The following is a 72,089-nucleotide window of genomic DNA, read 5'->3' as shown; positions in this document are numbered from 1 at the left end:
CTTTTGTTGGTTTTTACTCATATCTTTTTCCTTTAATTAAACTGTAAGTGGGAGAATGATAGCTTTCTGTGGCTGCTGAGCCACTGTGAGGAGTTCTAGAACTTGAGAGTGATGTGGGGAGCCTCCAACTTGAAGTTGATAATCTCCATCTTGAGAACCATGCCCTCACACTTCGACGTTTGTCTAACTGGGTGGTGCTCCTCTTTATTTTTCCCACAACGTTCTGTCACTATGGCTATGAGGTGATCTAATGTATTGTTTTTTTTTATTGTTGTTTTCTTTAATTTTAATTGGCAATGACAAAAAAATTTCTCAGATAGTAGAAAAGGTTTTAAAGTGTGTGGTTGTTTTATTAGCAGTAGTAGTATAGTAATAATGGGTATGTTTCCCGTATCTTGTGACTTAACCAATATATCAGTTCTAGTAGTTTGTTGTAGAGTCTTTGGGATTTTCTACATACAACATTGTGCCACCTGTGAATGAAGGCGGTCTTACCTGTTTCTTTCCAACCTGAATGGATTTCTTTATTTGCTTTACAGAAGGATTAAGAGGAGACATTCTTGACTTGTTCCTGATTTTGGTGGAAAGTATTTTATATTTCACCATGATGTATAATTTTAGTTATATGAAATCACTGTTCAAGAATTTTCAAAATTATAGCAAACAAGATTGTACATCTTGATGGCTGAGTCATTTGTTCCCCCAATTGGTTTAGGTAAACCCCAATTACAATACTGAACCCAAATATTTTGCAAGTTGGGAAACATCAGAGGCTGGAAGGAAAAATATAGAAATAAAGATGGGATGGTATAAGTATGAATGATTCATCTGAATGACGTCAGCCAAAATGATTCTGTCAATGGATTTTAATCAAGAAGGCATGGAGGGCGTTGACAAGAAATAATAAAAATCTAGACAATGCCCAGTGGCATTCCGTCAGCACAAAAACACTTTATCTCAGGATAAGAGTAAGTGCTATCTTAAACTGAGAGCTGGGAACAAGGGGCTCCTGAACTGGCATTATCTGTGTGGAAAATGCTGTTGGAAGGACTGGGACAGGATGTAGATATGCATTAAGGGAGGGCAAATCCCCTCAGAATGAAAGCAGAACTTGAAATATTACATTAGGCAAGTGTGCTAGCTGCCCTGCCCATTAAATATTCATGTTAAAATGCTTGTCAATCAACAGGAACAAAACAACCTTGTCCCACTCAGACCCACTAAAGAGAACCTATGTAGGTTATTCAGAAAATTGTAAGGGAAAGGGGACTTGGTTTGTGTTTTCTAAAATGATGCCAACGATGTGTTTCATCGGTATCAAAGGTCAAATCGCTCCCTTCCTTGCCTACTTTTTGATGGAATGCTTCCAGGAGGCAGAGAGGTGTGGCTGCGGTTCTCAAATTTGGATATCCGTGGGAATCAACTGTGGACCTCCTAGAAATGCAGATTTTTGGGTTCCCACTGTTCCCACCCACCCCCACCTGATTCCATAGGTTGGGAGAGGAAATGGACATCTTTTTTGCAGAGAGGAAGGGAGAGAGATAGAGAGCTAGAAACATCAATGAGAAAGAAACATCGACCAGTTGCCTCTTGCACAACCACTACCGAGGATGTGCCCGCAACCAAGGAACATGCCCTTGACCGGAATCGAACCCGGGATCTTTCAGTCCGCAGACCGACACTCTACCACTGAGCCAAACCGGTTTCGGCTCAAGTGATTTTGATATATATGGTTTACACTGGCCATTTCTTGACAAACAGTGGGGTGATGAAAAGCACTAGCTTCTGAGATAGCCTACAAAGGAAGGAGCATGACCTTGGCAGGGTAGGCTAACCTATAAAGGCCTAAAAGGATGGAGATAATAATATCACCTACATCCTCAGAGGGCTGTAGTGAGAATTAAATGAGATAATGTGATTATAAATCACCAGTACGAAACACTCAAGAATGGTAGCGATTATTATCTTGACTCTTAGCAGAAATAAACTCTCCAACTCATAGTGGCTTCAAGGGCATCAGAAGGAACATTAGGCCCCGCTGCACCTCCCAACACTAGCATAAACTGGAATGTAGCGGAGAGTGCAATACCCCCGTAGGGCTTCGGCTTGGCATGGAGGCTGATACAGGAAGCCACGCTTCCCACAGAGGCGACGGCCTGACCTCCGGGTCCGGGAATGCAGTGCTCTACCGGCCAAGTCTGCTTCACAGAACCCTGCCCGCAGGGGTCTGTGCGCCCCGAGACTGTCCTTGCCGGCCTCTGCCGTGAAGGGCCCGGGGGATGTCAGCAGTTCAGGAAGCTGTGCTCGGTGAAGGAAGGCACACTGACCCAATTTCCGGCCCTGCCTCTCCTCTTGTAAACTGTGAGACTGTGCGCATGTCAGGTCATTTCTGTCCCTGTGTGTTTCCTTAGCTCCCAAAATAAGGGCAGATGAGACGGGCACTGTGCTTTAGCACTTTGACATACAAGCCTCCTTTTTGGTCCCACAAAGCAGGAGTTCTCTCCTGACTTGTGTGAGCAAATTAAGCCTGAAAAAAGAGTTGAAGGGCTTGTTGGAAATCACAGGGACTCAAGCTTTATTCCTCCAGTGCTCTACATCACATTGCTAAGCCCTCGCTGCCTGCCTAGGGAGGGCAGCAATACGGAGTAAAGAAGATTATGGATGTGAACATTTGGAACACTGTGAGTGGGAGAGTAAGAACAGAGAGCCATGGCTTGGGGTGCCACTGCATTTTAGAGAGAGAGGAATATCAACATCATAAGTGCTTAGTATAATGAGAGTTCCTTAATCAATTATGCTTTCATCATCATCGTTATTGCCATCATGTTCATTATCATTAATAACATTGTTTATAACATTATACCACACTGGCATACTGTGTACCAGAACCCTTGTATAGAGCTGTACATATAACATCACATTTATTCCCACCAATGTGGTGAGTATTTAAAAATTACCTGTGTGAAAGGTACTATTATTATATACCTACTAAATAGAAGAAATTGGGACAAAAAGTTACAATACTTGACTATACTTTCCGTATGACAAAGTATGAGCTAAGTTATACTTGACATAAAGTTAAACATTTATTAATTTTAATGTTGCGAAAATTTTTATCCTATTTTACAGCCATGTCCCTACAAAAGAAAAAACTGTGAGCCGACACGGGCTTTACATAACAATGAGAGAAGGACTTGAGACCTGGCAGATGGCTGTGCTGGCTCCGAGTCAAGCAATGGCATCACTAATGGAGGAGCTCCCATTGAATCCTTGGGAAGCTTAAAAATACAGATTCTCAGGCCAAATTTCTCTGTGTGCTCAAGGACCCTCCCCTGCCCCACTTCCCTCCTCCTGGGCTGGCTCATTTCCCACATCTCCTCGTCTCACCGATCTCTGTACCCCCCATCTTACCCCTTCTGTTCAGGGAAGGCACAGGGAGCAGAAGCTTCAGTCACTTTTCTTCCTTAAATGTCACCATTCCTTCTTTCATCATCTTTGTTAGGTTTAATGGACATTCCCCCCCCCCCCCAATTTTTATACTGTCAGAAATGACAAAACAAAAATAATTTAGTAACAACTTTGATGTCTTTTATTTGAGGGGGAAATCATCCGTGGGTTGGGGGAGGACAGTGCCTCTTGCTGAGAGAGTTTGGACCAAGGGTGAGGAGAAGAGGTAGATGATCAGGAAACAGCATGGTTGGCTGTGAGGTCGGAGTTTTCCTGATAAAGTTCGCAGGCAGTTTTCTAGGGGAAGGCACACTGGCCAGCGCTCACTTGGAAGGTTATGCTGGTGTTTCTTAGGTTCCCTTGACAGTGAGGCATCTCCCTTAAGTTCAGGCGGACTTAGGTCTAGATTTGTAATGTGGGCTGGGCCACTGCCCCCTGGATGCAAGCCTCATGGAGCCCTTAAAGGGTCCCTTAGACTTCAGGAGATGCCTACCTGTGGGGAAGAAGAGAAGGAAGGGAAAGGCTCAGCCTGCTCCAGGGAGGGGAAACACATGCTGGGACTTATATTTTGAGGGTTTTTAATGGCTGGGGGGAAGGAAGAGGGGGTGTCAGGGGAGGTCTGGGGAGGATCTCAATAGGAAAGTCATCAGCTTTATGCTGATGTATCAAAATAAGATATATTTCCTTAATTTCATCTGTCCCTGGATGTTGTTGGCATTTGGCACTAATTGGATTTCTGCTATCTGCCTCCCTGAATAGAGTGATTGAAGCTCTTTACCCTCTGGTTGGGGAGAAGTGCAAGCCATTTATCCTTATGTGTCCTTGGTTACAGAAGATAGGATTTTGCAATTAGCTAGATGGCTGAAAACTGCTTGATGGTTTAGCTCTGTCTCAGTTTTCCTAATCCACTTGTCCTGGCTTACCAGCCTGTCTCAGTTACCACCCGAACAGCTGCCCTCAAAGCTCACAGAGCTCACCCATGTTTTTGTTAAGGAAATTCCTCGATGTTAGTGGGTTTCATCAAATGATCTCCCAATGACACTGAAATAAATTCCTGAGTCATGTAGGCACAGCAGCAGTGAGAAGTCTTTATGGATAAGAAGTTTGGGGGTAAGAGGGAGAAAGGTAGAGGGAATAGGAAATGAAAATAATATTTACTGGGTATTTATACACTGAGTGGCCAGATTATTATGATCTCTGAACCCATAATAATCTGGCCACTCAGTGTATATTCTATATAATAAAAGGCTAATATGCAAATTGTCCCCTCGACCAGAAGTTCTACCAGCAGGCAGGCCAGCCAACTGCCCATGTCCCCTTCCCCTGGCCAGGTTGGCTAAACCCCACCCATGCACATATTCATGCACTGGACCTCTAATATATATATATATATATAGATATAGATATAGATATAGATATAGATATAGATATAGATATAGATATAGATAAAATCTGGCCACTCAGTGTATATTGAAGGAAGCAGATTACAGTGTATTGTGCTATAAGTATTTACACCCCTTGGGAGAGATGTTGTTATTCCTATTATATAATTAAAGATGCTGAGATTGAGAGAACTTCAATACTTTGTCCCAGATAAACAATACCTGAGTAACTGGACCAGGACCAGAATCCACACTTTGGGATTGGCTCCAAAGCCTATCAGTCTTTTCCATGTGATCATAATTTCTGAGACTGCAATGATATTTTTTACTTTCTCAAATAATCCCCAAACTAAACTTTTAGCAGGCTGAATCTTCTCTATGCTGAGCTTCAGTTTAGAATTTCTTTTGCTTCTGTTTCCACAAGGAAAGATTTTTCCTTTTGAAATGTAGCTTCTCAGTCAGGTGATTTATGTTTGAGGCTAAGCATAAGCACAGCCTGCAGAGATCACGTGGTGCAGAAACAACCAGGATTCCCCGCCCAGGCCTGGGGGAGCCCATGACCTGCCGCTAACTGGCTCTGCTGAGCCTCAGCAGCTCGGCGCTGTAGGCCACTGCAGTTGCCCCAAAAATCTTTTATGGATCTACTTTTTAATCCTTTTAATTGGGCTTTATGATTTTATAAAGGTTGCCTTTGACAGTAAAATCCATCCCTGTTTTTAGAAAAGGTTGGTTGTGCAGAGCCTCCATTTATCAGGAAAGCTTTTTTCACCCTCCAGACCTGTCTGTTATTAACCAAATGAAAACCATGGAAGAGACAGATTTTAAATGAGGACAGGAAGGTTGAGTCAAACAGTAACACCAGACTGAGCTCTTGCTTTTAGCAGATAATCCCCAATAATCCACATGAGGCAAGAATAAAATGCCACAGTTATTAAATGCCCTGAGGTTCTTGCTTTTAATCCCCCTTTCCTTAAAAAGTTATCTGTTCCATATGCACAAGCTACTCCCCCCCCCCATTCCCTCCTTACCACCCCCTCCTCAGTACTAGAGAGATTCATTTATTCAAGGATTTATTTAGTGTCAATCAACAGTCCATCTGCCTTGCACCAAAAAAAATTAAAAAGCAAAATATGGTCCCTTTCTGTTCTTTCAATACAGGAATGAACACCCTTCCCCCACACCCCTCACTCACATGCTTCCTTTTTCAATTCTTCTGTGTGTAAGGCAAACAAATTCTTTGCTCCACCTATCCTTCCTACACTTATCAAATCTAGGCTGTGTTCCTAGGCCCCTCACATTCACTCCTTCAGAAACTCAAGTCTTTCAGGAGTGAGGTTGGACTCTAGCTGGAATTTTGTAAATCAGCCTCTTTGTGAGCTTTTTCCATCTGTGAAGGCTTTTCAAAAATCTTTAGATTCTAGATGAATACCAGGATGCAGAACACCAGACTCCTCCCCACCACCATTGCCCACCTCCCATGGTTATTTTCCCTTAATGTGGGAGCTAACTGCCTGAATATTGGTCACAAGTTTTGCAAAGAGATGGTTAAAATCTGACAGTAAAACTAAGTTAAGTGGTGATTAAAACAAGAAAATGGATAAATGTCATGAGCATGGTCTGAAGATGTGAGAATAAGCAAGTCATTTTTTCTGTCAAAGAACAGTTTAGACAGCTGCCATTTTGGACCGTGTGACCCGGCAGCCGCCATGTTGGCCACAAGGCTTGCAGCTCCCCTGGGGGCCGCCATCTTGAAACAGCAAAGGCCAACCCCTCCCTTTGAATTAGCCAATCGTGAAAGACTGTGTGCCTGAGCTCCAATCAAGAGCAAAGGACAGATCACATGGGTAAGGGATTATAAACCCAAGCTTGGTGTGCACGTGCTTCCAGACCATGTGTGTGCACCCTTCTACATAGAAGTAAATATGTTTCCTTGCTGCCTGGCTCCCGAGTATGTTTTGTGTTCTACAAGGACCCATGACTTGGGGGGCTTGCCTTGTTTTTAACAAAGGTGAAGCCAGTGATTTTGATAAAACAAAAGAGCCAGTTTCTTTCTCTGCTTTTTCTAAATCAACCAGACTAGAAAGCTTCTCTCAGCCATGTTTTCTCTCCGGTAGCACTTGGAAACCTGGGGTAGTGAATTCAGATAGTTGATCATGAACGAACTTGTAAGCACCTACTCTAAGAAACAGGCTACTGCTGCCTCTCCCACAGCCTCGGTGGTGCGGAGGAAGCAGCGGCCTTTCGCTGGCAGTGGACTGGGAGCAGTGATGGGGGAGACAGAAGGCATGCTGCTCTGTCTCAGAACCAGAGACATTCACCATACTTAGGACTTTCCATAGGCTGCCCAACACAGAAATTAGCCCTCACTTGGATTCAGGGAAATTTGCCCACCTAGGGCCATTTCACTACTAAGGATCCAAGAAAGAAAAAAGCGGTATGGACACCTGAGAGTGACGCAGATGTGAAAGCAGATGCAGTATCGGGAGAGAGGCGAGAAAAGGTGGAGGCTAGGGGTGGGTGAGTCTTTGCATCTACAGGAGAGAGCAGCAAGGTCAGCATTGGTGTTTGCACTGTCTGGCTGGCTGAGGACCACCTGCATTTGCAATCCCCAGGAAGCTTATTTAAAATGCAGATGCCCCAGATGGCCTGAATAAGAGCCCCAGAGGGTGGGCCCCAGACTCCAAGAAGAATTCAACTAACTCTCCCCTTCTCGCCACCCCCACCCATGAAGTTTAAAAATCATTGCTTTAGAACTGGTGGAGCCAGTCTTACCTGTTGCCACTTGGAGTTAGAGCTGGTCATTCACTGATTCTAGCAAGTGAATGTACTCTTACCTGAAGCCTGTTTTAAGTGAGTGCCTGGTTAGCACCTGGACAGAATCACTGGGGCCTCAGTCAGCCAGCAGAAGGCGGCCACGTGGAGACTCGGATTCTGACTAGCCCCTCTTACATCTCTCCTTCCTTAGTCCCTTTATCTCCTTTAGCTCTACCAGTATTGTGCACTAAAAAGTAACTCCTGGAGATGTGCGTGTGCGTGTGTGTGTGTGTGTGTGTGTGTGCGCGCGCGCGCTAATCAGTAAAATAACAAAACAAACAAAACAAAAAATATTTTGGTGATCAACATAGGCCTGGCAGGTAAGGACATTGAAACATAGTAACTATCATCAATTATCACCAGGCTTGTGTAAAAGAAGGCACTCACAGTATTATTATCATTTTTTCTCTCTGATGACATTTCTAAGAGCTACCAGTGTAGAATGCTGAATTTATCTAAGTGAGAAGGCTAATTCCAATGTAACACTGATGTTTGGGGGGGGGGGGGGGGGGGGGCGGAGGGGTGCGGGCAGGGGCCCTAGCAATCTGAATCAGTGTACATTCTTGATAAGGTATAATTAAGTCACTGCCTCTTTCCCAGAAACTGGTCTTGCAGGACCTGATACCTAAAAGGTCATATTTCACAGAGGCCATAAACTATGTACAGTGCACAGCCCTGGACTGGGGGTGTGGGGGGGGGTGGGAGGGTAATTAGTGCTGGCGCCAGGCCAGACCATTAGATATGGTCTCAAGACCACCAACACCTGGGGCCTTTTTTGCAAAGCCCTCGAAAGGACCGGAAGCGTAATCCATATTTGGGGGACAAAAACACCAGGAAGATATAAATGAAAAGCTCCCTGCGTGTTACCTTGCTCAGATTTGGGAAGTTATTCCTATGAGTCTGCCGGCATAACAAACCATGTAGCTCCGTTTCTCTAAAGTGTTGCTTGGTTTTTCTCAGGTCTTCCGGAACACAAGGGCAATGCAACTTGATGCACTGGAATGGATTGGTCGAGGGAATGATTGGCTAAGGAGAGAGCTATCATCTTTGCCTGAGCAGAGAAAAGGACACTGAGGGGGTGGTTGCGGCTGGATCTCGAGTGCTAGGCAGGGTTCAACATGTCAGGGTCATTTTCCAGAGATGAGATAGCAGAAGTCTAGGCAAGGGAATAGAAGCAGGATGTGCTGGGTGTTAGGAAATCTGCTAGGTGTCTCGGACTTAGGAGAAAGAGGTGAATTGAGCACGGGAAAGGTCTTTCCCATTACCTTGACTGATCACTCTGTACTGGGCACCATATTTATATATCCCATTTAACTTTCATAGCAATTCTTACAAATATGAAAACTGAAATACAGAGAGATTAAATTACTTACCTGAGACCATGATTGTATGGATCTGACTGAAATATTTCTGTTAGATTGCATGAGGGATCGCAAATTTAATCGATCATCTGCACACCTGAGCCTGGATGACTCCAGCACTGAGTGAGGGGAGTCAGCAGATTTTAAAGGACTTTTGGTGTGCTTTTTTAAAATTCTGGTTGGAGATTTCTTTATGTATACCTGGGGGGTGGGGGGAGGAGAAGATGGAATGTGGTCACCGCAAGTGAAATGTGGTCTGAGCGAAGGGAAATGTCCATAGTGAAATGACCTGAAAAGCCAGTTCCCAGGGGAGACGTATCAGATCAGTTGCTTGGTTAAACCTAACAATTTCCAAAGTCCATGCTCTTTCCTTGCACCACCTTTCTCTGTTGACCTTGAGTGACAGGAAATTGTGGTTGGCACTTCCATGCCAGGAACTGTACACTCTACATCCGGGAGCTCATTTACTCTTCAGCATAAGCCTGTGCGGTAGGTACTCTTGTTCCTTCAGATAAGGAACTGAAGCCCAGACAAGTTCAGCAACTTATAGAGCCACTTGAAACCTAAGACTGATTCTGGAGCCCAGGCTCCTAACCATTCTTGGGATTGCCTCTATTGTGGGAAAGTTTCAGAACTGAGGTCACAGAATACAGGTAGCACATATACTAAATTTATTTATTTGTTTGTTTGTTTGTTTGTTTATTTATTTATTTATTTATTTTTGGATGAAGCCAGTAACAGATCAGGGAATTTTTCTTTCTTACCTTTAACTCAATCTTTCCAATATTGTTCTAGCTCTTCCTCCTCCTCTTCCTCCTCCTCCTCCTCCTCCTCCTCCTCCTCCTCCTCCTCCTCCTCCAATACACAACTGTATTGTATTTGCCTGACAAATATTAGAACTCACTCAGCTCAAGCACCCAGCTGTCTCCCCTAGCCAAAGGTAGGCGATCTGAGCAGGGTCCCTGGCAATAGCAAGCCCCTCCCCCCCAAGTCACCGGGGCAGATTGGGGTTCGGTAGGATTGATGGGAATGGGCCAAGGGGAGTAGATGAAAGTTCCATTTACAGGGACAAAAGATAGTTCTTCCAGTGCTGATGCCTGAAAAGGGACCCCAATTATAGCAGCCTCTGGTCAATGTTATGTTATTTTAAAAAACAAACAAACAAACAAACAAACAAAAAACAACACACACACACACTAATACTAATCTTTCTTTGATTTAGAATGTACTTTGGTTCTTTCAGGGTTGTTTATACACAAATGGGAAAACATTCAACACAAGTTCAGTTTTTAGAACAAGTTTAACTGGCATTTATTGAGCACTTATTACCGTATTTTTCGGACCATAAGACGCACTTTTTTCCCCCCAGAAGTGGGGGGAAAAAATCCCTGCGTCTTATGGTCCAAATATAGCCTACACATATACTTTAAAAAAAAAGTTTTTTTACTTGCCCGGCTCTGTGTGGTCTCTGTGTGCTTGCCTGGCTCTAAAATGGTTCTAAATGCTGCTGTTTACTTTACAGGGTTGATTACATGTGTTTATGACTGTGATGTTGGGTTTTAATGCACATAAAATATTTTAGGACACTATTTGTTTCAGAATCTTTTTTTCTTCATTTCCCTTCTCTAAAAACTGGTGCGTGTTATGGTCCGGAGCGTCTTATGGTCCGAAAAATACGGTACATGTCAAGCACAGGGAATATTGAAGAGTTTGTGAGATTTCTTTTTCCCCACTAAGGTGACCAACCAGATTCTGTTGGGACTGTCTTGGTTTCAGTACTGAAAGTCCCATGTACTGGGAAACCCCCAAATCCTGGAAAACTAAGATGGTTAGTCATCCTAACAGATTACTAACACAGGGTCTCTGTCCTCAAGGAACTCACAGTCCATTGATAATGGAGGAACATACATACTGTAGGTGTTTCACTCAGGAGGAAATGGCAGTCTGATATGTTTACTGTGCCCATTAATGCTATAATATAGGAGTGATTTCCACCCATTATAAACTCTGAGCATTAGCTCATTAATAGATTACACTGTGAAATGGAAATTATGGCACAATTTATCATTCAAACAAGGTTTTGCTTTTGTCTGAAATAAACTATCTTCCCTCTCTCCCCCTGGAATAAATTCTCCTTTCACTCTGTTCTGTCAGTGATCCAATTTTTATGATGTTTGTCTAATGAGTATATATATATATAGGCATTGTCTCCAATGAGAGTCATCCAGCAGAAATATAATGCAAACCACATAGGTAACATAAAAATTTCTAGTAGCCACATTTAAAAATAAAAACAGGTGAAATTAATTGTAATGATATAGTCTATTTAACCAATATATTAATAAAATATTATTTCAATGGGATCAATGCTAAAATTGATAGTGAGATTTTTAAAAACAAAACAAAACACCAAATCTTCAAAATCCAGAATAAACAAATTTCAAGTGCTCAGTTGCCGTAAATGATTAGTAATTACTGCTTTGGATCCCACAGGCCTACACGTAGCTGTTACAGAATTTACCAGGCAACCAAAACATACACAGCAGTACCTGGAGATACAGGAAAACCCCATTTATTTCCAGGTGTACTAGTACTGTGACCCAGGGGAGCCTGTTTCCACATCCTGAGCAAACCAATATGGAGGAAGCTCTCCCTTTATTTGCTTTGGTTTCTTTGTCCCCCAGATATGGATGGACTTCCGGACCTTTCACTGGCTTTGCATAAAGCCCCTGGGTTGGGATGGGGGCCTTGAGACCACTCCTAAAGGCGTGGCCTGGCACCAGCGCTGACTATTGTTCACGGTTTATGGCCTCTGTCAAATGTAAGTAGGTAAACAGGTCTTGAAAGACCAGATAATTAAGGAAGGGGCAGTGACTAGACTATAGGCTAACAGGAATGTGCATTAGGGATAAAGAGTCAGGCTGCTAGCACCATCCTTCCTCCCTGAATGTCTTATTTTCCTCATCAAGCCAAGTGTAGAATAGACAGTTTGATAACTGAAGTCAAAGCTCTTTGCCTAAATTAATAGGAAATTTTGAAGAAAAGAACTGCATAACTTTTGATTTCTTAGTAATTGGGATTGTCCTGCCATCCCTCCCTAGGTTCCCCCGGAGCTGAGTGCATGCCAAGGGAAAGTGCCAGCAGGGAACTGCACCCCTTCCTGACCGCCGCAGCCATGCTGAGCCCGTTGTGAAGAGGCCAGTCTCAGGCCTGGTTTCACAACATCCCCAGATGTTTCCACTTATCTCAAAGGGCATCATAAAATCTGCAAAACAAAACGTAATCTAAATTCTTGGATATATAGAAAGCAATTATTGTATATTCCTCATGGTATGTTCCGGATGGGAAAGGAGACTTATGAAACCCGGCAAACAGTGAACTGATGTAATTCCCAACAGGCTACAAAACACAAACAAAAATAATGTGACAAGATGATAAAGGTGCCAGCAGAAAATGCTGGGATTGGGCTTAGAAAACCCAGTTCTCCCTCAGCGTGCTTTGCCAAATGACATCTATGCAGTGATGCTGAATGGACATCCCACCTTTCCCTCTGTTACAAATTTAAAAAAAAAAAAAAAAAAATAAAAAAATATATATATATATATATATATATATATATATATATATATATATATATATATATATATATATTAGAGAGGAAGAAGAAGAGAGATAGAAACATTAATGATGAGAAAGAATCATTGATCAGCTGCCTCCTGAATGCCTCCCACTGAGGATCAAGCCTGCAACCTGGACATGTACCCTTGACCGGAATCGAACCTGGGGCCCTTCAGTTCACAGACTGATGTTCTATCCACTGAGCCAAACTGGCTAGGGCCCTCTGTTAAATTTTTTTTGATTCTCCCCTTTTGTTTGCTTATAAGCATTTCCACTACTTTTGCTCATTGGCCCTCAGAATAATTGCACCCATATTCTATTTTCCTGACCCATTAGTTATTCACTTTGCAAACATTTACTGAACAGTAAGTCTTCCTGTGTTTCTGGAACCAAGTTCTACACAAAGGGTCAAGGGAGTCCAGCTAGAGAGCGAGGAAGTCAGTTCTGGCTCTGGCTAACTGAGGCTGAGCCCAGGTGGGCACGGACTTATAAAGTACAGTAGAAGGTGTTACTGGATCCAGCTGGGAGGGAAGGGCAGAGGGGCAGGCAGCCTCTTATAGCAAATGGGCTGCGCCCAGGGAGCAAGCCTGCTGAACATCTATCAGTTCACAATGTCACTGTCAGTTAATATCTCAACAGCTTGTGATTGGACTGGGACCGCCTTTCCCTCCAAAGGGACCAGAAGCAGGCAGAGCAGGGATGATCCTGGATGAGAAGCAACTTTTTTTTTTTTTTTTACTTTAACACATTTTTTTCTCCTAAACTAGCCTTGATCTGCCTTCAAGGTAATATCAGTGACACCTTAGGCACCCTTACTTTCTTCCTTTTATATAGTCATCAAATAATGTTGAACGCCCACTAGATGCCAGGTGTATTTGTGCCAGGGATAAGAAAAGGAATATGACACAGTCCCTCACTCCAGAGTCCAGGCTGGGGAATCACTCATGGGCACATGTGTTAGGATGTGGCACTTACACTGGCAAAGACAAATTTGGGAAATGGGCGATGGTCCCCTACCCAGTGTCTGAGTCCAGGAGCCAGAAACTAAGAAGAGGAGCATCCCTCCACCGCTCCCCTGGGTCCTTAGAAATATCCAGAAGGGCTTTCAACTTCCACCGCTCATGGGAACTGGAGCATGACATATGTGGTAGATGCAAGGTGATTTTACCTGGATTTTGAGGGTCAAGGAAACCCCCAGCTGACATCTAGTAAAACTGGGATGGCAGACATGACTGGAAGCAAGTGACTTCAGTGTCCTCACTTTGGGGGAGTGGTGTGTGTGTGTGTGTGTGTGTGTGTGTGAGCCAAACACGCCTCAGAGCTGCAGGGACCCACATGGCGGAGGCTGTTCCCTGACTCCTAGATCAGAGCTTCTGTTGGAATTGGCATATCCTTAGACATCCTTTTTTTTTTTTTTTTTTTTTTTTTTCCCCCCCTCAAAATCCTCCCTTTAATGGAGCCTGAGACCTAGAGAAGTGCAATAACGTGTCACCAGGGGCTGGGACTGGCCTCCAAGTGTTTCTGACTCCCGTGTCCCTCTTTGGGTCTTTCTGACTAACTCTGTGAGCAATTAGGGCAGCACAGCCATAGACAAAGGAAGACCTTACCTACGCCCACTTTGGGCAAGTTCAGGCAGCTCAGGCTAAAGGTCCTCTGCTTGTCAACATGCCTGTGTAATTGCTTACAGTGCCCCTTCCTTCTGGCCAGAGCGTCTTGTCTCTCTTGTTCAGGGCCTATCCCAGCACCTGGCAGTGAGAAGTGCTCTCTCACTGTTGATTGAGTGGATCAGATATACCTCCATCCAGCTGTAGTCATAGAAACCCAGACTGAAGCCACATGAAGATCAGGCTCCTTCCCACTCTCAGCTTCGGTGGCAACAATTCCCCGTATTCAGATGGCCCTTTGCTATTTCCAAACCTATTCACTTACTTGGCTACATTCAATCTCAAGTACCCCTGCAGGGTGAACATTTGTCTGACAGTAAAGCAAGTCTTAAAGATTCTGGACTTCTCTTTAGCACTTTTCTTCAGGCCCACAAAGCCTGAAAAATCAGCAAGTTGCTATATATGTAGACTCTGGGGGATTGCATAGTTTCCGACAGTTTAATATATATATATATATATATATATATATATATATATATATATACACACACACACACACACACACACACACACACACACACACACACATATATATATATATATATATATATATATATATATATATATAGAGAGAGAGGGAGAGAGAGAGCGAGAGAGAGATAGAAAGAGGGGGGGGGGATTGAAGTAAGAGAGAAACACCCACGTACAGTGGACAAAGACATGATTGGCATGCATCAGTTCAAACCTGTGATCCAGGAGAGCCCAGGCCTCAGCCATAGCTGTGGTGTTATTAAGCATGCGCACGGCTCACCACTCCTGTTCAACATAGTGCTGGAAGTATTAGCCATAGCGATCAGACAAGAAGAAGAAATAAAAGGCATCCAAATAGGAAAAGAAGAAGTAAAAATGTCCTTATTTGCAATGACATGATACTATATATAGAAAATCCTGAAGACTCCATCCAAAAATTATTAGATTTAATAAATGAATTCGGCAATGTGGCAGGATACAAAATTAACACCAAGAGAACTATGGCCATTCTATACACCAATAATGAACTTACAGAAAAAGAGACTAAAAAAGCAATCCCATTTACCATCACACCAAAAAAATTAAGGTACCTAGGAATAAACCTAACTAAGGAGGTAAAAGACTTATATGCTGAAAACTATAGGACACTGAAAAAAGAGATAGAGGAAGATATAAACAGATGGGAGAACATACTGTGTTCATGGATTGGTAGAATCAACATCATTAAAATATTCATACTACCCAAAGCAATTTACTGATTCAATGCACTCCCCATTAAAATACCAATGGCATATTTTGCAGACCTAGAAAGAACTTTCCAAAAATTCATCTGCAAATAAAAAAAAGACCCTGAATAGCTGCAGCAATCCTGAGAAAGAAGAACAAAGTAGGTGGGATCTCAATACCAGATATCAAGCTGTATTACAAAGCCACTGTTCTCAAAACAGCCTGGTACTGGCACAAGAACAGACATACAGATCAATGGAATAGAATAGAGAACCCAGAAATCGACCCAAGCCACTATGCTCAGTTAATATTTGACAAAGGAGGCATGAACATACAATGTAGTCAAGACAGTTGCTTCAATAAATGGTGTTGGAAAAATTGGACAGATACTTGCAAAAAAAATGAAACTAGACTACCAACTAACACCATACACAAAAATATACTCAAAATGGATAAAGAAGTTAAACTTAAGATAGGAAACCATAAAAATACTAGAGGAATCCATAGGCAGCGAAATCTTAGACATATGCAGAGGCAATTTCTTCACTGATACTACTCCTAGGGCAATGGAAACTAAAGAGAAAATAAACAAATTGGACTACATCAAAACAAAAAGCCTTTGCACAGCAAAAGAAATCATCAACAAAACAACAAGAAAGCCCACTGCATGAAAGAACATATTTGCCAATATTATCACCAATAAGGGCTTAATCTCCAACATCTACAGGGAACTCATACAACTCAACAAAAAGAAGATAAATAACCCAATAAAAAAAAATGGGCAAGAGACCCATATAGATACTTTTTGAAAGAGGACATAAGGAAGGCCAAGAGATATATGAAAACATGCTCAAAGTCACTAATTATCCAAGAGATGCAAATTGAAACAACAATGCGGTACCATCTCACACCTGTCAGAATGGCCAACATCAACAAATCAACAAAGGTCAAGTGCTGGAGAGGATGCTGAGAAAAAGAAAACCTCATGCACTGCTGGTGGGAATGCAAACTGGTGTAGCCACTGTGGAGAACAGTATGGAGTTTCCTAAAAAAACTAAAAATGAAACTTCCAATTGACCAATGATACCACTTCTAGTAATATATCCCAAGAAACCAAAAACACCAATTAGAAAGGACATATGTACCCCTATGTTCATAGCAGCACAATTTAAATAGCTAAGAATTGGAAACAGCCTGAATGCCCATCAGCAGATGATTGGATTAAAAAACTGTGGTACATCTACACAATGAAATGCTATGCTGCAGTAAAAAGAAGGAGTTTTTACTATTTATAGCAGCATGGATAGAACTGGAGAGCATTATACTAAGTGAAATAAGCCAGGCAGAGAAAGGTAAATATCACATGATCTCACTCATTTATGGAATTATAATGAACAACATAAAATGATGAACAAAAATAGATCCAGAGACAGAGAAACATCGATCAGACCATTAAGCTTCAGAGAGAAGGTAGGGGAGGGGAGGAGTAAGGGGGAGAGATCAACCAAAGAACTTGTATGCATGCATATATGCCTAACCAATGGACACAGACAATAGGGGGGTGAGGGCATGCTTTCTGTGTCCATTGAGGATAATGGGGGAATAAAGACACATATGTAACACTGTAATCAATAAAGAAATTAAAATAAATAAACAAACAAACAAACAAACAAATAAATAAAATAATTTCCCCCTCATATCTCATAGTAAAGATATTGAGAAAGAAAAAAAAGTGAAATACTTTCACTGGCTCAGTATTTGTCATGAGGACACTTAGGGTGGGGGGGGGAGATGAAGAAAAGTCTACTTTGGTTCCCAGATTGAGGGGAGCTTAAAAAGGAGAAATGCCTGATCCCTGCATTTAGCAGCAAAAAATTGTCCTGTGACTGTCATTGCCAACCTGGAAGAAGCCCTCAAGATCATTTTATCCAAATCCCTCCCACTTGTAGCTTTGCTGAGGGTGTAATGTCATGCCCAAAGTCACAGAGTCACTACCAACATCACCTGGCTGACAAGACCTGCAGGAGACCCATTCTGCTGGCAGGTGGAGGATCCATCCCACTGTGTCACAGCGAGCAACACCACAGCTATGGCTGAGGCCTGTGAGGGAGGCAACAAATGGATGCCTTTTTCTTGCAAAGTCTGGCCAGAACTTCCCAATGGCCCTGTCACCCTGTTAGTGTTTCTGAGTTTTACAGTTGGAAAGTCAGGTTCTTAGAGTATAAAAACCCTGTCAACCATTCTTTACTTCCCAGAAGTACCACAGAGGCCTCATGAAATGAGCTGCTGAAGTTTATTTGTAATCAAGGAAGCTTATAATTTACAAGGGAGATACAGATTATTCCAGAATCTCTTTACAAGGTAATAGGCATCCTTGTGAAATAAAACAATATAATAAGAAAATTGCCTAATAAGTAGAAAATTATATAGCAAGAAGAATAGGCCTAGTAAAACGTATTTAATACTAGAGGCCCAGTGCACTAATTTGTGCACCAGTGAGGTTCCTTGGCCTGGCTTGCCAGATGGGTCCAAAACTGGCTTTCCAATACCCCCTGAGGGGTCCCAGATTGTGAGAGGGCACAGGCCAGGCTGAGAGACTCCACCAGTGCACGATTGGGCCAGAAAGGGACATGGGAGATTGGCCAGCCAGAGAAGGACTGTGGGAGGGCTCCAGGGTGTATCCAGCCCATCTCTCTCAGTCCCAATCAGTAGGACCCCAGCAGCAAGTTCACCTACCTGTCAGAGCATCTTCCCCCTGATGGTCAGTGCACATCATAGCGACTGGTCGACTGGTCAACTATCTGCCCCCAGGCGGTCAGTGATGTCATAGTGAGCAGTTGAGTGGCCTTAGCATATCATAAGCATATTACTCTTTGATCTGTTGAATGGATGACCAGATGACCAGACACTTAGCATATTAGGCTTTTATTATATAGGATTGGGGCTAGGAAGATCTGTTGTTAGCCTTTCTTTCCCCCCCCCCCCCTTTTTTTTTTTTTCATGGGAAAGAGTTTTATCTTGGATTTGAATTTTAGCTCTGATGTTATTAGCTGTGTGACTTTGGGCAGGTTGTTTAACCTTCTGAGACTTCATTTCTATATATTATAGATACAGTGGAGATACCTAAAAATATAGTCTTTCTCTTAAATGGTGTTGGATGCACTGAGATTTGGATTCTCAAATGTTGTTAAGTAGACTGTAATTTTCGTAAGTCCTTTGCTATGTGGAAAGGTCAGTGTAGTAAGTTTTCATCATGCTAAATTCATTGAAATATTTAATGTTAAATTGTCTTTTATTTCATTAAATTATGGCAATAAGAATTATCTTTTTAAAAAATGTGCTGCCTTGACTGATGTGACTCAGTTGGTTGAGCATAGCCCTGTGCATTGAAAAATCACCAGTTTGATTCCCAATCAGGGCACATGCCCAGGTTCTAGTTTTGGTCCCTGGGCACTGAGGGAGGCAATCAATCAATGCTTTTCTCTTGCACTGATGTTTCTTTCTCTCTCTCTCTTTCTCTCTCCTTTCCTCTCTCTCTCAAATCAATAAAAACATATTAGTATTTATAAACATAAAACATTAGTATTTAATAAAAATACTAATATGTTTTTATTGATTTCAGAGAGGAAGGGAGAGGGAGAGAGAGAGATAGAGACATCAATGATGAGAGAGAATCATTGATCAACTGCCTCCTGTAAACCCCTACTGGGAATCAAGCCCGCAACCTGGACAAGTGTCCTGACCAAGAATCGAACCGTGACCTCCTGGTTTATAGATCAATGTTCAACCACTGACCCATGCTGGCTGGGCAAAATGAATTATTTTCTTTAAATGTCCTTACTTAGCTGTTTAAGAAGTAGATCTCTTAATCTAGTCACTCGTGATTTAGACCTGCACAGGCACAAATATTAATATCAAGCAATTCCAACCAAGTGAAAAGGGGTACTCTCCTCTAACATGAAATTTTAATGTTGCTCAGTCTCATACTTCTAATTTCTCCTAAGAAGAAATGTTAGCATTTGTTGGCATGACTTGAGTTATGTAACACCATCAATAGGGATGCAGATATTATGGCTGAACCTGGTTAGAGTCCTTAGCTCCTGTTTGGGAAATTTATCCAGCAGGTAGAGCCAGGAGATGGGAACTTTGGAACCAGCAGGACAGATGGGTGATGGGTGATGCTGTTGAGGAAGACTTTAGCCTGTGGCTTTATATGAAAAGAGAAAGTAAAAGGGTATAAGAAAGGTAGAAAGAAAGGAGGGAAGAAGGGAGGGATGGAGGGAGGGAAAGAGAAAAAGAAAGAGGAAATTATTATCTGAGCCAGGCAGGTTCTTGAAATAAAAAATTCATATTTCCCTCTGGAGTAAAAAAAAAAGAAAGACTAACAGTTAAAATGTGGGAGCTAGATGGTGAGTGGCACCTGTTGTATTTAGAGGCAGAGCTATTTAAATAACAGCACCCTAGGCACCACTTCAGGTACACACAAGCTGTGATTCTGCTCTGGAAACTTGAGCAGAAGGTAAGGGAGAAGGAAAGGGAGCCCTTGGCGAACTAACTAAAGCCCAGGTTGGGTGGATGAGGCTGCAAATTGGGTGAGAGCACCCTAAGGTAGAAACCCTCATTTCATTTTTCATCCTTGTCAATCATCTAGTTCAGTTCTGAGCCAGCCAGCCAAAGTTTCTCCTTCATTGACAAGCTTGCTAAGGCTTTGTTGTCATCTGTAGTTGTCAACTGTAACTATTTTGAATTTTGTAAATCTTCATGTAAATTGTAGGAGGCTGAAACACAGCCTTTGGGCCTTTTATTTAAAAAAAAATATTTTTATTGATTTCTTGAGAGAGGGAAAGTAAGAGGGATGGAGAGAGAGAAACATCAATGAGAGAGAAACCTCGTTGATTGGCTGCTTCCTGCATATCCCCCACTAGGGACTGAGCCCATAATCAGGGCATGTGCTCCAACCGGGAATTAACCAGTGACCTCCTGGTTCAAGGCTAGATGCTCAACCACTGAATCACACTGGCCAGGCCAAGCTGGGCCTTTTGGGCAATTTCCTAGGCTGCTCCCTCATTGGAACAGTTGGGGGGAAATGTTATGCCAGAATATTTGAGGGTGTTTGCAGTCATGACTCTAGGAAGATCTTCTAAAAGTGGATGAGGTAGTTCTTTGCTTAAAGCACATGTGTCAAACACAAGGCCCGCGGGCCAAATCCGTCCCGCCAGGCCTTGCAATGTGGCCCGCACCGCGCTGTCATCACTGCACTCCGCTGCGTTTCCATCACAATGACAGTTTATGACTGTTCAGTAGACCATTCGGCCCGCGATTTAGGCTGGATTTTAGATTTTGGCCCCTTCTCTGATTGAGTTCGACACCCCTAGCTTAAAGGATAGAGGCCCATACTTCTGTATTGGAGGTAAGACTGTGGATGGATAGCTATATCTCTCACACTCATCTATCTATCTATCTATCTATCTATCTATCTATCTATCTATCTATCTATCTATCTATCTATCTATCTATCTAAAAGCCTAAGCAACTGTCTGACCATTCACCTATTCAACTTTTTGACCCTTTGCCTGTTCAACTGTTCACCTGGTAGCTGTGATGCACAATGACCACTAGGGGGCAGATGCTCTGACCAGTAGAGGAGGGAGCCTGATTCCTCATGGAATCAGCTATGGGTTAGGTTGCCGCTGGGGCACTGTATGCTTGAATCTGCTTCACTGGCACCCCAGCCTGGCTTGTGGGGATTGGGCCAAATCTGGCTCTGACATCCCCTGAGGGGTCCCAGATTGTGAGAGGGCAGTTTTGGCCCATCCCCACAGGCCAGGCTGAGGCACCCCACTGGTGCATGAATCTGTGCACCAGGCCTCTAGTATGTCATAATAGTTGAAAAATCTTGGTGATATTTGGTGTGGTGGTTGTGTTTCTGGAGGAGGAAGAGGGTTTCGGTCGCTGACATGTATAAAATGTAGGTTAGCTCCAGCTGTGTATTCAAAGAGGGAGATTTAGACTGCCATCATCTTTTGTTCGGACTCGCCTCCTCACTAGCTTTCTTGCCTCAGTGCACCAAAGCTGCTCTGCTGACTCACAAGAGCTTACTGTGGATGTCTTTTCCTAACTCTGTAGTCAGTGACATCAAATAGATCAGCTTGAAACTGGCCATGCTGGGAGTATTTACACTACAGAAATTGGCAAGTGCCACAGATCAAGATTTTTGTTTTCCCCTAAAGATCCAATTTATCAGCATTGCACGTCACTGCTTCCGTTCCTGTCCCTCTCTATTCATTTCTTTCCACAGATGCAGTGGCCCATCCACAGATAACCCTGTTGGTTATCACCTATTGTTTAAACCATCCAATGTCTTCCTATTGCCCTGAAAAAGACCACAATCTTTACCATGGCTTATGAGGCCAGCCTACACAGTCTGGCCCTACAAATCTCCCCTGCTTTTCCTGGCATTCTGCTCCACCTCACTGTATGTGCCCCATCAGTTCTTTCTAAGGAGCTTCAGTTTCTCACTACAACTTCTTTGTTCTATAGTGGGTAGAGCCATTTGCTGTTCGCCAAATATTCAGCAACTTTCTCACATTCCCCAGCCCACTTGCAGTTGGGTGGGGCCATGTGATCAGTGCTGATGAGTGAGCTGTGAGTAGCAGTGACACTTAGCAGAAGATTTAAGAGCTGATGTGCTATCCTCCCGGCTTTCTCTTCTGCAGCTGCAATTGCAGAGGCCATATGTTGAGGCAGCAGAACCACAAGATCACTTGGTTGGTTGCTGAGTCAGCACAGAGAGGACAGCTGTCTTCAGAGAGTTGCCTGATTGTCTGGGCGTGAGAAGGAAATAAACATTTGTTCTGTGTAGCCACCGAGAGCCAAGACAATTTTGTTACTGGAAAATAATTTAGTTCAGCAGTTCTCAAACATTTGGGTGTCAGGACTCCTTTAAATTCTTAAAAATTATTGATGATCCCAAAGAGCTTTTGTTTACGTGGCTCATATCTAGCAATATTTCCATATCAAAGATTAAAACTAATAACTTTTTAAAATGTACATATGTTAATTACTTTTAAAATAACAATATAAAACCATTACATGTTAACATAAACAACATATTTTCAGGGGAAAAACAAACAACCTCACTAGCTTCTAAAATAAACTAGTGAGAATGACCACATTTTACATTTTTTCAAATTTCTGGATTAATTGAAGACAGCTGGATTCTCATTTCTGCTGCATTCAGTCAGCCACAATCTGTTCCATTGCTGGTGTTGAGGTACATGAGAAAAATTTGGCCTTTCACAGAAATGTAGTTATAAAGGGGTATTTTAATAACTGGTTTTGATGGCTGTGGATGTTCTTTTGGGATACTACATCAAACTTGATAAGTGGCAGTTTCTTAAAAGGTAGTTACAATATGTAACCTGAAACCATATTAATGAACATTTTATACAGTCTTGCACTTTGAGTGAATCTCTTACCTGTGCACGATCTGGTAACTTCATGCATTGCTTCTTTGGAGAAGATTGGTTCACTGAGTTACAGAGATTTTCCAAACATTGGCGTATTTCATTATATAATATATTAAAAATTAGCTTAATTAGCCAAAGCCGGTTTGGCTCAGTGGTAGAGCGTCGGTCTGTGGACTGAAAGGTCCCAGGTTCGATTCCGGTCAGGGGCATGTACATTGGTTGTGGGCACATCCCTGGTAGGGGGTGTGCAAGAGGCAGCTGGTCGATGTTTCTCTCTCATTGATGTTTCTAGCTCTCTCTCTCTCTCTCTCCCTTCCTCTCTGTAAAAAGTCAATAAAATATATTTAAAATAAATAAATAAAAATTACCTTAATTACTATTAGCACCCATCTCGTTGGAATCTTTAAGTATTAGGCTTAAAGATTGTCAAGCTCATGGTAGTAGCCACAGTTTTCTAAAACTCTAATTCTGTTTGAAAGCTTCAGTTTTATCATTGCCAACAAACACTGCCAGCTATCTCCCTTGAAGTGACAGACTCACATTATTCATTCTCAAAAAGATAAAAGTCTACCAAGAACCTAAGTTTGAAAAACCTTCGTTTGTCAGTAGTCTTTTTTTTCTCGGATAGAAGCTGTGTTCCATGATAAAAGCGGCTTGTACTGGTTACAATTCAAAAACCAAATGCTTTTCCTCGAGACAACCATCGTACTCCTGTACTCAGTAGACGTGCTTTATACATGTTTTCCATTTGTCACACAGAACATTAAGAAGATATGCACTCAAAGGTAGTGATTTTTAGAGAGAGTGAAAGGGAAGGAGGGAGGGAGAGAGAGGGGGGGGAAAATAGAGGGAGAGAAAGAAATATCAGTACAAGAGACACATTGCCTGGTTGCCTCCAGCAGGTACTCTGACCAGAGGCAGGGAGAGAACCCGCAATCCAGGCACACTCCCTTGTTCAGAATCCCTTCACTGTGCAGGCCAACGCTCTAACCATTTATACACACCGGCCAGGGCCAGGAATCAGCATTTTTAAAGAGCTCTCAGGTAATCCTGGTATGCAACCAGAATACAGAACTGGGCTGGATAAGAAGTAGGGGACTCAGTGTTGATGCCGAATTACTTGAAAACCGGGTCAAGAGACCTGATAAATTAATTAACATAGGACTGTCAGCCAAAGCCATGACTGTCAGCGCGAGAGAAGAGTGCATGGGATCGGGACCAGGGCCACTCCGGCTTCCCGAGCCACGGGACCACCTCTGAGTGGTCTCAGCCTTGTGCTGCTTGAGTGGTCCTTCCATAATCTACCTTTAAAGCAGCATGACCTCGAAATCTGTGGTTCACACCTTTCGGTTACTTGAACTAGAGGCATGATGCCCTAGAAAGACAGGTGTGTGATTAAATTCTGCTTACAATGAAACTCCCGAAGGGGGTCACATGCTGAGAGTGCTGGGAGCAGTGCTTATAATAAGCCCTTGTTTATAGTTCAATTAGAGTTCAATAGCTCAACGACTCCCTTCTCCGGCTTCTGCTCCCCAACCTCCCACCCAGTGGCTTCCTTCTCATATGGTTCTTCAAGCTTCTCTCTAATGACGGGGTGGGCACGCGACCCAGGTCAAGTTATGCTTTTAATGGTGTTTACACAGTTGAAGTAGCTCAGCTTGTTAGCCCATGGAGCTGCAAGGACAGGCAGAGCATCTGCTAAGTTAACCTTCAGTCAGTTTGCCCTAATTGATCCAGTGCTTCCCTCCCAGGGCATTTTAAGTATTTAAAAGCATGTAATGAAAGATCTGGCTGATCCGTAACCGTGGTGATTTAAGAGGACTGCTATAGTATTCCTTTTGAAATATCTTGCTGAATTTAGAAGCATTTAGGAAGAATTGGGCTGAACATAAATTAATTTATTTTGGGTGAAATTAGTCTCTAAAATGTGGACCAAAAAATGTATGAATGTGAAAAGGTCTTGTTTTAAACTCAAGGAAGAGTAACTGCAGCACTACATCTGTTCACTTGGTCAGAACATTTATCAGAGCCTCTATTTTCCACCAACAGAGAGACACGTGGTGACCCCCTATGGCAGAGGGGAGTAGACTTCAGAGAACTGTCCCAGGCTCAGATCGGGCTCCAGCTGTGGCCAGACGCTTGCCCGCCAGAGGACAAAGGAATGGATGCATGTGATGTGATCTGGAAAGGGCGAGCCCCAGGTTAAAGCCTCAGCTCTCCACCTACTGGCTTGGTGGCCTTGCTCAGTCTCTTAACCTCAGTAAGCTTCCATGTCCACATCTGTAAAATGGGCGTGATAATAGCATCTACATTCCAGGGTTGCTATGAAGATTAACGAAGATAATACACTATAAGTATACAACACATCTTAGCAAAACAAAAAACAAAGCAAGACAGAACAAAACCCAATCAACCAAATAAAACCAACAAAAACAAGAAACCTTGGAGAATCAGCTGCAACTTTTTAATTACTTAAAACTACCATTGACCCCTTCTCTCCCACTCTTATTTGCAAGCTTGCTAGTTGCAGTGACCTAAACACACACACTCACACACATATGTTTAAATAAATGCTATAGGAGCTAAAGTTCAAGTGTCTACAGTAAATTCAGAACAAAACTGCAAACTGCTGCTCCCAGAAGAGACTCCCAGACTCGTGAGGGTCCATGAGTGTCCCGCCTGAGCACACATCACGCCACGTTCCCCACCCTCTGCTGCAGTTAGATGCCACCTCCTGATTAAACTCTGGACAATGGAGGTGAGGCCTGGCCTGGGAAACCCTCACAGCTACAATCCTTGCTCTCTTTTTTCATTTGCTGGCTGAACGGAGAGAACACCAAGGGCACCAAGAGCCTAGGGGAGGGCCAGCCCAGACTAAAGAGGGAAGGCCCACCTCCTGCTGACAGTGGACTATGACATAAATGAGAAGTCAATTCTTAAGCTACTGATTGATACTTGTGGTGGTGGTTGTAGGAGTTAGTCTATCTTGATGAGTACATTGAGCTTTTCTATTTTTTTCTGGTGTCTACAGGGTGGGTATAGCACGAGATAGGCAGTCAGGAGAGCTGGTCCTAGACTAGACTTTATCCCTCACTTTTAAAAATTTTTTAAATTTTTTGTTAATCCTCACCTGAAGATATTTTTCCATTGAATTTTAGAGAGAGTGGAAGGGAGGGAGAGAGACACACAGAGAGGAATATTGATGTGAGAGAGATCCACTGACTGGTTGTCTCCAGCACATACCCTGACTAGGGCCAGGGATTGAGCCTGCAACTCAGGTACGTGCCTTTGACTGTAATGGAAGTTGGGACCCTTCAGTCTATGGGCTGATGCTCTATCCACTGAGCCAAACCTGGGAGGGAAGCCCTTCACTTCTTGATAGACCTAAATGGTCTCAGCATCTTAAAAGCTGAGAGTCTTAAAAAAGGTCAGAGAGTCCTTCCTCTTTGATGATGACACAACTGGATCTCTGCCTGTGCAGAGACTTGGCCAGGAAAGACCTCGGCTGAGCCCTTGGAGGGAGATGCCAGCTGCCTTTCCCTCCTCTCCCTGGAGCTTGATTATGTGCAGCTCAGCAGCTCAGCACACTGCAGACTATTTGGCTGTCACTTATACTAATTCCATGACTTTGGCCAACTCCATTAACTGCTTTGCGCCTCAGATTTCTTAACCGTGCAATGGAAATAGTAAATCACCTACCAAAGAGAGTTCTAGTAAGAATCAGAAATAAGTTTGGTAAGACAACAGTTATAGTGCCTGGCACTAGAGTTTACACAATAAAAGGCTGCTGTTATTAAATTAGTGTGCTTAAAACTTGGTGCATCCCACAAACATGTCTTGGGTATTCACTAAGACCAGTCTAATTGCTAGAAATACATAGGCAAATGGCTGGACATGTCTCTGTCCTCGACGTATCAAGGCTCTAGTCCTGGCAACCTCTGACCTCCTCCGAAACCTCCACCTTACCCTGAACACACACATCGGTATAACATGGCAATCTGAAGTAAGAAAACAAAGAATTGAATTTTCCAAGGGCTATCTAGGGTCAGATTTCTGCTTTTCCCCCATGTTGTTATATGAAGTCAAGTGTTCTTTCCTTAAGGAATTTCTCCTTCTTGGGAGAACTTGTCCAAGGGTTGGCAAAATTCTGTGGTTAGACCTTGGGCAGTAGTCAAACCTCAGAGGCTTTCAGTCAGTAGAAAAAACAAATCCTCAGCTTGAGCCTGACTCTTTTGGTCCAAAGGAACTTGGAGAATAGAGAGGTCAGTATTAAGAATCAATGTCCTACTTCCCAGGGGTGGGAGAGAGGGAAACTGGAAGACTTGAAGGGTGTTAAGATGGGGAATGGATAATTATAAGTCTCTGCTTTTCTATTCTGATTGTAAGATCTTTAATAGTCATTCCACACACACTGTAACAAAGCTTTTAAGGACAAGCTTAAGAAGCATTAATATATAAAGAGCTAAGTGATAGAAACCTTATAGTAAAGGGAGAAATGATAGTTAAAATCACAGAGTTTAAAAGCTAGAGAGAACTTCAAAGGTTATCTAACTCAAATTCTCAAATGCTGATCCATGATTAAATTGTCACGGGTCTGTGATGAAAAGAAAACACTCAAGCCAATTGCATGGAGTCCTTCCATAGAGTGAGTTACTAATTTTAAATGACTCTGCATTCTAAGATGGCCTTCCTAGTTTTTGGTTGAACAATTCTTTATTTTATAGGATAATAATAGTATTTTAGATGATAGCTTGTCTTTTATCTTTTGTACATGGGTTTTTTTTAAAGTCCTTGTTGTAAAAATAAAATGGCACTCTGGCTAGGTAGTCAGTTGATTAGAGTGTTGTCCGGATATGCCAATGTTGCATGTTTAATCCCTGGTAAAAGCATATACAAGAATCAACCAATGAATGCTTTAATAAGTGGAACAATTGTTTGATGTTTTTCTCTCTCTCCCTTCTTCTTTCTATAAAATCAATGAATCAATAAAAAAAAATTAATGGCAATTCTATCTTGGTTTCTATGTTTTTTGAAATTTTGTTGTTCCTTGAAATCCAAAATCTAGAAACCATTCATCTAACTCAACCACTACATATAACATATTGAGAAACTAATGCTAAGAAATTATTCATTATCTCCAAGTTTGGAGACAATGTCAGAATATAGAAGCTTACTTTGATAAGTAGGAAGAAGATCTTATCCCTCAAAGCAAAATAAATCTGAAGATAGCATTTCTGTAGATGCTAATAAAAATTAGTCTAGCAAAACATTACCATGAAGTGGAGTAGTCAGAAAATCACTGGAATGAAACTGGGTTCTAGTCTTTCTTGTGTCTCTAACAAGACTTGCAATCCTGGGGAAATCACTCAGTTTCACTCCTGTAAAATGAGGGGTAGAGGCAAGATGATTACCAAGGCCATTTCCAGCTTAAACAGGAGACCAAGTGGTTTAATGGCGGAAAGTTCAGACTCTAGAAGAGACTGTGTATTTTGAATACTGACTTCCATACTTATGACCTTGGGTAAATTCTTAAACCTCTGTGCCTTTGTTTCCTCGTGAGTAAAGTGGGGATGATGATGGAACTTACTTTATGAGGAAAAGTTAGGTAAAAATTGCAAAGCACTAGATTCTGATATTTAATAAGCTCTCAAAAAATACTAAATACTACCAGCAGTTGTCTATGCTTTTTCTATTTGAAATGCTTGACCCTCATCACTTGGGAATATAATTGCTCTGCATAAATTGGACTGTGCCATGGAGCAGATCCTACTGTGAAAGGATGAGCAACTGAGGAAATGGCTAAGAGGACTCCAAATACCAAAATTTAATAATGAGTGTTGGTACTAGTCAAAGCACTTTACTTATGTTATCTCATTTAGTCTTCAAAACAAATCTCTGAGTTAAGTATTCAATAGAATATTTTGGTTCTTTAGCAATAAGCTCATTAATGGTGATCCCCCACTTTGTCCTGAATTACAAATCCCCTCTCCTAAGGGTTAGGGGAAGGAAGGGATGCTGCAGTAGGGGCTGGATAGAAAAAGGGATGCTGGTAAATCATGAATGGCAGAGAGGTACTCTTACTCCAGTGGGTAGATGCTGAGCAGAGTGGATCCTGGGAAAGAGGAGGCTAGAGGCCGGCAGAAGGAGCTAAAAAATGAAGCCAAGGGATTAGGAATTGAAGGCGCTCATGGGCTAAGAGTGGTGGAGAGCTGATACTGGAGTCATAGCCTAGGCTGCTTTGCATGTACTTCCTGTGTACATGGACAAGCCTCATTCACAGGCTAAGGAATGAGTGGGACATTGGGTGGCAGCTTATTGTCCTAGGAATAGGTAAAATGAATTTCCAAAAACATTTCTCTGATATGGCTCCAGCACAGTGCTTAGAGGATACCTATAAATCCTCTCTTTTACAACATATGAAGCGAATTAGAACTATGGTCTTAAATCTTTTACCCACAAAAGTAAATTCTTAAGGTCAAAGTAAGGAATTTGGTGTGTCAGAGATATCTGGCAGAATGCTCAACTTGTCCTTCCTCCCTTTTTAAGGAAAACTGCAGAGGCTTAGGCTGGGTTGAAAGTAAGGTGGCCGGTGGAGCCAGGATGAGGAAGCCGCTCAACGTAGCCTTCCAGGGGACAGATCCACACCTGTGAGATGGTCTTGTCTGAAAAGCCCCACCCAGGAAACTATTATACTTCAAGTAAGTTTGAATGGGGAGGCACAGAGACAGGAGCAGGCGCAGAGACCAGGTAAGAGAAATGAACTACCGTGTTTCCCGGAAAATAAGACATCCTCCGAAAATAAGACCTAGAGCATGGAAAGATAAGACATCCCCTGAAAATAAGACCTAGCGCAACTTTGGGAGGAAAAATTAATATAAGACACTGTCTTATTTTTGGGGAAACAGGGTAGCACACAAAGATATACAAGGCCAGTATATATCCATAACCGCAGAGGGCCAGAATGCAGACCTTTGACTTTTGTAACTGAAGAGGGGACAAGACCACTTGCATTCTAGGCCTGTCTTGGATCTTGAATAGGAGCTGCTCCTTGGTTTCCATGAGATTCTTGACCTGTCTATGACCCCCACTTAATAGACATATTAATCACAAACCCCTGTTACCTAAAGCCGTGGTCGGCAAACTGCGGCTCGCGAGCCACATGCAGCTCTTTGGCCCCTTGAGTGTGGCTCTTCCACAAAATACCACAGCCTGGGCAGGTCTATTTTGCAGAAGTGGTGTTAGAAGAAGTTTAAGTTTAAAAAATTTGGCTCTCAAAATAAATTTCAATCCTTGTACTGTTGAAATTTGGCTCTGTTGACTAGTGAGTTTGCCGACCACAGACCTAAAGTAATTTGAAGGCTGTATTTCTTACAACCAATAGGACTTAACAAAGAAGGAATCTTGGCCTCAGTATTTATGATTGGGGATGTGTGGGAAAATCTGATTTGATAAGTATAAATTCATCAGGCTGCACAGAGAAGACTCTTCTTGGGAACACAGTTGATCCTGGCACAGAAGATCAAGGGGGCCCAGAGAATGGTGGAAAGAACAACCTGACTAGCAAGAAGGATGAGGAAGGATGGTAGGCTGTGGGGTTGAGATAATAGAGTCTAGATTATTAGTGGTCTGTCATGCTGAGATTTGGACAAGAGCCACTTCTCTGTTAGTTTCTTTCAGGTTACAAATGCAGTTCATGCTCACAAGACACACTCAGAGAAAGGAGACCAGGAAACTATCACATTAGCTGCACAATCAGGTCTCATGGAGAAGCAGAATGTCAGTCAGGACACAGTCAGGTTCTAGGGAGGTGACGTTATGAGGCCTTTGAAGAAAACTATTTTAAATTCCAGATGATGCCATCTTGCTTTCCACAGCTCCATATTCCAGTCACATCATGGCTCCTGGAACATTTTCTTACTTAAAGTTGCCAGGGCTTGAAAGAAAGACGTGTAAGGAATATTTTCATATCGTCTTTCACATTTAAATTCAAATATTCGTGTTTAATGAACCATAGGCCAGCTGATCTAAACCGGAGAACATTAATTGTTCAAGGACCAGAGTGAAGTCAGCATTGGCGTAATATGGAGAATCCCTTTCACCAGACTTTAATTAAGTGATGGGATGTTGGTTCTTCATGAAAAATGGCGTGAAACGGTCTGGGAAATAAGTTGTAATCAAAATGATGATGATAATAATATAAGTAATGACTTCTTTCTTTCCTAGTTAGTAAACCCTACGGCTTAAAAAGACTCCGAATCACTGTGTGATGTGATGGACTTCTCATTTTATGGTCCAATAGGAATGATTTTTAAAATGAACTTTGTAAACTTGAAGGGCTCCAGAAAGAAATATGTGATCTGTATTAAGCCCTAAAAGCCTCATTTTGTAAACTTTAAATTTAGTTCAATTTCTTAAACAAGGGCAATACATTCATCAGTTTGCTTCTGCAATGTAGTTCCTATAGTGAAGCTCAGCACTTAAAATTTCTAATAATTCCTGTTTACGTATATTCACCACAGTGCTGGTCACTGTGTAAGTTGGTGCAAACTTTCTGGAAAACTATTTTTTCAACTAGAGGACTGGTGTTTGAAATTTGTGCACTGAGGGTGGGGGGGCGCTCAGCCTGGCCTGTGTCCTCTAGCAGTCTGAGACCCCTTGGAGGATGTCTGCCTGCCGGCTTAGGCCCACTCCTTGGGCATCGGGCCTAAGCTGGCAGGCGGACATCCCTCCTGCAGTCCAGGACCCCTCGTTCCTTACCACCTGCCAGCTCGCTCCTTACTGCTTGGCTGACTGCTCCTTAGTGCTGCTGAGGAGGTGGGAGAGGTTCCTGCCACCGCTGCTGTGCTTGCCAGCTGTGAGCCCAGCTTCTGGCTGAGCAGTGCTCCCCCTGTGGGGGCACACAGACCACCAGGGGGCAGTTCCTGCATTGAGCATCTGTCCCCTGGTGGTCAGTGCGCGTCATAGTGACTGGTCTTCTGGTCATGCCGCCATAATGATCACTTAGTTTTTTACTATATAGATACATATCAGAAGCCTTATAAATGATAATATACTGGTAATTCATAAATTTCTCCAAGTATAGTATCCTAGTCAGATATGTTTCAAATTAATATCCAAGGATCTTTATATAGCATTATTTATACTAGCTCTAAACTAAAAACTACTAAAAGGTTCAGTTATAGAAAACTTGTCAAATAATTCATGGTTAGAGCCATGTGATAAATTATTAAGAAGCCATATAAATGTTATTTTTAAAGACTATTCAATGTCATGGAAAGCTACTTATAATATGACCTTATTTGAGAAAAGAAGGACATAAAACTAGACACACACAAACACCCATATACACAGATAAAGTTTTTTGTGTGTGTTTATATATTATTTTTTAATGGTGTAAAAGAAAGTCTAGAAGAAAACACTCTAAGTTGAAATATGCAAGAATCAAAATGTTAATAGCATTTATATTTTGGTAATAAGATTATCAGTGCTTTCATATTTTATTTTTTAAATTAATTTTTCAAAAGTGTATCACTGCATATGCACTATTAATATAATCAGGAAAAGGCCAAAACCGGTTTGGCTCAGTGGTAGAGCGTCGGTCTGCTGACTGAAAGGTCCAGGGTTTGATTCCGATCAGGGGCATGTACATTGGTTGTGGGCACATCCATGGTAGGGGGTGTGCAAGGGGAAGCTGGCCGATGTTTCTCTCTCATCGACGTTTCTAGCTCTCTATCTCTCTCCCTTCCTCTCTGTAAAAAATCAATAAAATATATATTAAAAAAATATATATATATAATCAGAAAAATTTTTATTTAAACCACACCAAAAAAATTTTAGGATATTCATTAGTTGAAAAGATGATTATATTCAGAAAACAAAGAACAGAGATCAAAGTTTTCTTTACCCCTAAACTACTGACACAGTTACAGTGAACAAGGTGGTGACCTGATTTAGATTGCTATTTTTTTCCCCCCAGCTTACTCCTTGGGGAGATTCACAAAGGCAAACCAGATTCACTGAGATCATCTAGACCTATCATCATCATTAACATCATCATCATCATCATCATCATCATCATCATCCTCACCATAATTAGCAGCTGTTGAACATGTACCAGGTGTCAGGCACTGTTGGAAGGGTTTCACATATATCATCAATTAATCCTCATAACTACCTGTTGAAGTAGGTACTATCATTCTCCTATTTTACTGATGAAGAAACCAAAGAAACTTGCCCAAAGTTACACTATTAATAAAAAGTGGAGCTGGATTCAAACACCAGACCGTCTGCTGTGCTGTAATGCAATGCCCAATGCTACACTGCTTCTCAGCAATTAACAGAGGATTTTAGAAGTTTAGATTTTTTCAGAACTGGAAGAGATCACAGAGGTGTTTGTTTCTGTGTATGGTTTTCCGTTCTTGTCTTTTTAATAAAGGAATTTTTTTTTCCAAATCAAACTCTACGTGTAATTCTAATGTCTAAAACAGATTTTTTAAAAGGAGGGGTTTGCTGAGGGAGTCTCCTGCTTCCATGGCTGCTTAACTTCCCATGCCCAGCTCAAATCGGGAGCCGGGTAAAAGACAGAGACTTGGCTGACAGCAGCTGCCCTCGCACTACAAGACTTGTTTGAGTTGTCTTTTAAACATGGTGTGGGGAAGTGGGGTTTGATATCTAATCCAGCCTACCATCAGGAATGCTCAGGGCTTACTCAAGAAGGCAAGTAATCTTTTCTCCTAATATTTACACGGTAAAATAAGATTGTTTTAGAGTAATAAATTTGATAGTAAAATAGTAGACAAGTTATCAGGCTAATTTAAATTGGCTAATTGAAATAAGCAAATATCCTAGAAAAACTAATTGCACAGGACAAAAAGCTGTTCCTAAAGTGTTAACTAAAATTTTTATTGGTAGTTCATTTCAGGATAAAATCTCACAACAGGAAATGAACCTAAAGCAGTCATATTATAATGCAAAAAAAATAAAATTTAAAAGCTATCAAGACTACATTATAAAATTTTCAAAAGCCTTTTAATATTTAAATCAAAAAAGGGGGAAAGTAGAAGAATATCATGCAAGGAAAATTATCCTGAAAGTAAATTACATCTAGAAAATTTGTACTTGAGAAAATTAATTGTAATGCTATCAGCAAGACACACATGAAAAACACACATGGTGTCAAAACTAGCCAAAGGAAAATCATTTGGGCAAAAAATGCAAAAGGATCCCAAGTCAAATTTATAGAAAATATTCTTTTATTAACTTTTGGTCCAGAATATGTTTGTATATTTTCAGAAAACAACTCTGAGACCATGTGGATTCTGGCATCAGAGAGGAATTGATAGGACTACCCCAACCATGAAGACAGAAGAGAAGCAGTCCAGAGATGGATGACGCTGACGACGCCTTGCCATAATAGCAGTCAGCAGCTGTGTATCACTGCAGGTTGCCCAGGAGCAAACCAGAGAGAGTTGGACCCACATCACCACCATTTGCCCACCATCCAGAACTGAAATATCATGGCTGACATATGCACATAAGGAACTGTTTGACATTGAAATTGGGTCTCAAAAGAACTGGGGGCCCAGAAAGAAACTCTCTACAGACTGATTCATATGCCTTTCAGCATAACGATTATTGCCTGTCTCATTTTTGATTCTTATTAGTATATTTCCAGTAGGACATGATCTCACTCATCTAGGGGAAATGGTGAACAACATAGACTGATGAACAAGAACAGACCCAGAGATAAGGAGCCAGGGGTCAGGCTGTTGGACCTCAAAGGGAGGGTGGGGATAAAAGGGAGAGATCAACCAAAGGACTTATGTGCACACATATGAGCCTAACCAGTGGTCAAGGACAATAGGGGGGTGAGGGGGTGGAGGATCGGAATGGGGGTTGAGGACAAATATGTGATACCTTAATCAATAAAGAAATTTAAAAAATAATAAATAAAAATAAAAGGAGGGGTTACTTCTGGTTTAATTGAGGCAGAGGTTGGGGTCCCTTCCTGTGCCTCTCCCTCATTTCCTATTGAGGTCCCTGTGGTGCCTCACTTTTGTCAACTTTTCTCAGAAACTATTGTTCCAATACAACTACTTCTACTGAGGAGATGAGAAAGCTGAATCCAGAGCTTTTAAAAGATCTGCCTGGGTGCACCCACTTAAGTATGTGCATAAGTCAGTGTTTCTCTAGCATACAGACATTATTCAAGACTCTCTGTTACAAAAAAACCCAACTCAGACCTGTTTAGAAAGAAAGGGAATTTATCAGTTCAAATAATCAGGTAGACCAAGGAGATAGTTTCAGGTATAGCTAGATCTAGGAGCCCAATATGATGAAAATGACAGAAGAGAATTCATTCCTCCCTCAATTTCTTAGCTCTGCATTCCTGTGAATTGACTTCCATCCTAGACATTGTATACCTATATCCTAACACAGTGGTCAGTAAACAGCGGCTCGCAAGCCACATGTAGTTCTTTGGTCCCTTGAGTGCGGCTCTTCCACAAAATACCACGTGTGGGCGCGCATGGACAGAACGATTGAAACTTCGTGGCCTATGTGCAGAAGTCGGTTTTTCGGATCTCAAAAGAAATTTCAATCGTCGTACCGTTGATTTTTGTCTCTGTTGACTAATGAGTTTGCCGACCACTGGCCTAACAGCTGTGGATATGCAGGGCTATTCGATAGTAAACTAGATAGTGACTATCATCTGTCCATCCCTCTAGTGAAGAAGATTGAGTTGACCTTTGTGTTTGTTGAAGGGTTAGGTCTTCTAATCCCCATTTAAAAAAGAGAAAATAAATGGACACAGTGCTTAGTAGTCCATAACATGTATCACCACCTTCCATAGGCCCTGTGGGAGTGAGTTTCTGGTAGCCAGACAATCTGTTTCGTTGATCTCTAGGTCTGTCTTTTCAGTAATACTACACAGTCTTGATTTCTATTCATTTATAGAAAGTCTTGAACTCAAGGGTAACTCTCTTCCCTGGTGGTGATAGTGCCAGTGATGGTGTTCCTGCTCCTCCCCGTTCTTCTCCTTTATTAAATGTATTGATGTATAATTTACATATAATAAAACGTACTAATTTAACTGTGTAATTTGATAATGTCTCACAAATGTATATAGTCATGTAATTACCACAATCATGGTATGGAAGGGTGTCACCATCCCAGAAAAGCCTGTCAACACCTCCCTGGCAACAGCTTTCTATCCGAATGTCCCTTTTTGACAATTTCATATAATTAGGATTATACATAGCTTGTCTGTTATGTCTGATTTCTCTCACTTAACATAATGCTTTTGACATTTCACTCATATTTTTGCCTTTATCAGTAGCTGGCTCCCCATTACCGCTAAGTCGTATTTAAATATATGAATATGCCACAATTTGTTTATCCATTCAGATATTTTATGAACATTTGGTTGTTTCTATTTTTTTTGCTAATATGAATAATGCTGCTCGGGACATTCAGGCACAAGCCTTTGGGTGGGCACATGCTTTCATTTCTCTTTGGTAAATATCTAGGAGTGAACCTGCTGGCCCATATAGTAAGTTGATGCTTAACATTTTAAGAAACTGTCAAAGTGTTTTCCAAATCGGCTGTGTCATTTTACATTTCTACCAATAATGTATGAGGGATCCAGTTTCTCCACATCTTCCAAATACTTGGTATTGTCTTTATTTTATTTTATTTTATTTTATAGCCATTGTAGTGAGTATGTAGTTGTGTCTTGTGTTAGTCTTAATATGATGCAGAACATCTCAGGTCCTCATTTGCCATCTCTGAATATTTTTTTCTGGAGCAACTGTCCAAATCTTTTCCCCATTTTTAATTGGGTTGTCTTCCTGTTTGATATGGAATCAATGGTGTCTCCCCACCCCCAAATTCTTATGTTGAAACCTTAACCCCCAATGGGTTTTTGGACATGGGCCTTTGGAAGGTAATTAGGTTTAGATTATGTCATTGAAGTGGGGCCCTCATGATGGAATTAGTGCCCTTATAAAGAGATATACCAGAAAGCTTAGCATCTCTCTCTGTCATCTGAAAACAGTGAGACTGCCATTTGCAAGGCAAGAAAAGCTCCCTCACCAAAACCCAACTGTGCTTGCACTGGGTCTTTGGCTTCCAGCCTCTAAATGTGAGAAAATAAATTCCTGTTGTTTAAGCCACCTAGTTTATGGTATTTTGTTATGGCGGTTCAAATAAACTTAGATACTACTGTGAAAGTTCGTTATGTAAAATAGATATTTCTTAGTTGGACATACATTTTTCAAATACTTCTCTCAGCCTATGACTTACCTTTCCATTTCCTTATCTTCTGAAGAGCAAACATTTTTAATTTTGTTGAATTCCAAATTATTGACATTTTTCCTATTATATTCTGTGCTTTTGGAATCATATCTTCCAAATGCAAATTAAGATTTCATCTTATTTTTTTCATATGTATACATATATATAATTGATTTCAGAGAAGGAGAGAGAGAGAGATATAGAAACATCAATGATGAGAGAGGATCATTGATTGGCTGCCTCATGCATGCCTCACACAAAGGATTGAGCCCACAACCTGGGCATATGCCCTTACTGGAAATAAAACAATGACCCTCTGGTTCCTAGGTCAATGCTCAACCACTGAGCCATGCTGGCTGGGCTTATGTTTTTTCCTAGAATATTTATAGTTTTACTTCTTACATGTAGGTCTATTATCCATTTCAAAGTTTTGTGTTTTTTTTTCTATTTTATGATGCAATTGTCAAAATCATTTATTTATTTATTTATTTATTTATTTATTTATTTTGCATATGGTATGGTTATTTAGTTGTTTCAGTACCATTCATTGAAAATATTATTATTTCCTCATTGAATTAGATTGATATCTACATCAAAAAGCAATTGACCCTATATTTGTGGGTCTATTTCTAGACTCTCTGTTCTATTGTATTGATCTGTATGTATAGATTATGCCAATACCACACTCTCTTGATAATAGTAGCTGAAAATTAGGTTAAGTAAGTCTTCCAACTTTGTTCTTCTTTTACAAAATTGTTTTAGCTATTCTAAGCCCTTTGTAATTGTATATGAGTTTAAGAATCAGTTTGCCACTTTCTACAAAAGAAAATAATGATACTTTGAATGAGATTTACATTAAATTTATAGATTAAAATTTGGGAAGGATGTATAATACCTATTAATCCATTAATATAGTATATTTCTCCATTTATTTATGTGTTTTTTAATTTAACTCAACAATAATCTATAGTTTTTATTGACTTCATCTTGCATGTAGTAGGCTACATTTATTTGTAAGTATTTCATCCTTTTGATGGCATTCTAAATAATGTTTTGTTGATTTCAATTTTTGATAATTTATTGCTAATATAGAGAAAATTGATTTATGTGTCTTGTATCCTACACCCTTGCTAAACTCACTTAATTAGTTCTAGTAGCTTCATTTATCTGAAAAAAGGTCCCCCCCCTTCATTTTATTTATTTATTTATTTTAATTTTTTTTTGCTAATAAATAAAATTTAATTTTCCAGCAAACCTCATGATTTCTTCCCAGCACACAGTATAAAGTTAATTGAATCATATATATAAGCCCCGAAATTTTACATTAGTGAGACTGAAACTAGAGGTAAGTTTCATTAAAAAAACAAATTTAACAAGTGTAAGGCTTAGCTGTTTCTAAAGAATTATTCTGGTAGTGTTTAAGAAAAACAATCAGACCTAGAAACAATCCATTAAGGTGCAGTAAACATTATGATTATAGATGTGTTTGAACTTGTCACAATAATGGCATTACCGTTCTGTAAAAACCTTTTAAAACTCCAGTCTCTTAAGAATGTAAAAATTGTCTTCAGAAACCTGGTTGGGGACTTTCTCCAACCCCTCCAGCCAGCTGAAATACCGCCACGCTCACTTCATGTGCAAGGCTGTAGGCTTTCTGGGTATAAAGTACTAGGTTATTGCATGTATTATTAAAACATTAATATTTATTGCATGCAACATTATTGTATTTAAAATCATTTTTCTTAAAATAAAGTACTAGGTTGATAATTTTTTGCTTTAGTACATTAAATTTGTTGCTCCATTGTCTTCTGTCATGCCTTGCTTCTGATGAGAAGTCTGCAATAATTCATAGTTTTGTTCATTTATATCTAGTTTGTTTTAATGCACATCTTTGGCTACTTTTAATATGGTCTCTTTATCACTGGTTTATAGACATTTGATTATGATATGCTTTGGTATAGTTCTCTTCCTGTTTCTTTTGCTTGATTCAAACATAGCCATTTCCACCCTGCTTTCTACACCCATGGACAAAGAACATGGAACTGGTGTGCTGAAATACTTATCTCAGATGCATCCTACTGATCAGAATCCTACAGGGTCTTTTGCTGGAAAACAAACCCTTAAATATTAGTTTCATGAGATATTTATTTATTTATTTAATCTATTTATATTGATTTCAGAGAGGAAGGGAGGGGGAGAGATAGAAACATCAATGATTAGAGAGAATTATTGACCAGCTGCCTCCTGCATGCCCCCCACTAGGGATTGAGCTCGCAACCGTTATCAAACCTGGAACCCTTCAGTCCACAGGCTGATGCTCTATCTACTGAACCAAACCGGCAAGAGCAGTTTCATGAGATTTTTTACTTATCACTTATTAGTAATTTCCTTATTACTTATTAGTAATAACATTTTCTATTTTCATAGCAGTATACAACTTCAAAAGAATTTAACCCACACACTTATTAGTATGTAGATCATTTCAAAGGTAGTTTTATACCAGAATTAGCTAAAGATATTTTAAATATAGAAATCCTGGATACTACCTATGACTTTTGAATCAAAATCTTTGGGAGACGACACATTTTTTAAATTTCGACCAATGATTGAGCTAGAAGATGGACCTGAGTCTTTACTGACTTCTATCTTAAGACATCTTTCCATGACATTGGTTACCCTGATATTTTGGGATACTGGGATTTCAATTTAAAATTAAAAATATTTTTAAAAAATTATCTAGCCTCACCGCTATATTTGTTGAGATAAAGTACATCTATGGGTTTGCATTTTATCGCAGCAGCATGTACAAACACATTGAAAAAGTCATACTTATGTGTGCAATAGGTATTTAGACCACAAATTATGCTTGACATACAAAATAGAGAGAGCATCAAATAGCTCCATATGCCCTAGAGGTCTACAGCCCTGGGACACAGTCTACAGGATAACGGCTATTGAGAATATTGCTATAGCGGTATAGGTTATTTATAGGCAATTGTTATGAGGGGTGGGAAGTGTCTGGCCTGTGAGCCATATAAGGCCCATTAAATAATTTGGTCTGACCCTGCCAACGCATTAGGGGTGAGTTAATTAAATGTTTGACCAAATATATCAGGCTGATTTTTAAGTTGATAATTTTGTATGGCCTGCGAATGATGTTATAAATATCTAAAAGGCCCTTGGGCAGAAAAATGGTTCCTCACCCTTGTATTACGTTGTTACTAGGTTTAGTAAAACAAAGTGCCATTTCTCTGTGTGATTTATTATAGGCACCATGCTTTTATTAAAGTTTAGGTTTCTCAGAATATGAGAATAAATCATTGCATCTCAAAGCGAATAAGGGTCACCAGAATGAAAATAATTGAAAGGCTAAAGCGTATCTTAGCAGAAATTCTCCATATAAAATCAGCTCTAAATAAACATCTGGGGAAATGAATACATTTTATTTCAGGGCTGGAAAAGAGGCAGGCTCAAGAAGATGGAAGGACCTAGTAGTGCTTAGAATGCTTATCTTAAAGGGGACATTTTGGGCAGCATATCTTTAAATTTTTTGAAGCATCAAATAGTGGATTTGTCTTAAAACTACCGTATTTTTCGGACCATAAGACGCACTTTTTCCCCCCCAGAAGTGGGGGGAAAAAATCCCTGCATCTTATGGTCCAAATATAGCCTACACATATACTGTAAAAAAAAAGTTTTTTTACTTGCCCGGCTCTGTGTGGTCTCTGTGTGCTTGCCCGGCTCTAAAATGGTTCTAAATGCTGCTGTTTACTTTACAGGGTTGATTACATGTGTTTATGACTGTGATGTTGGGTTTTAATGCACATAAAATATTTTAGGACACTATTTGTTTCAGAATCTTTTTTTCTTCATTTCCCTTCTCTAAAAACTGGTGCGTCTTATGGTCCGGTGCGTCTTATGGTCCGAAAAATATGGTATGTCTACACAGCAAAAAATAAATAAATAAATAAATAAATAAATAAATAAAGAAGATGGAAGGAATTGAAGTAGGGCACTTGGGGATGTCCCCTGCATGCCTCTGCTGCTAGGATGAGAGGCTGTGTGTGGCTGCAAGGGGGACTCTCTTTACTTATTTCATCTTTCTGATTTCCCTTGGCACATCTTCAGGTTGACAGTGATGACACTGAGAATGTACGTGGGGAGAAGACTCAACACTGATGAGAAGGGACAATGGGCTAAGGAAGCAAGGAGTCTGGAACCTTGACCGCTGCAGGGAGAAGCCTGGTGGGTAGATAGAGATAGGTAGACTTGCACCCCCAACCCAGATGCCTACAATTGTCTGATCTTCGTATGCTTGTTCTGAGAGAATCTTCTTCCCAGGATAATGATTTTATCATTGTAGCAGGAAAGGCTTGTATCTTCTGTCTAGATTCACATTCTTCATCTGCCTTATGGGAACCCCCACTTACTACAGCTTTGTTTCAGGGGTGTTGACTGTGCTCTGCCATGGTCAGATCTTCCTTCTAACCTCTTCAGGACAATTCAGTCAGTAGTGACTTCTGAAGAGGAAGGAGATTCAGGATCCCATCATGCCCCCGGGGATAAAAACAAGTGAACAGCAATTGAGAGAAAAATCACTGTGGTCAGTAACAGAGAGTAATATGTGAAGGAATGGACTGGCTTTCTTGAGAAATGAACACTTCTCTGTCCACCTCTCTGGGTTTTCCTAAAAGCAGAGCTTGAGACAGAGGAAGTTTGTCTTGGGAATGTGGTCCCATGGGGAAGGAGTGATGGAAAAGCAACAGAGACAAAGGAAAACCAGGGTAAGGATGTGTTGTTGAATCAATGGGCATTTAGGACTGGACCCTGAGGAATTTCCTGAGGATCCGTATGATATGTATTTCAGAACATCCATGGGGGATGAAAGCAGGGAACATTTATTTATCACTGCTTATCTGCCACTAGTCAAGAGTGGCCTCAGGGGTTAACTCTTCTGCGTTTTGAGCTGTCCATGTGGGAATGCTGTGCCATGGCTTAATAGCACAGAAGCCATAACCCAGAAAGTGAGAGGACGAGGTGCAGACTGAAGACAGACACTGCCAGGCTGCTTGTGCATGAAGATGATTAAAGCCTGTGCAGAACTTGTCACTTCTTTGGTGGCTGGAGGAAGAGTTTGGGCTGCAGGTACATGGAGTGGTACATCTACAATTTCAATGAAACCACATTCAGATTCCAGACTGTGTCTATGGTCTTGTTGTTTCTAATTCATTGTAAGGGATAAAGAGGCAGAAACTGTGATCCTGGCCTTTTTCAGTCCCGGATTTCAGTCAGGGCTCTGTCATTTAGGACTTTTGTTCATCTGAGCAAGCTACTGAACTTTTTTGAGCCTTAGTTTATTTAGCTGTAAAATTAATACAGTGTGTACCTCATCCTGCTGTTGTAAGGATGAACCAAGATAATGTATATAAAGTTCTGAGCACACTGCCTGGCACATGGCAAAAGCTAAGCACATGGTAGCTTGTATTGTTTATTGTGATTCTGACATCACAACAGGAGTAGTTGTGAGGCTTCAGGCAGCCTCGAAAGGAAGTTATCAGGCACTAGGGCTGGAAAGAGGATGAACCACGCAGGCCCCTAGTAGGAACGCAAGGCGGCAGATGGTGTGTCTATTTTCCAACAAGTCAGGTTGCAGGCTCTGGGGTGGGGCTGGCCAAACTCTGACAAGGTGTCAGGACTTCCATTAAAGGAGTTGAGGTCCCAGAAGGGACAGCAGAGCGTTATGGAGGGAACAGGAGCAGTTATGAGACTTGGGGGATTGCAGACGGGTTCAGAGAAAGCTGAGACAGCATAGGGAGCACAGGGAGATTCCAGGCTGCCTCCACCTCCACTCAGGCTTAGAGCAACCAGACTGATCTCACTCCCTGCACTGGGTCCTGTTGAGTGCACTGCTTGCCTGTACATTTGTGTGATCATGGGTTCAGATATGGGCAGGCATGGCCTACAAGTCAGTATATGGGTCCCTGGGCTAGGACTGGAGATGACAAGCCAGAGACTCGCCTCTCAGCTCAGCTGCCACTGAACAGGTGCCCTCCCTCACAGAGGGGCTGGCACATAACCTCTGACCCCGGTCTCCTTCTCAAATAGTCTGCCAGTTGGTCCTCAGATCACTGGCTAACCAGGCCTCCAGGCCTCAGCTGACTGGGTGACTGTCCTGCCATTGACACTTAACCCTTTGAGGCCCAGACCAAACTCTCAGCCAGTCCTGAGCTCACTGACCCAGGACAACATAAACATTCCAGATATTCCAAACTATGGAATCAGATCCTCTATTAATTTCATTTTTTGGAAAAGAGCCATATTTATTATAACAGAACAGGATTTTTGTCACATCATGTATCGCAAGGTAACAACATGACCAAACTCGTCCCTACAAACTTTCCATCTTAATCAATTTAACATCAACACCCTTTTATATATTATTCGAAGAATTATCTCATATTCTCCAGGTTTTCATGGGGGAAAACACACTGTATTGATGTTTTTGATTAAAGCAAAGATGTTGGAAACAAATTTAAATTAGGCTTGTGGCTTTATATGTTTCTGCTACAAGCTGCCTCAGATCCTTTCTGAAACAAGGTGAGAGAGATAAATTATCCATCTCAGTACTCCTACCACCCAGGACAGTGTAGTTGGTTACGTGTAAGAACTGGTAGGTTAGCATCCTTTTATTTTCCTGCAAAGGAAAAAAAATTCCAATTGAATGATGCTCTGAAAATAGTGTGAGGGACTTGTTTAGAAAGTTGAGGTGACAACTGAAAGTCAAGACTACACTTGCTCATGTGTTTCCTAGGAAAAAATCTCCAATTGAAAGAGACTTGGGTGCTGCTGTTATTTCTTCAGATGTAATACACAAAGATAGAAAAGATGGTTTTTCTTGAAGAAGTATGAGATGCAAATTGAAGAAAAATGAGTATAAAAAGTGATTTTTCCCCTTTCTATAGAGTTTCTCTTAAGTTTTTGCATTTTATTTTGCAGCGATTTGATGTTGACATCTTTAGCTGTGTGCTTGAACACACCTCTCTCCACAGCACGTGGTGCCATCACAGCGGTGTGTCTGCAGGAGACAGAGTCTGGCATCCACCCCTGCGCTTTCACGTCCCTTCCTCAGCACCTGTGCGCCTCCTGGGCTCCCTCCTGGCACAGTCAGACTTACCACTGCTCTCCCTGCTCTCCTTGTTCCCCTTCTCAATTCCCAGCAGAAACCTACCTGTTCACCATCTTCTAAGATCGGTCACGGATTACAGAGTTCCTGAGTAGCCTGGGTCTCTAAGATGGCTTGCCCATGGAGCGAGGAGGAGAATTAAGATGATCAGGTTGCTGAAATCAAGTGAATCTTGTATAAGAACGGGCACTTACCCATCATGCATTCTTCTAGCAGTGTTAGCTCTTGAACACTGTGATCAAAATCAGACATAGCCGAGTCTTCTAAGTGATGAGTAAAATAGCTCTCACAGAACCCACATAACTTTCTTTCTTTGATTACATTTAGGAAACAATTACTGAGTATTTTCTACCTGCCAGACACTGTCCTGGGTGGTAGGAATACTGAGATGAATAATTTATCTCTCTCGCCTTGTTCCCGAAAGGATCTGAGGCAGCTTGTAGCAGAAACATCTAAAATAAAATGGCCAGAGATAGGTTTTTAATATTCTGCAGCAAGGAGAACATAAATTAAAATAGGTAGCGTCCAAGGGGGAAAGGAGGACATGGATACACAGCCAATGGCGGCCTTTTCTTGAGCTGTGAATTTGACCGTAGTGCTTTAGGGAACAGGAAACATCTCCCAGTGTGGAAATGGAGAAACTGTATAGTCACTCAGGGGGCAAAGAGGAATAGAACATAACCCAGCAGATCCACAGCAAACATCTGTAAAACAAAGCTGTAGTCTGAGGGTCTGCATAAAGTGCCAAGGGAATAGAGATAGGGGAGCAATTTCTTTGGCTGATGAGAAGTAGGTGCGGCATGAACAATGCCTCCGAGAAGTGGACGAGGAGAAGGGCAGGTGAGGCAGGGGAAGAGCCCAGCCACTCCAGATCAGCAGCCCCCGGCCATGCGTGCATAAAGGTTACTAAAGGTCCTTACTGAAAGACTGACTCAGTAAGACTGGGAGTTTTCATAAGCATCCCTTGAGCTAACTCTGGCAGGCAAGGACCATGTGTTGAGAAACACTGGAATAGATTCTCGAATATGTGGAGCATTGAAAGCCAGACCCTGTTTCCCAAGCAAAGACCGATTGTTTTGAGTCTGCCCTCTTGCTATCGGGGTGTTTGTGAGCAGCAAGCCTGTGGCCCCGGCCATTACTTCACTTACGGTATACAAGCCGTGGGGCACAGTCCCAAGACAAAGTCAAGCAAATAACGGTTGACTGGGATTCACTGGTCAAACCTGTGGTAAGGAGACTAGTGGCCCTCCCAAAGATGTCTATGTTTAGGACTTTGACATATGAACTTGGGGCAGAAGGGACACAATTCAACCCATTGCAAGGAACTGTGCAGATATGATTAAAGTTAGGATCCATGAGATGGGAAAATTATCCTGAATTATCTCGTTGGGCCCAGTCTAATTGCATGTCCTATAAAGTGGAGAACCTTTCTGCCCTGGCTGGTGTGGCTCAATGGTTTGAGTGTGGGGCCGTGGACCAGTCTCGGATTCCATTCCCCGCCAAGGGCATATATCTGAGTTGCAGGTTCGTTCCCTGGTCCAGTTGTTGGGGAAGAGGGGGAGGGAGGGGGAGTGGGAGGCAACCAATCATGTGACTCTCTTGCATGGGTGTTTCCCCTCCTCCCTCCCTTCCACTCCCTCTAAAAAATCAGTGGGGAAAAAAATCCTCAGAAGAGGATTACCAAAACGAAGTGGAGAGACCTTCCCTTGTGGCCAGTGAGAGAGTGGTGACGGCGGCAGAGGGATTGAGAAGGGCAGGATCACTGGCTTTGAGCATGGAGGAAGGTGCTACAGACAAGAACACCCCGGCAGCCTCAACAGGCCAAGGAACAGATTCCCCCCAGAAAGGCCCTGCTGATTCCTTAAGCTCAGCCCAGTGAGACCTATCAGATTTCTTAACGACGACGGAACAGTAAGACAACAAAACATTTGTGTTGTTTTAAGCTGCTACGTTTGCAGTAATTTGTTATCTCAGTAATAGGACACTAGCACCGCCCCTCCCACTACAGCCTCTCGGTTCACCAAGCAATCTCCCTTTTCCTCCTAAATCATGCCTTTCTCCCGGAGTCACTCTCCACAGCACCTCCCCTGCCCCCGCCACAGCTGCCAATCAAAGCCAGGTTGCATAGCCTGGCTGATCCCCCCACCCCCAATCCTCCCAGCACCTGGCCAGCCCGTGGCCCACGCTACCAGTCCTGCACCCACTCCAGGATGAGACCCTCCTCCCTGGGCAGAGCTGCCTGGAGCAGGATGGACATGGGAGCCACGGGGAGAAGCGGGCTCTCTGATTATGAGCGAAGAGACACTGGGACCAGGGGTTGGGAGCGGACTCCCGGGAGCGGACAGAAGTCTGGAGAGCAGGGCCTTGGGTCAGAGCCTTTGGGATTCTGAGGACTGTGCCGTGCTTCCTTATGCTGTTGGCAGTGAGGTTGCAGGACTTACCGGTGAGCCTGAGCATGTGTTTGCCGACTCAGAAAGTCTGGGCAGTGCTGTGCTGTGGGGAGAAGGAGGGAAGGAAGGTGCAGAAGAGACTCAGGCCGCCGCTCTGGCTAAGACAAGCCTCAGAGGAGTTTCTGGGCCCTTGGCTACAATGAAACAGGGTCAAGTGATTGGTTATTTTCTATTAAAAACTAAAATAAAACTAGTCACTGTGGGAGGCCTTGTTTTCTTCTAGAATCGTTGCAGGTGGATTTCCTATCGTGGACACACTTTGTCTCCTGGCACCCACGACTGACTGCTGACTGTGCGCCGGCCCTGCTCTGCTCCGGTTTTACACTGTTCGGCTCTGCTTGGCGTTTGAAAGCTGGGAAGACCTAGATTGGAAGCGCCCGGGGGATGGGATCCTCTCCGGTGTCAGGATGCAAACACACTGCTCCCTGCTTTCACAAGGCTCCTGTCTCTTCTCTGTATCTACCCCATCAGGAACTGCTGCAGATAAAAGCAAATGTCTTAGAAGGGCGAGTGTGACATCTGGTTCGCTATCGGGACTCAATCTCTACCTGCCAGGCAAGACTGTAAGGCAATCTGGAACCAGTTACGAGGCAGACCTGTTTCATTTTCAAAACCCTATCACCGGACGTACCTTTCTATTTATTGCCTGTCTTGAACTAGTTTTTTTTTTTTTAGTATCGAGCTGCTACGAATGAAACACAGTTGCCCTGAGTTTTGAGGTGAATTGTGAGAAAGGAGTTTGGAAGAAGGCTGAAAGGGCTTCAAGAGCCCTTCCTTCCTTTGGGCGCTGAGGCGGAGACATTATCCCAGAAGCCACACCCCAGCTCGTAGGGAGAGGAAGCAGCGGGCACCGGGAGCTGGTTCTACCAGGTGGCAAACGGAACACTGCACTGGCTGCAGCATGGAGTCCCAGGCCCGTCGGCTGCTGTCCAGTGTGTCGAGGGCTCTCGGATGGAAGAGGCTGGAGAGCGGGCCTGGGCTGGGGGTACCTGTCAGCTGTGCCTTTCCAGGTGCTGCTGTCTTTCCAGACAATATTCGATGTATGAAACCTGGAGATGCCAGACCGCAGGCGACTCCATACATCCTGGACGCACGCACAGAGGGCTGGGAGCGGCAGGCCCGTGACCCGGGGTTAACATCTGTACAGTAGCATTGCGTTTTCTTACACACCTTCATGTGTATTACTCAGCAATGCTCTCCGCAGGCCCCACGGACACACCGCCATCTCCCCGCGCCTAGAGATGAGGCCACGAAGGCTCAACGGGCTGCCTGACTTCAGTGAGTTGGGAGGTGGCTGGCAGAACCAACAGTTCATCTGACGCTAACCCAGGGGTCAAAACCTCGGATGCCGAAGGGACCAGAGGAGTAGCCGAAGGGATACGGTGGCCTGGAGAGGACCCGTGCCGTCCACAGGCGCAGCTGTGACCCAGCAAAGGCAGGCGCTGCCAACCAAGAGTGCATCCCAAATCACTGGTCTTCTGATTTTCACTCCACTTGCAGATTTGTGTGTAACACCGCAACTTACTCAAAACAACTCGTTAAACACTAAAAAAGCAAAGAAACAGAAAAGCTTTTGGGCCCTAAGCCATGTGTCTGAAGGACCGTCCTGTGTTCCTGCTGCCTTGCCACTTCTGCTGGTGGTTCTCTTCTCAGTATGGAGCCCCTCTCTCTCTCTCTCTCTCTCTCTCTCTCTTTTTTTTTTTAATTGTATTTATTTTATTGAGTTTTTACATTGAGGATGAGAGAGGGACAGAAAGTCAGAAACATCGAAGAGAGAGAGTCATCAATCAGCTGCCTCCTGGACACCCCCCACTGGGGATGTGCCGGCAACCAAGGTACATGCCCTTGACCGGAACCGAACCCGGGACCCTTCAGTCTGAAAGCCGACACTCTATCCACTGAGCCAAACCGGTTTCAGCAGGAGCCCCTCCCGAGCCCGGGCTCAGGGCTGAGTGGCGGGGCCAGGCCCGGCCCTCTCTGAAAGAGACCACCCCGCTGTGCAGGATTTCTTAACTCACATCCACAAAGTCTGCGTAGATTCAGTTTCTATTCCTGGTAGCAGGCAGCTGTTAGGATTTTTTTTTTTTTTTAAATACCACACGCTTGCACGACCATATGTATGTAATTAATGCCACTGACTGTACAATTAAAAATGGTTAACATGGTAGATTTTATATGTAGATTTTACCACAATATATGAAAAGGTCATGCTGTAAAAGAAAAGCCCAAACCAACATATAATGTTTTTCCTTAACAGAGATAAAGTCTAAACGAGAAGAAGGAACTTTCTGCTGTCAAATCCTTCACCTCAACAAACATGGGAGCTCCTGCTGTGTGTCCAGCACCATCCTCGGGGCGGGGAGTGTGAAGCGGAGGGAAAGGGGTTGTCTTCAAAGGGAACGTGTGCCTGGAGATGAGAAACGCGGTTAAGGACAGCAGCCATTTATGGGATGCTAACTCCATGCGGGCCCCTTAGTCCGTACCTTACGTGCACTGTCCATTTCATTTGAGCCTCACAAGCTACCCTTTGGGGCAGATGCTATTGTCAACCTCGTTTTACAGAAGAGGCGGAAAGGGCTCAGAGAGGTTCCCTTGCTTGCCCTAGGTCACACAGCACTAGTGATTGGAGAAGCCAGGTTTTGCACCCAGGTGCACTGCATTCCAGACCCCAGAGCCAGAGATTCCAAGGGCCCTGGTAGACCCAGCCAGCAGTGGGGCTCGGGAGCAGGCACAGCGAGGAGACTGAGCAAGAGGAGATCAGGGTCAAGGTGAAGGTGCAGGAGCCCCCGTGCAGTGAGCGTGCCAGGTGTCTCCTGCGCCAAGCACAGGGCAGTTTCACAGGTGACAGTTTCAGTTCATTCGGGCTGCTGTAACAAATACCACGGACTGGGCGGCTTGGAAACAGAAATTAATTGCTCACCTCTGAAGGCTGGATGTCCGAGTTCAGGGTGAAAGTCCTCCTCAGGCTACAGATTCTTGTTGTGTCCTTGGCAGAAGGGCACAAGCTCTGTGATAGAGCTTTTTTTTTTTTTTTAATATATTTTTATTGATTTTGTACAGAGAAGAAGGGAAAGAGATAGAGAGCTAGAAAGATCGATGAGAGAGAGTCATCGATCAGCTGCCTCTTGCACACCCCCCACTGGGGATATGCCCGCAACCAAGGCACATGCCCTTGACCGGAATCAAACCCGGGACCCTTCAGTCCCCAAGCCGATGCTCTATCCATTGAGCCAAAACAGTCCCGGCTGTGATAGAACTTTTATAGAGCTTTTATAGTGCTCTCTGTCCAGGGCACTTTTATAAGAGCACTAATCTAGAATAATAAAAGGGCAATATGCTAATTAGACCAGACTTCCTTCCAAACATCCTTCCGGACGAAGCCGGGGCTGTGAGAGAAGCCTGATCCCCAGTGCCAGAAGGAAGCCAGTGCTGGCAGCCGGGGGAAGGAAAGCCTACTCTTGAGTGAATTTCGTACATTGGGCCTCCGGTCTTTAATAAGAGCACTGCTCCCATTCATGAGGTTGCTCCCTTCATGACCTAACCACCTTCTAAAGGCCCCACCCACTAATACCATCACCTTGGGGGTAGGATTTCAGCCTATGAATTGGAGGGGAAGGTGGGGGCAAACATTCAGTCCACAGCAGTCATTAATGCTGATACCTGAGGATGAGAGATGGACAAGAGGGGAAATACATCCTGGTCATGCAGAGCAGGTCAACACAGGGCAGGGGAGAGGGGCTGTCTGTGTCACTGAGCCCGCAGTGCCCAGCGTTGTGGCACAGTGGAGGGTGACTCACACAACATGGGTGCACATCCGAGGGGGATGGCAGCTGTGGCAAGGCCTGGGTGCCTTCACGGGGCCCGTGGCCCTCAGCAACCTCAGCAGCAGGCACCTCTTGTGGACCAGGACCAGAGAAAAATGTCAGGTGCCAGCTGGCGGCGGAGCGGGCTCACGTTGAAGACTCTTGAAATAGCAGGAAGATTGGTTTCCAAGGGCAACTGGAGTTTGTGCCAATAAGCACAGAGCAGAGTCTAAGAAATGTAAGTGGATTCAACTGATGTGGCAATTTTTTATGCAGATGAACTGAACGGAACTGAAGGTGCTGGGGATTGACACTCAGGCCGAGGGGCCTGGGGCACAGGTCACTCATTCATTCATTCATTCATTGACAAACATTGATTGACTAACGCCATGCCCTGTTGTAGGTATTGGGGATAGAGCAGTGAACAAGACAGGCGAGGTCTCCATCCTCATGGAGCTTATATTCTAGGTGCAGTTTATCTGTCTAGATAATACACAAACAAATCAAAGGCACGCGAGACAATTTCAGAAAGTATTTGGAGAAAATGGGGCAGGAGCACAGAGTGTGATAGCGGTTTGACAGTGTAGACGGAATAGTCTGGGGAGGCTCCTCTGGGGATGTGACTTTCCAGCTGCCACCTAAATGGAAAGATGGGGTTGGGCACGAGCTGGAGGGCAGAAGGCAGAGGGAACAGCAAAGGCCCCGAGGCGGGTGTGAGCTTGGTTTCCCACAGCTTTGAGCCCATCTGTGTGACGACAGGAGGAAAGTCAGTGCACTCGGAGGGGAAAGGCTGGAGAAGGAGGGTAAGGCTTGGGGCTGGAGTGGGCCCAGATCATATTGGAGCTTGCAGGCTCCAGGTGACAAATGCACATGTATTGGGGATCTAGGAGCAGCCCCACACTGCCTCCAGGACCAGCTAGGAAAAGGCCAGGAAACGCTAGCTGGCCCACAGGGTGAACTCCTATGAAATTAGTTGGCCGTCCCGGGTGCTGTGTCCTAATGAACCAGGAAAACGGGAACTTGGTAGAGGGTGTGGTCACATCAGGTGCTTTGATGCAGAGCAGAAGATAGCTGTGGAACCCCATGAGGGAGATGCCAAGTCAGCTACAGCAGCGGGGGTGGGGGGTGGGGTGGGAGGTATGGGAGTGGGGGGCGTAACAGGAAAAGATCTCTGAGGAGGAGTGTGGTCTATAGGAGTTGGACAGTTTCAAGGCCTCTGTGAGTCTCAGGACTCACTGGAGAATTGAAGCCAAAGCCTTGGCAGGCTGAAGGGGAGCTGTAGGGGAGGGAGGGTTTTCGGGGAATGTGATGGCGGAGGTCACGGGAACCAAGCTGGATCTCAGGGCTGATTAAGGTGCCACCTACCAAAGGGATGATGCTAGTCTCCAGGCCGTCTCCACCTCTAATGGAGGCCAGGAGGGCATCTATAACAGCGTTTATGATGGGGTTCTTGCTGTCTCAGTTTTGGTTGAGACGTGAGTATAATAGATGATACATTCCAAAGGAGCCACTGTGCAGAGATTTCAAAGTGGTATCAAGGACGACTCTTAAATTCCTTAACCACTAGAGAAGGAAAGGGGATTTGCAGATAGAGCTTTTAAAATGAGCCCTTCTCTCCCAGAGTTGGTGGAAGGGTCCCTGGCTACTCTGTGCTTCAAACCTAGAGAGAGACTCTACGCAGAATACTCGGAGAGCTAGGTAAGTGCTTCCTGAACACTGCACTGGGGCCTGACTTCTGCCTGGAGGATCTAACAGGCGGGAAACGGGCTGGCTGCCTGCCCTGGAAGCAGGAATAATGAAGTGGATGCTGCTTTGTGCAATTAGTAGGGACAAGCTGGCGTTAGTGTGTGTTTCCAGATGTTCAGGAAAAGAGAAAACAAGAAGGGTTTTTTGTTTGTTTGTTTTGTGTTGTTAATCCTCATGTGAGGATATATATATTTCCCATTGATTTTTAGAGAGAGTGAAGGAAGGAAGAGAGTAGTCATTTGTTGTTTTTCAAGGAAACAGCAGGTGTTGGTGAAAACAGCAAAGGTTAGTAAATATTTCCCAAAGTAAATATTTGTATTTTTTTCTTATTATAAAAATAACACATACCAACCCAGATTCAAACAGATCACAAGTACATATTAGCACAGAATGAATTTCCACTTTCTATTTCCCATATGAATCTTGAAGGCCTTTTCCATTCTTAACAATTTACTCTCCAGGATCACATTCTGCCTTGTGACCAGCAGGTGGCAGCCCACCACTGTGTTAGTGGGACCCAGAGCTGACGTTGGATGTGAGAGGCAAGTCCCATCTCGCAGAAGGCTTTACAAAATGGTTTTTACTTTAAAGCAACTTTTAAGTTTTCTAAAATGGTGTCAGGAAAGCCTCCTTGTGATTTTTTATTTTATTTTATTTTTTTTTACATGTTCAGAACTTGTCAGTTCTGGCCACTGTGCCCCAGATTATTATAACCCCAGAGCTCTGAGCTTCTGAGATCAAGACAAAAAAAGTTTATAAACAAAGGGAAGTTATTGGCTTGTATTACTGAAAACTCCAGAAGTTCGTTCTGGGGAGAGGAGTGTGTACTTCAGGTCTGGTGTGATCTGGTTTCACCCCATCATCAGAGCCCTGAAGCTTTCTACTGTCCATGGCCAGCTTTGTCTGAGGCTATGTTCCCTCGTGTCCCAGCCTCACATCTGCACACTCCGCCTCTGGAAATGCTGCCCTGGGTGTCAGCAGCCTGAGTGGAATGGCTTGCCCATTCTTTAGGCAAACACTGTGACCAGGGGGAGAGAATTACATTCATTCTCTGCAGCCTAAGCTCCATCTTCAGGAGAGGAGTGGGATTTCTCCTGCAGGACATGGGCTGTTTTTGGGTGTGGGGAATACCTGGGTGGTTAAGACCCGTTAACATGGAGGGGTTTGTTGGCCATGTGTGGGACGTCTTTGTGACACTGGTGCCCTAGGTCTCTGGGGTGGTTTGCCAAGAAGCGGAGGAAAAACATTAGACACCCTCAAGGGGGTTAACAGGACAACCTCCTCCAGGCCTGCCCACAGCACTCTGTCCTCCACCCAGCCAGGCCCTGAAGGCCTCCTCCAGATGGCACATCTGGTTGCTCAGTTCCTCTGCTGAGAATCCTACGGATTCTCTAAGTCCCAGTTCTTCCTGTGGCACAGGAGGCCCCGCATCCGCAGCCCCAGCCTCTCCAGCCTGGTCTGTGTGCCCTGTGTCTGGCACCAGAGCCTCTGCATGTTCATTCTCTTCCCTCTGATGGGATGGACTTTCCACTTCTCTTCTTGGGTTTACTCCTTTTTCTCCTTCCAGCCTTACCTCAGGCATCACCAGCTCTTCCAAGCTCCTTCCGCAGGTACCCGGGCCATCCTGGTGCTCTTGCCCTTGGAGTCCACAGCACCCCATGAGTAACCACAACACGGAGTGACCACTTCCTGTTGCAATCATCTGCTCACCACGTGCCTCCCTCTACTACACGGTGAGATTCTCGCTGGCGTAGGACTGCGGTAGATGTCAATGGGTGCTGATGGGACTGTTGGAATGTACTATCCATCCCTCAGCAGCACAGGGGGTCCATTTTCTGCTCTGCATTTGGCCCTGGGAGGAAGATAGTGGTTCCCCCCCTACAAAGCAGAACTTTCTCCATCAACTATTTTTCTCCCCAGGAACCCCAGCCACCGTACTAGCCTGAGAGATCTTCTGGGATCCCTTCCAGTCTTCACATGTATGACTGTTCACTGGAGGAGAAGAGAGCTGGTTCCACTAGCCTGAGATGACGTGGGATCTGCACTTCCCTCTATAGGAAGTCAGATTGGGTGGTAAGGGGACAGCCCCAGTTTGGGTTCTAAGTGTATCTGAGTGGAAAGAAATGTTCTTTTTTTTTATTTTTATTTTATTTATTTTTTTTAGGAGGTTTCTAATGTGTTTTCTTCCAGCTTACTGGCTGGCCTGCCTGGGTGGAAAGGTCCCAGTGTGTCTGAATGAGGGAAGTGAATGGAGTTGGGCCATTTAGAATAACATCACCATGACTGATAAGGAGATGGCTCAGATTTTTGAGTGCTCACTTTGTTAGCTATCATTTTATATATAATACATGAAATAAACCATTCAATGTATGCAGTACCTTATGAAGTAGAAAAGAGTATCATCCCCTAATCTATTAACAAGGAAACTGAGGTATAAAAAGGTTAATTATTTGCCTAAGGCCATGAAGCTGTTCAATGACAGAGACAAGGTTCCAATGCAGACAGTCTGGTCCCCATACCCTCAACCACTGCTCTACATTGCCAGTCTTGTCCAGGCTGTGGAAGAAGGAGGAGGGAGAGGGGCCAGTTTGGAAAAGGACATCGAAGCTGGTGGAAACCTGCCTCCATTGCTACCGTGGCTATTGACCTCCAAAGATCAAACCTGGCTCAGTTCTATCCACCCAGGCATTTCCAAGCCATCCTAAATACTGGTCATTGTAAATAAACTAGAGGTCCCTCGGTCCAGCCTGTGAATTCAGGCTGAAACCGGTTCTCCGACATCCCCTGAGGGGTCCTGGATTGTGAGATGGCACAGGCCAGGCTGAGGGACCCCACTGATGCATGATCAGGGGCCAGGGAGGGACACAGGAGGTTGGCCAGCTGGGAAGGGACCATGGAAGGGCTCCAGGGTGTGCATGGCCCATCTTGCTCAGTTCCAATCTGCCGGAGCCCAGCAGAGCCCCGCAGCAAGCTAACCTACCAGTTAGAGTGTCTGCCTCCTTGTGGTCAGTGCACATCATAGCAAACAGTTGAACGGCCTTAGCATAGCATTAGCATATTACGATTTGATAGGTCGAACAGATGACTGGGGAACACTTTTCTTATTAGGCTTTTATTATATAGGATGCCTGCTAGGAATATAACCCTCAGAACACATCATAAATCTTATTTCATTAGGGACTGACAATGGCTCTGTGAGGGAGGTACATTATTCCATCTTACAGGAGGAGAGGGTGGGGCTCAGCAAGACTAAGTGGCCACTCACAGGCCCCACACAAGTAGGCAGAGAGTTGGGACCTGCTCCTGGGCCCCCGGTCTGTGGACGCAGGGCCAACATCACAGAAGTCTTCCCTTGTGACCGAGGGTCTCTTCCTTGTGGGTGAGTCTCCTGAGCAAACATCTCTAGGGTGACTTATCCTTATTCCCCACTTCCTGTCTCCCCAAGATGACACCCAGATCTGTTGCTCCCCAGTTCACAGGCCCTGCTCAGGGGCCAGACAGGTCTGAGGGTGGAGACACCTGCCTTCCTGTCTAGGGCAACTTTTCACCTCTATCCACCCCAACCCATGTCCACTCCCTTTCCTCCAAACACCCCCATTTTCCCATCTTCCTTTTGCCTAGAAATGTTTGAGGTTTGGTAGTTTCTGCCTGTGAGTTCAGGGTTGTCATTCCCCTTCCCTTCAGTCCTTCTGGAGTCCGTGGACTTTCAGGGACATTAGAGCCTCAAGTGCCAGCCAAGGCCAGGCCCAGACTTTACCGGCCATCCTCTCCAGGGTCATTCAAGGAGCCCTAGAGATGGCATTGGAGAGAAGTGTGAAGGTGGGCTTGTCATCAAGCAGACAGGAAGTCCTACTATCCTGTCATTCAAACAGCTAAGGAATGCCCATTTCCAGAAGAAGAAGAAAAAAAAAGTCCCCAACTCTCTTCACCAGAATTCCTGAGACCCCCCAGCAAGTCACCCTCCAAGCAAATCCAGTCACCCTCACGTACTCACGTGGAGGAGAGACCTGGGCTACTACAGGCGTCCCGTGGAGTTGGGACATCGTTCCGACTGATAAGGAGCTCTCACATTGTTTGAGAGCTCACTTTGTTAGCTAAGATTTCTTGATTGCAAGTTATCATTTTACTAGTAAGTATACTACATGTACAAGCCATTCCATAGTCCCAGCATCTTATGAGAGAGGCGCCGTTATCATTCCCATTTTATAGACAAGGAAACTGGGACATAGAAAGCTGAGGTCATGAAACTGGTGTGAAGAAGAGAAGCCAGGAGTGAAGACTAATCCCTGCTCTCTCCCCAGGCTCCCCTGCAGGTGGCACATTCATCCATTCATCGCTCACCACCTGCCATGTTCAGGGCGCACTAAGGAAATAAGGCCGCACCTTAGGCCCTAGTTGGCTTTCATAAGCGCCATGCCCCATAGTGAAGACGGAAGTGTCAGTTACATACAGTGAAACAAGTGCTGAGAGAGGGGTAGACAAAAAGTGTGTGGGAACAGAATGGGAAAGTCACTGAGATGGATGCAGGTAGGAGGAGTTGTTTGTGCCAGGGTTCAGGGTCCTCAAAAAGGACATCTTCCCTGCCCTACTGCACGGGGACCCACAGCCCCGCTGGACCCCTTTGGGCAGAGAAGGTGGCAGATTGTCCCAAACAGCTGAGTCACTCCTCAGATTCCCAGCCACAGGCTGAATACCCGGCTGGCCCTCTCTGGGAGGGTGATGCAAAGAAAGGGTGAAATTACCAATGATATTTCACGACAGTGTGAGTCCTGCTTTTTCTTAAAAATGCAGGCTGTGGTTTTCTGATATTTTCCACATGTCACAAAATTTACGAGTCTGATCTCACAGTGCAGCCAGAAAGGCAATTGGTGATATATGTGGGCTGTCTGACTCCTCTGAGAAAGGATTCAGTTGTGTCTCTTAACGTGATTTAATCCTAAATCTTAGGCTGGGACGAATAGAAGATGCAAATCTATCTTCTTGGTTTAAGGATTTTGTATATTTGATATTTTCAAAAAACAATCACACAGAGAAAAACCATATTTTAACAAATGCATCTTGTTGGAAAGTGTAGATGTTTTGACAAATCGCAAAGCCGACCAAGTCACACACTTCATTGTCAACTCTTGCTGCCAGCTGGCAAGCATTTAAAATAATATTCCAAGAAGGTTTAACATTCCTGATTACATTGTTTGATTTTTGCACTTTCTAGATAATAGTTTTTCAAAACTGTATCTTGCAGCTAAAAATTAAATAGCGACTTCTGGGTATGCGTGGCATTCTTTAATAAAATGTGGCCCAATATAATATTCTCAGAGGCTGAGCAGTAATATAGAAGAGATTTACTGTAGCCCAAATGAGTGAGATCACTGATCCTATAGGATTCTTATTATTTTCTCAAGTTAAACTCCAGAGAATGCTGGGAATGGAGCCACAGGCTCCATTCACATCTGCCAGCATCCTAGATGGGCCTTCCTTTCCCATATGGATATCTGAAAAATTTGTGGGGTCTGTCAGCTGTGGGCTGGGAAAATGCCCCCTAAGAGAAAGCTGTGGACAAAGTTGTTTATTTGTAAAAATGTACCTCTGATTAGGGCAGTAAAACTAATCAGTTTGATACTATAACGGTAGGTACATGCCATTATGTATTGTCAAAACCCACAGAATGTAAGAGTAATGTTTGTTATGGACTTGGGTGATAATGACATGTCAGTTTAGATTAGATTGTAACAAATGCATCACTCTGGTAGGGGATGTTGATAACAGGGAGTTATGCATGTGTGGGGGCAGGGGATATCTGGAAACTGTCCATACTTTCTGCCTAATTTTGCTGTGAACCTACAACTGCATTAAAAAAAAAATAGAACAGACTGCGGCACCTCAGAGGGAAGGCAGGGGAGGGTGGCTGGGAAGGAGGGAAGAGATCAACCAAAGAATAGGTATGCATATAAGCATAACCCATGGACACAGACAATAGTGTGGTACAGGTGGTGTGGAGGCATGTGCAGGCTAGAAGGGGTTAATGGGGAAAGAAAGGAAACGTACGTAATACTTTCAACAATATTCTTTTAAGTGCCTCTGGGCAGCTCAATGCACTACCCGAGCTTCCCTGTTCGTGTGGCCACATGGCTCTGCCCGCTGCCTTCCTCAGACTGCTCCTGCCTGCTCTACGATGTTTTCTGCCGGCTCCCAGCTCTTGACTTTGGTTCTTGCTTGTCCCTCAGGATCTGGATGTCCCATCAATGTCTTTAGAAGACCTGATATGTGCCAGGCACTGGCTTACACCTGGGTTCAAGACCCAGTCTCACAGCAAAGTCTCCCTTGAATAGACCCCACATCATTTGGGATGCAATATTAGAGTCAATGGGCTCATCCATCTGAAATATTTGTTCCATAAGAAAATCATTAAAAATGTGCTAGCCACCGAAACCAGTTTGGCTCAGTAGATAGAGCGTCAGCCTGCAGACTGAAGGGTCCCAGGTTTGATTCCGGTCAAGGGCATGTACCTTGGTTGTGGGCACATCCCCAGTGGGGGATGTGCAGGAGGCAGCTGATCGATGTTTCTAACTCTCTCTCTAACTCTCCCTTCCTCTCTGTAAAAAAATCAATAAACTATACATTTTTTTAAAATGTGCTGGACAGTAGGGAGCTGGCTGGAGTCCCAGAGGGGGAAAAAAAAATGTCCTGGGTGAAGGTGCCTCCTGTGTTCACACATCAGGAGCAAAGAGGACAGACACGCCTGAGGACGGAACCCGTGATGGTTGGCAGCATCTCACTCACTGGGCTCATCTGCTCCTCACAGTCAAGCGAGGCTGTGTTACCTATGGCAGCAGACAACTATGAACTCTGAGGAGCTTATCACAAAGCAAGCTGTTCTTCACTCACATAAAGCCCAATGTCGCTGGTTGGGTGACTCTAAGTCCCGAGTTCAGAGGTCCAGCTCATGGTATGGTGTGTGGCTCTGATGTATCCAAGTCTTTGCTCCAGGCATGGAGAAGGCAAAGCAAGGGACCATGGAAGATGCTGCTGGGCCTTTCAGGGTCCAGGCCCTGACAGGGCATACGCACCTGTGGGACTGGGTGAGCACCAGCAGGTCTGCATACACAGTAGGGGAACCACTTCCACTGAGGACGAACAGATTTTTATTGATTTCAGAGAGGAAGGGAGAGGGAGAGAGCAATAGAAACAACAATAATGAGAAAGGATCATCAATTGGCTGCCTCTTGCACATCCTCTAACTGCAACCCGGCCATGTATCCTGACCCAGAATCGAACTGCGACCTCCTGGTTCATAGGTTGATGCTCAATAACTGAGTCACACTGGCCAGGCCATTGGGGACAATTTTAAAACTAAAAAAATCATCTTCCATTCTTTCTAGACTTTTTAAATCCCATGCACCAGGCTAGTTTTCTTACCTATCTGTAGTCATTAAACTAGAGAGACCTTTTGATACGGAAGTCCTGAATTTCCTATCTCCTGCCCAGAGCCATAGGAAAGCATTATGTATTAGGACAGGAGACAAAAGGATGACAGCCTCTTTGTTTGTCAATAAATAGATCTAATGATTCAAGAAATTCAACAACAAATGTTGCAAGAATTCTATAAAGGCAACTGCTAGAAAGACAAGTCCACCCCATCTTTCTTGGGAACCCATAAATTTGCCCCGAATATGCCCAGATCATTCTGAATGATAGGTAAATCTCAACTTTAAAATATCATTCTCTTTCTAACTGGAAATATATGGTTGGACCTAAAGCACTTGATAGTTTTTTGATCATCACTGGCAACTGTTGTCACTGAAAATTCAGTTGTAGTAAGTTGACCTAGACAAAGTTATCATAATGCACTCTATGAAGCTAAGAGAAAATGCAAAATTCCCTTTGTTACTTTAGGTAATCACATCTTCATTCAAAAGAACTTTCTCATTAGAGGATCTCAAAATAGTCTCAAAACACAGACTACAGAAGGGGAAGTGTGACTGTAAGTGTTTTCACACACATGCTAGAAATCCCAACCCCGTTCATGCCGATAGTTGGAAATATGCTATGATGATAGTGCCTTTATTTGTGTACTTGGGACTTCAATATAATATTGTTCTCTGACCCCACTTCTCTAACAACCAGGAAATATGATGCCCTTTGAGAGCCAAACAATAAGGTCAACAACAGAGAGAAGCAAAGTCACTTGAAGGAGAGCCCCAACTAGCAGTGTAAAGGCCCGCTAGCAATGCAGGGAAGGTGGATCATGTGTAAAGAAAGAACGTGTCTCCTAGGAGAGCAGCCAGTCAGCCCTGGAAGCCTGGAAAAGAAGAGAATCTGTTACAGGTGCTGACGGCAGGAGCAAAGGACCTTCAATTAAAGGGTTTGTGGCTGGATCCCAAAGTGATGAAAATGGTGCATTTGGCCTTTCTAATTCCTTTCCTTTCCTTTCCTTTCCTTTCCTTTCCTTTCCTTTCCTTTCCTTTCCTTTCCTTTCCTTTCCTTTCCTTTCCTTTCCTTTCCTTTCCTTTCCTTTCCTTCTTTCCTTTCCTTCCTTCGTTCCCTCCCTCCCCCCTCCCTCCCTCCCTCCCTCCCCCCCCCCCCCCCCCCCCTCCCTCCCTCCCTCCCTCCCTCCCTTCCTTCCTTCCTTTTTTCCTTTCTTTCTTTTTACTTATTTAAAAATTTTAGGGCCCCCTTTCTTCTACTTCCTCCCATTAGCTAATACTATATTATCTTGTATCTTCCAAGAAAAACTCCACAATGTTTTCAGAGGCAATAGGGAGCCATGGAAAAGAATCTTGCCCTATAGAGTAGACTATAGGGCATAGTTCTGGAACATAATCACTGATTCTTAAGTTAATTATAAATGCTCATCATATATAAGATGAGGATTTTTCCCTAAAGAAATTATGCCTTGGTCTCTCGATTTCTTTATTGTAAATAACCAAGTGCTGCTTGGGGAAGATCTATCCAGGTAAAGGGGATCTAACTCAATAATCAGAGTCACTGGACTCCACTGACAAAGAGGTCTGTAATGTGAAAACAGACTCAGAGGGTGGAGGCCAGTTGAATCCTAAACTTTGAGCTTCATTTGCCACTTGGAATCATCAGTCTATGTTAGCTTGATTTCACTGACCAAGTCATCTAACTCTTCTTGCTCTATTTCCATAACCCTCTCTCTGCTCTGCAAGCAATTTTCTGATCACAACTCACAAGTCTGCCTGCAAAAAAAATGCTATGCTCATCATGTAGACTTCTGAGCATTTTGGTCCCTATGATAGTTACTTGTCATTGTCAATGAATACCCTGGCATACTGCTTTTACCCTTCAGTCTCACAACTTGACTAATGAGTTTCTTCTTCCAATATAGTTCTGCTCATAGTAGGCTATTAATATTCAGAGTCTGCAGCACTACAGGCCATCCCAGCCTATAGAGGTAGTGATAGTCAGACATCAAGGATTTCCAGCAGATGGACTGTGGATCTTGCTCATCATGAAAGCTTTTTGACAGAGAGCAAGTTGGGTGAAAGAGAGCTCTTTTTTTTTTTTTTTTTTTTTCCCTCTTTCTTTCTATTGTCATACAATGGCTGTTTTCCATTTCAAATGGCAAGCTTCCAATCACTACACAGTTCTAGGTTGCTTCTCTTTTGTGTGCCAAGAATAATTTTGGAGACAACAAACGTATTAGTTCTTATTAGCAATTCCCAAACAAGAAGTGTGCATAACAGCTGAACTGATGTAAGCTGTGTCCTCAAATCTGAAAACAAGGACTGGACCAATAAGGCTGGCAATGAATATTTCCTCCCTTTTTTTTTTCTTCTTTTTTTTAATTTTTTTCATGTAAAGCTTCCTCCCCAAGCTCCTCAGGGCATTTGCGTCTTGGCAGGCTGTCATGTACACATACATACATGCATACTAGTACATGTATGTGCTACTGAAATAAGAGCTTTGTCATCTTCTTCATTGACAACTCTATTCTAGACACATTAAGTTAGCTTTCTCTAACCAAGGGAGACTGAGTTAGAATATAAGTTTTCAATAAAAACTGAAAATATCAGGAGACACTGCCTGCACAAGAACTTGGGAAATGAGAAAGCCTCCCTGGCAGTTCTCAGGGCAAGGAGGTCTGACCGTCTGTAACAGCAGATTGGGTGGGCAATCCTGAAGGACTGCTTCCGATTCTGCAACCCGCTCACGAGGCCTTCGGGAGCCTGTTCTCATTCATAACTTTTTGCCATGGTTGCAGTTAAGTAATTGTACAATTACTGGGTTCATACCTACAAGTTCTTAGAAGGCAGGGACTGTGTCTGGCTTTTTTCCCTCTGAAAACTCAGCCCCTACTATAGTGTCTTGACATGGAAGATATTTGGTAAATATTAGATGAATGGATAATATACCACCCAAGGGCCTATGTCTTTCACTTTTGAACCACTGATGCCTAGCAGAGTGCCTGGCATAGCAGGAAGTTAGGCATCAGCTGAGGGAGGAAGGAAAGAAGGAAGGAAAGAAGGAAGGAAGGAAGGAAGGAAGGAAGGAAGGAAGGAAGGAAGGAAGGAAGGAAGGAAGGGTCATCACCATCCTATGAACTTAGTGTGATTGAACTTGCGGTTTTCTGATTGATATCATCAAAGGGAGAATCTCCTTCTGTTGGCAAAGATACGAAAAATAAACAGAATGCCATCTAATTTAATTTGAGTTGCAAAGGTAGTGACTAACATTTCTGTTTTGGGGTGGGAGGAGGATGCTCTGCGAGCTGCCGGCTGTGGTTTCAGTTACTTTAGTGACTGTTACAGTCTCATGAGAATGATCTCCTCTTAATAAGGACAGTTACTTAGATTTATTACTCCTTTGTGGTCTTGTTAAAGATCTAAGAAGGATCTTATTTAAATGAAAAGAATAATAGGAGCTTTTTAACAGAGAGCAAGGTTTAATTAAAACTTGAGCATCAGATTGATGCCTCTGTGGTTGGATAGAAAAACTGGGTTGAAAAAAGAAAAAGGAGTAAATAAACAATGGCACCTATTTTACCTACTCTTGGGGGTTGGGGGGGAAGACCATTTTGAATGGAAAGCCTCAAAAGGCCGTGTGTATTTGGGTTACACAGGACATCCCGTTTCTGAGGGTGGCCTTTTGGAATCAGTCCTCCTTCTTCGTTTAATGAAATGCGATAATGAGCTCCATTACCTGCTGGGGTGCCCGATCCAAGTGCCAGAGCTGGGATGACCGATGGAACCACTGCGATAATACGCCGTGGTATTTACAAAGTACTTTGTAAGGTTCCCAGCGAGGAACCGGGCCCGAGCGCTCCCAAAGAAATGCATTGTCCCGGAGAGCCCATCCCAGGAGCAGGAGCTCAGCGTTCTTCCTTGAGGAACAGTAGCAAGAGCTGTTTGGAAACTCCAAAAGCTCTGGCCCTGGGGAAATGTCATAAAAAAACCCCTCATGTTCTATGAACCCCCCCAAACAAAAATATAGAATGAACCAAGACAAGTGAGAGCCCGTCAGATGCGGGGCCCCGCAGCAGACAGACGGCCTGTAGGCCGCCTGACACAGCTGATGTTTCCGTGTTGGCTGGTGCATATAAATGCAGCTGTCTGCTGGTAGCAGCATTATTCTGCTCTAAATAAATAACCAACAGCAGTCATTTAGATGCATTTTGGGTGACGAAGGCACATGGGATCTCATGTCATCGAAGGCAGAGCATTTCCATGTTAAATTATATTATTGAGAACAACGAAGGAGTAAGCACAGGGTGCGGTGGGGGAGGGGTTACTTCGCGGCTTCCGGGGTTTGTTCTGATTTTATGTCACCCTGGTGGTCAACAAATGTCATGCCAAGAACAGATGAGCACTAAATGAATCTCTTCTTGTGATGATTATAACAAGACTGTAAAATGGAAAACAGTAAATATAACTCATCCTTATTAAGACTCTCCGGTATTTGTTTCCAGCCTGAGCTCCTAACAAGAGAGTAAACAATACGTGGTCTCTTGTGATTGCTAATTAAAATGCAATAAATTATGGAATCAATTTAAATTCTGGATCAGCTCTACAGTGGGTTCAACAACCTCCTAAATTTTATTTTCCTCTTGGGGTCCCTTTTCCAGAACCTTCAGGTAGGGGTGTCTTTGTGTACATGGCCTCCTTTTGTTTGATTTTTAATTGCTCTGGTGGCTTCTTTTGGGAAATACGGTTAAATAGCAGGGAAATTCTAGGGTCTTGGTGTATGTTTTCCCTGCCTCTGAGTTCCCACCCTGCTTCTGGCTTGTTGTTTGGACCAGGATAAGATCTGGGGTTGCTGTTCAAAGACATTCAATGGGAGTGGACGTGGCAAGGCACCTGGCACAGCCAAATAGCTCTGGTTCCCCACAGTTTTGTCTGCGTCCAGCAAGAATAATGGGGTCTAAGTGGAAAGTATCCTTTATGTTCCTAAGGCATAAAGACAAAGTGTTTGTCAGTGAGGCCCAACAGGAGAGAGACTATTGCCTCTTGAGAGAAGAATATACAGATATAGGTATAGAGATGTAGGTAGAGTTATAGGTATAGTACAGTTATATAGATGTATCCTAATGGAGAAGTATTTCCACATTAAATTTTATTATTGAAAATAATGAAGGAGTGAGGACATATAAGTTATATATGTATAATATACCTATACCTATATCTATACATTCTTCTCCATATCTACCTATAGTTATATAGATAGTTATATATGATACTAGAGGCCCAGTGTATACAATCTGTGCACTGGACAGGGGAGGGGTGTTCCTCACTGGGCCTGTGCCCTCTTGCAGCCTGGGACCCCTCGGAGGATGTCCAGGACTTCTCACTCCTTACTGCCTGCCTGTAGCTTCTGGCTGAGCAGCGCTCCCCTGGTGGGACTGCACTGACCACCAGGGGGCAGCTCTTGCATTGAGCATCTGGCCCCTGGTGGTCAGTGTGCATCATAGCAACTGGTTGTTCCGCCGGTCTTTCCACCGTTTGGTTGATTTGCATATTAGGGTTTTATTATATAGGATATAGTTATAACATAATATATAATTATGTTACTGTATATTGTAATATATAATGATTAGCAATATTTACTAATGTTAACATATATTATATAATATATAACTATAGCTATTTATACCTATATTTACATCTACCGTGTTTCCCCGAAAAATAAAACATCCTCCGAAAATAAGACCTACTTACAGGTTTCCTTCTGAGTGAAATATAAGGCAGCCCCCTGAAAATAAGGCCCCCCCTCTAGGCTAAACATGAGAGATTTGGTCCACTGATTCTGAAAGAAATGGAGTCACAAGAAATTCACCAGGAAATTCAGGAATTGGATTGTTATGATGATGTTCCAGAAGATGATGACATGATTGTCACTGACTAAATGAGTAAGTTCTTGATACTGTAGGATTCACAGTTTGTCTGGTTTGTGTTGACAACTACCATACTACTGTACCATATACAGGTAATAAATTTCCTTTATTTTCATTTAACAATAAATGTGTACCGTATCCTTCTTCATGGAAAAATAAGACATCCCCTGAAAATAAGACCTAGTGCATCTTTGGGAACAAAAAATTAATATAAGACACTGTCTTATTTTCAGGGAAACAGGGTGCATATGTACCGGTACTTTGGTTTTGAGGGCATATTAAATGTAGGAAAGTCTGCAAGAAAGAAAATATTCTGAGGGCGATCCCTCTGGGAAAAGCCCGTTGCTTTGACCAGTGTGGCAGTGGCTCTTTCAAACTGCCCGGGAGAAGACAGGAACAACTAACCCAGGCGCTGGGCAGGGCTGCCCTCCAAAGGCTTTGCTGCTGCTGCTGATTGGCATCGGTGAGAGGCAGGTGAGGTGTGGAGGGGAGTGTGGGTGTGTCCCAGCCAGAGTACAGCTTACCCAGCACTGCCCTCTGAGGGGAGCCTGAAATGCAGTTCCGGGGAATAGGACGATTTATGTCAGAGGAGATGCACAAGCCCAGCCTGCTCGTTCCTTGTGTAGGACATGCCCGGTTCTTTTCTGCCTCCTTCAGAAAACACCAGCAGAGCCCTAACCAGTTTGGCTCAGTGGATAGAGCTTTGGCCTGCAGACTGACAGGTCCCAGGTTCAATTCTGGCACATCCCCAGTAGGGAGTGTGCAGGAGGCAGCTGATGGATGTTTCTCTCTCACCGATGTTTCTAACTCTCTATCCTCTCCCTTTCCTCTATGTAAAAAAATCAATAAAATATATTTAAAACAAAAACAAAAACAAAACAAAACATCAGCAGGTTCATCTCTTGCTACCCAAGAAGCAAGCTTGGCATAGCAGCAGACAAGCCACCTTCCTAGCTGTTATTCAGCTGTAACTCAGGAGAATTAACTTCTATCCCATTCAGTACTTAATAATCTCTTGTTGGTTGGTTGAGAGGCAAAGGACATTTTCACCTTACAGATGTGCCATATGATCTCTTTAAAAGTCACCAGGATGTAGGGACATAAATATGGACTTTAGAGTAACGTAAGAGTTGGGCTTAAACCTCTATTTTGTCTCTTATTAACTGCATATTCTTCAGCAAGTTGTTTCACTTATATATAAAACTAGAGGCCTGGTGCATGAAAATTCATGCACTAGGGTGGGGGGTCCCCTCAGCCCAGCCTGCCCCCTCCCATAGTCCAGGATTCCTCAGGGGCGGACGGTGACCCGGCAATCAGGGAAAGGCGATGCCCCATCACACCTCTGCTGCTGCCACTGCCGGCAGCACAAGCCTTGGAAGGCGCTAGTGACCAGAGCCTCAGGCTGGGCAGCCACCACATGAGGCTTGCCTGCATCTTGGGCCAGTTCTGGGTGACTGGGGGGCTGAGGGGACTGGGGGATTCTAGAGGCAGGCGCGCAGAGCGGCCACGCACCTGCCTCCCTGGCAGACTGAGGGGACTGGGCGCTGCCATCTTTGAGGGTGTCGCAGTCAATTAGCAATTCCCTCCTTATTGGCTGTGGGTGCTGCCATATTTCTGAGGGTGTGACAGTCAATTAGCATATTCCCTCTTTATTAGATAGGATGAGCTTAATAGTGGCTACCTAATGGGACTATTATAGAGATTAAACAAGCTCTTGTACATAAAATGCTTGCAACATTTAGTAGACAATAAACGTTAGTTAAACAATTTAAACTTTTTAAATCTCTATTTTGTTAATTTTTTTAATATTCATTTTCTTTTTATATATTTAAAAACCTATAATTTTAACCTGCATGCCTATTCCTCAGTTTATTTTCTTAAAAGAAGAGCATAACGATTTAAACAGCAAATGATGGTTTGTCTTTTCTGGAACACACACACACACACACACACACACCACATGTGTGCATACACACACAGAGGCAGATAGGTGACTTTTCAAAGTGCCTTCAATGTTGGGTTGTCATAGTAATTAAGAAGGGGACCTGGCTCATGTGAGAAAACACTGAAGCAGTTAATGCGCGGTGCATCATGGGAGATGTAGTCTTCCCTGATCTTTAAAAAACATGCTCTGAACTGAAGAGCCCAGAAGAAGTGGGATGTAGGCCCAACTGCCTGCTGGTGAGGACGACCAAATTCTGTGCACTTATGTTGGAAGGAAATTTAAAAACCAGAACCCAGCAATCGCTTGCTTTCATCCAACTCGATGGCAGCTGCTAATGAACATTTACTGGCGATTAGTTTCACTCTGCCCTGGAACCTCCGGCAGGAAAACTGCTGGCAGAGCTGCAGCCAATAACTAGAAAAGACCGCGTCTCTGGAGAGAATAACCAGACCACAACCGGGGTTTCTTCTCTCTGCCCCAATTACCCTTATATTTTTATCTGACAGCGCCCCGTGCAGTGAGCCTTTCTGTTAGTGCTCGTTCGTAAATGGGGAGTGAGTCAAACACCCTTTCCCATTTCTCTCTTCTGCCGGGTGACTTTTTGCATTTGGTATTGCTCAAAGACAGGCGGGGTTCTGGAGGAGTTCAACCAAAGGACTTGGATGCATGCATATAAGCACCACCAATGGACACAAGACACTGAGGGTGTGGAGTGAGGGCACGTGACAGGAGTTAGGGGAAACTGGGGTAAGGTCAATGGGGGGGAAAAAGGAGATATATGTACTACTACATGTAATTCTTTAAACAATAAAATTTTTTAAAATGAGAAAATAACCTGAGGAATAGGCATGAGAGCAGGTTAAAATGACAGGTTTTTAAATATATAAAAAGAAAATGGGTATAACAAAAGTTAATAAGCTGGTCAGGAAGAGGGCTGGAGAAAGGCTGGGGAGAGACCACTGTCCCCAGGTAGAAGGTCCCCAGAAAAGTTGTGTTGGAAAATTAAAGGCCTAGGAGAGCACAAGAGAACCCTTTTATCTCAGAAGGCTACCAATCTTACAGTCAAAGGAGGAATTCTTTCTTTTCTTTTTTTTAAAATATATTTTATTGATTTTTTACAGAGAGGAAGGGAGAAAGATAGAGAGCTAGAAACGTTGATGAGAGAGAAACATCAACCACTGCCTCTTGCACACCCCCTGCTGGGGAAGTGCCCGCAACCAATGTACATGCCCTTGACCGGAATCGAACCCGGGACCTTTCAGTCCGCAGACCGATGCTCTACCACTGAGCCAAACCGGTTTCGGCCAAAGGAGGAATTCTTTTAAAGCAGCCAACAAAGAAGAAAGACTGCTGGCAGGTTCTTTTTAAAACTTCAAAATAAGGAATGCAAAACCATGGCTTTTAAATTTTTTATTTTATTTATTATTTTATTTTACTTTGTTTTATTAAATTTCTTGGCGTGACACTGCTTAATAAGATTATATGTTTCAAGTGTCAATTCCATGTACCATCGTCTGCATATGGCATTGTATATTCACCACCCAAAGTCACGTCTCCTTCTATCACCAGGTATTTGACCCCCTTTACTCTCTTCAACCTCCCCCTTTCTCCCTCCCCCTTCCCCTCTGTAACCACCACACTAAAGCACCAAAGTCCGGCTTCAGGTGTGACTGGTTAAGGGGCGGATACAAGGGAAAGGAAATAGAAATAAAGACCGTGGGGAAGTGGGATGGTTTTAACAGGGGTGTCGAACTCAATCAGAGAAGGGGCCAAAATCTAAAATCCAGCCTAAATCGCGGGCCGAATGGTTTACTGAACAGTCATAAACTGACAATGTTAACCAGAAATGTGAATTTAAAATGAGTGGAACAATCTTTTCCTTAACAGTGCTGTTAACCAACTCACATGCTATCAAGCAAAACAGTAATATTGGTATCAAGCAAAACAGTAATATTGGAATGTACCTAAAATGCTCATTGTTTTGTTTTCTGGCTAGATGTCTGACACCGTTTTCCCCGGATCAATGAGTCAATGTTCGGTTTTATTTCTTGGGCTGTAGCAACCCGCAAAACAGCATGGAGGTTGTCATCGGTAATGCGTGATCTGTGCTTGTTTTTGTTCAGATTCATTATTGAAAACATCTGTTCACAAAGATAGGTGCTCCCGAACATGGAGAGAATACGGGCAGCATGAAGTCGGAGCTCTGGCATTGAGTCAGGGGGCAGTAGAGGGTAGAAGTCCTCAATTTCAACATCCTGAAACCTTGATTTCAGGCCACTGTCAGACTGAAGCTCGATTATCTCCATCTGAAGGTGATGGGGCACATTGTTGACATCAACTGTAAAAGGATTGGCAAAGATGTCAAAGCCTGGGTGCTGTGTTCTAAAGTCAGAGAAGCGCCGCTCAAATTCACTTAGTAAACGGCTAACTTTGGTAGCCAGCCGACTGCAAGGAAAAGTACCAGAAATAGTGGTTGAGATACTCAAACAAACGGGAAAGTGGGCAAGATTGTCCTGTTCCAGTTGGGACTTCCATAGTTGAAGTTTACGCTGGAATGCTGTGATCATGTCAGACATCTTTGTGATGACTTGTTTGCGTCCCTGCAGCTTCAGATTCAGTTGGGCGAGATGCTCACATATGTCACACATCATAGCAAAATCACATAGCCAGGCGGGATCCGACAGTTCAGGCAAGGGCTTTCCTTTACTTTCCATGAAAAGAGCAATTTGTTCTCTGAGCTCAAAAAATCTTTTGAGGACTGCGCTCTTGCTCAGCCATCTTACTTCTGTGTGGTATGGCACGTCTCCATGCTCTGCACCCACCTCCTGTAAAAACTGTTGGAACTGGCGATGATTCAGGCCACGTGCCCGTATAAAGTTAATAGTTTTAATGACTGTGGTCATTATGTCATTCATGTCCAGAACTTTTCCACACATAGCCTCTTGGTGGATAATGCAATGATAAGTAATCAAGGGTGTGTGGCAGTGACTTTTTTGCATTCTTTCCTTCATTAGTCCAACCAAGCCTTTTTTTTCTCCGCACATTGAAGGTGTGCCATCGGTAGTTAGCCCCACCAACTTTTCCCAGGGTAATTTAAAATTATTTATAGATTTCTCCACAGCCTCAAATATATCTCTACCAGTCGTCGTCCCATGCATGGCAGCTACATCCAAAAGTTCCTCAGTGACAGAGAGGTCGGTCTTCGTAGCACGTATAAAGATGGACAGCTGCGCTGTATCAGTGTTGTCTGTGCTTTCATTGATAGCAAGTGAAAAAGCGAGATAACTGCATGCCAGTTCGGCCAGCTGTGATGATAGATTTCCTGAGAGTTCTTGAACTCTATCTGCAATGGTGTTTCTTGACAAACTGACATTTTGAAAACTCTGTATCTGGTCTGGGCATACTTGCTCACACACTTTTAGCATGCATTGCTTCAAAAAGGCACCCTCTGAAAAACACCTTGAAGTACGGGCAATTTCTTCAGCCACTATAAAGCTTGCTTTCACTGCAGCATCATTTTTCGCTGTAGCCTTTGTAAACATTTGCTGCTGTGATTGTAGTTTGCCTTTTAGTTCTTTAACAATTTTATGCTTTTCTTCCAAAGTATATTTGCCATACTTAACATTATGTTTGGTGTCAAAATGACGACGTATATTGTACTCTTTCATCACCGACACTGTCTCATAACACAATATATACACTGGTTTGCCCTCTCTAAGCACAAACATGTATTCATTTTCCCATTTGTCATTAAATTGTCTGCCTTCACCGTCAACTTTTCTTTTCCTGGACATTTTGGGACCAATATTGGCAGTAAAAGATGTAGTTTATTGGAAATCTGCGTTAGAAGGAAAAAGTTGAAAACTGCACAGGGATAGCTTGATTTGGCAGATGGAGTGGAGAAAAAAAAAGTCAGTCAATAAATGTCTGGCTGGGTACAGATAGCAGATTCTGTTGCGATTTTTATGCCTGCACTTTATGCCAGGAACTGGCAGCTTCTGCTGTGCATTTTTTATGCCCGCACACTCACTCTCTCCTCTGCTCTGCCACCCGCACAACCACATCGGATGCCGGACTATAGGTCACGCCTCCTGAATCTCGCGTGACTTGTTATCTATGCGCATGCGTAATAGATAGCAAGTACGGCAGCTGGCGAGGCGGCCGGCGAGATCACAAGCCTCCTATGTCACCGCGCGTCATTGTGATGGAATGCAGTGGAGTGCAGTGATGACAGCGCGGTGCGGGCCACATTGCAAGGCCTGGCGGGCCGGATTTGGCCCGAGGGCCTTGTGTTTGACATGTGTGGTTTAGGAAGATGAGCTCCGTGTTATGGGCGACCCTCGAATGACGACCACCAGTCATCCAAA

The 72,089-nt window shown here is 43.3% G+C and overlaps 2 long non-coding RNA genes across 2 annotated transcripts; both read right to left on the bottom strand.

Moving 5' to 3' along the window:
* Positions 1-40,250: 40,250 nt before the first annotated feature.
* LOC123652791 lies at positions 40,251-52,351 on the bottom strand. The gene is made up of 3 exons (XR_006742282.1): positions 52,341-52,351; positions 44,415-44,425; positions 40,251-40,442 (listed from the first exon to the last, which is right to left on the bottom strand). It is a non-coding gene; the product is annotated as an uncharacterized LOC123652791 (long non-coding RNA).
* A 14,634-nt stretch (positions 52,352-66,985) lies between these two features.
* LOC123652790 lies at positions 66,986-71,879 on the bottom strand. The gene is made up of 3 exons (XR_006742281.1): positions 71,867-71,879; positions 69,628-69,630; positions 66,986-67,159 (listed from the first exon to the last, which is right to left on the bottom strand). It is a non-coding gene; the product is annotated as an uncharacterized LOC123652790 (long non-coding RNA).
* Positions 71,880-72,089: the final 210 nt, after the last annotated feature.

The sequence above is a fragment of the Pipistrellus kuhlii genome, unplaced genomic scaffold (genome assembly GCF_014108245.1).
Source record: "Pipistrellus kuhlii isolate mPipKuh1 unplaced genomic scaffold, mPipKuh1.p scaffold_m20_p_2, whole genome shotgun sequence".
In the NCBI taxonomy this organism is placed as follows: Eukaryota; Metazoa; Chordata; class Mammalia; order Chiroptera; family Vespertilionidae; genus Pipistrellus; species Pipistrellus kuhlii.
Note: the sequence above shows the minus strand (reverse complement) of the source record. Positions and strands in the feature narration are given on the sequence as shown.